This window comes from Dermacentor silvarum, chromosome 6, assembly GCF_013339745.2.
Source record: "Dermacentor silvarum isolate Dsil-2018 chromosome 6, BIME_Dsil_1.4, whole genome shotgun sequence".
NCBI classification, from domain to species: domain Eukaryota; kingdom Metazoa; phylum Arthropoda; class Arachnida; order Ixodida; family Ixodidae; genus Dermacentor; species Dermacentor silvarum.
Window position 1 is genome coordinate 165,456,097 of NC_051159.1, and position 72,089 is coordinate 165,528,185.

At 45.1% G+C, this 72,089-nt stretch overlaps 2 protein-coding genes and 1 non-coding gene across 3 annotated transcripts; all 3 read right to left on the reverse strand.

The window, feature by feature from the left end:
• Positions 1–6,042: 6,042 nt before the first annotated feature.
• Trnam-cau (transfer RNA methionine (anticodon CAU)) lies at positions 6,043–6,114 on the reverse strand. The gene has a single exon. It is a non-coding gene; the product is annotated as a tRNA-Met (tRNA).
• A 9,139-nt stretch (positions 6,115–15,253) lies between these two features.
• LOC119457021 (uncharacterized) lies at positions 15,254–22,251 on the reverse strand. The gene is made up of 7 exons (XM_037718844.2): positions 22,198–22,251; positions 16,343–16,388; positions 16,245–16,264; positions 16,107–16,179; positions 15,797–15,894; positions 15,426–15,601; positions 15,254–15,352 (listed from the first exon to the last, which is right to left on the reverse strand). Exons 1-6 carry the CDS (start codon positions 22,221–22,223, stop codon positions 15,475–15,477), a joined length of 390 nt encoding a protein of 129 aa, XP_037574772.2. The 5' UTR covers positions 22,224–22,251; the 3' UTR covers positions 15,254–15,352; positions 15,426–15,474.
• Positions 22,252–23,203: 952 nt separating this feature from the next.
• LOC119457022 (uncharacterized) lies at positions 23,204–33,879 on the reverse strand. The gene is made up of 7 exons (XM_049669181.1): positions 33,707–33,879; positions 33,201–33,261; positions 32,754–32,890; positions 31,399–31,511; positions 28,461–28,621; positions 24,447–24,545; positions 23,204–23,326 (listed from the first exon to the last, which is right to left on the reverse strand). The coding sequence occupies exons 1-7, from the start codon at positions 33,850–33,852 to the stop codon at positions 23,204–23,206; spliced, it is 840 nt and encodes a 279-aa protein (XP_049525138.1). The 5' UTR covers positions 33,853–33,879.
• Between the last annotated feature and the right edge of the window lie 38,210 nt (positions 33,880–72,089).

Genomic DNA, 72,089 nt, shown 5'->3' on the forward strand with positions numbered 1-72,089 from the left:
AAATGTTAACACCTTTATTCTTTAACTTTGCCATCTAAGGTTATCAATCATCTGTGGCAAGTCATCTCCCCGTTGAGGATGAGGACAATCTTAACTTCAAACCGCCAGGTTGATGACATGTTTCTCGCTGATCCTCAGTCCTAATCCTTCCCACACTAACAGCTTGAATACTTCTTTTAAGCCTGAATTGAATAGCATTACAGAAATTGTGTCTCCTTTTTAGACCCCTTGCTTAATCGGTAATTTATCGTTTTCTGCGGGCAGAAAATACTGCTGGTTAACCCTTTCATGTTTCCATGCCCCTCCCCCTTTATGAATAATTAAGGTATCTGTCGAGTCTCTCTAGATTTTAGCTAAGACATTCAAGTATGCTTCCTGTACCCGTGTAATGCCTAGATTACTTGCATGAAGTGCCTTTGCGTAATTTATGAAAGGCACATACAGAGGCGGCTGCTTGTACCAGCAGCAATGCGCATCACCATGTCGGATTCACGAACAATTCTTGCAATATGCAACTGTTGTGTCAGCATTGTTTATTCAAGACTGTTTATACTCGAATAACGCACGCACTCGACACCAGGTGAGCATCTGGGATTGTAAAACAAGTTATATCGCTTTGTATTGAGAACACTTCCAAAGGACATTGAGAGCGTTTTCTTGTCGTGTAATTGAACCTTAGCTTTCTGATAGCAGCAAAGCAACCAAAGTGGCATCCGTTGTCTCAAACGAGCTTTATTCGAGAGAGGGATGATAGATTTTGAATGCTATTATTCTGGGTTTTTGAAAACATTATTTAAGTTCACCCATGTTGTTTTCATTGACTTGAGGCTAGCTTAGCAGGGCTGTTTGAGGAATTATCAGGCATTGCCTGGGATATTACTGGCCTTAGTGAGGTTAGAATAACTGGTGATGCTTGTACCCGTCCTCTGCTACATAGGTATTCCAGATAAGAGATAATACGGGGTATGATTTCTAATCCATTAGGACATAGCGGGCAACATTGAAGAATTCTACACAATCAGTGTCGTCGTAATAAAGTGAATAGGAGATGTAGAACAAAAGTAGTACAAGCCTACGCCCCAACTTCCAGTCACGATGATGACGAAATAGAACAGTTTTATTAAAATAATGAATTAGCGATGAGGAAGGTGCAAACTCAGTATACTGTATTCATGGGCGACTTCAATGCAAAAGTGGGGGAAAAACAGGCTGGTTAGCACGCGATTGGCAACTATGGCATCGATTCTAGGAACACTAGAGGATAGATGTTGGTAGAATTCGCGGAAAGGAATAGGCTTCGAATAATGAATGCCTTCTTCAGCAAGCGTAGTAACAGAAAGTGAACCTGGAAAAGCCCTAATGGTGAAACAAGAAATGAAGTAGATTTTGCACTCTCAGCCATTCCCAGCATAGTGCAGGATGTAGAAGTGTTAGATAAAGTAAAGCACAGCGACCATCGGTTAGTCAGGTCTAGGATTTTTCTCAATTTGAAGAGAGAAAGAATAAAGTTAGTCATGAAGAAACAGGCCAACTTAGATGCAGTAAGGATAAAAGCAGACCAATTCAGGCTGGTGCTCGCAAACAATTATGCAGCTTTAGAACAGGAAGATGAAGACAACATAGAGGTAATGAATGAAACCGTAACTAGGCTGGTCTCAGAAGCAGCAACAGAAGTGGGAAGTAACGCACCAAGGCAACCAGTAGGTGAGCTCTCCTAAGTAACAAGGACTTAATTAAGAAACGACAAAGCATGAAAGTGTCAAACTCAGGGGATCAGATAGAATTCGCTGAACTGTCAAAACTGATCAACTAGAAGAAAGTACGGGATATTCGAAATTATAACGTCGAAAAAATTGAGCAAGCCGTAAAATATGGACGGAGCGTTAAGTCAATGGAAAAAAAAATTTGTCATAGGACAAGGCAAGATGTATGCACTGAAACTTTAGGTGGTTAATATCATCAAAAGTTTGATGACATAGTAAAGGCAGTGGAATAATTGTATACTGACCTGTACAGTTCCAAGAGCAGCCAAGCTACTTTTATTCGAAGTAGTGATGAACAGGAAACAAAGGTTGGTTCTATAACTAGTGATGAAGTTAGAAGGGCTTTGCAAGACTTGACCCGGGGAAAAGCGGCTGGAGAAGATGGAGTAGCAATCGATTTAATCAAAGATGAAGAAAGCATAAGCTTGCCGTCCTTCATATGCAATGCCTCAGGAAGTGTACGAGATAACTGGAAGAAATCAACGCAATACTAATCCATAAGAAGAGAAACGTTAAAGAATTGAATATTTATAGACCTATTAGCTTGCTTTCAGTATTGTATATAATATTCACCAAGATAATTTCCAATAGAATCATGACAACACTTGACTTCAGTCAACCAGGAGAACAGGTTGGCTTCAGGAAGGGATATTCTACGAAGGATCGTATCCATGTCATCAATCAGGAAATCGAGAAATATGCGGAGTACAATCAAACTCTCTATATGGATTTCATAGATTATGACAAGGCATTTGATTCAGTAGAGATACCCGCAGTCATAGAGGCTTTGCGTAATCAAGGAGTACAGGAGGCATACGTGAATATCTTGGCAAAGTTCTACAAAGATTCCACAGCTACCTTGGTTCTCTACAAGAAAAGTAGAAAGTTACCTATCAAGAAAGGGGTCAGGCAAGGGGACACAATCTCTCCAATGCTATTGACGGCATGCCTAAGAGAAGTATTCGCGCTCTTAGTCTGGGAAGGCTTAGGAGTGAGGATCACGGCGAATATCTCAGCAACCTTCGGTTTGAAGATGACATTTGTTTATTCAGCAACAATGGGGACGAATTACAACAAATGATTGAGGACCTTAACCGAGAAAGTGTAAGAATTGGGTTGAAGATGAATATGCAGAAGACAAAGGCAATGTTCAATCCGATCACGGCAAGGGAACGGGAATTCAGGATCGCCAGTCAGCCTATACAGTCTGTAAAGGAGTACTTTTGTCTAAGTCAATTACTCACAGGGGACCCTGATCATGAGAAGGAAATTTACAGAAGAATAAAATTTGGTTTGGGTGCATACGGCAGGCATTGCAAAATCCTGACTGAGAGTTCTTCACGGTCGCTGAAAAGAAAAGTGTACAATCATTGCCTTCTACCGGTGCTAAAATAGGGGCAGAAACTTAGAGGTTAACAAAGAAGCTCGAGAACAAGTAAAGGACTGCACAAAGAGTGATGGAACAAAAAAATGTTAGGCCCAGCGTTCACAGACAGGAAGAGAGTGGTGTGGATAAGAGAGCGAAAGGGATTAGCCGATATTTTAATTGACATTAAGAGAAAAATGCGGAGCTGGGCAGGGCGTGTAATGCGTAGGCAGCATAACGGGTGGATCATTAGAGTTACACAATGGATACCAAGAGAAGGGAATCGCAGTCTAGGACGGCAGAAAACTAGGTGGGGTGATGAAGTTAGGAAATTTGAGGCGCAAGTTGGAATCAGCTAGCGCAAGTTGGAATCTGCTAGTGCAAGACGGGAGTAATTGGAGATCGCCGGGAGAGGCCTTCGTCCTGGAGTGAACATAAATATAGGCTCATGATGATGATGATGATTATGATACTGTTTTCTTTGACATAAGCTGTATTGGGTTCCTTAAAAAAACGGCAAACGTTTTTTTTTCTGCATAAATTATTATTTCATGCAAAGGTTACAAGGACGAAATCAATCATTTCAATGGTCGCACAGGAATTTTGATGCACCAATAACAATATTTAGTTACATAAATGGGTAACTATATGGTGCCGGTTGATAAGGAATGCAATTACGAAACCAGATATTCGTATCATCTTGCCAAATAAAGCGACGGGAAGCGCGGTCTATGTATCTTAAAGTATATTTGTGCACTACATATCTTGTAACGTGGAGTTTGTACTTGTGATGTTGACGGTGCTAGACAGGCGAGAGACTGTTACTCCATATTCGCGGAGAACGGTCACGGTGAATCGATTACCGCAGCCACAGTAAAAACAGCCTCTGCCTCAGAGGTAGAAGAAGCCGCCATCGTGCTGACCATCTCAGCTCAGGCAACTAATTACATCTTGAGCGACTCTAAAAGGGCACTCACAAACTTCATGATAGGCTGTACTTGGCCTATAGCGACCAACCACTTTAAAAATAGCAAATTTAGCAATAAGATATAACTTGTATGGGTACCCGCTCACGCGGGGAATCCGGGGAACGTGGCTGTCCACGTGGTAGCCCGAGATTTGTACAACCGGGAGGTGGATCCCTCGACCCTGGACTTCCCGCAGGAAGGGATTACCATATATAACAAAATTACCGCCTAATATAGAGACAATCGCAAAACATACGCGAACCCGCAGACAGAACTAACAAGGGAAGAGGCTACGATCTGAAGACAAATCCAAACCGATTATATCCCCAGCCCCCATCGGTGATTCAAAATCTACCCTGATGAAATCCACCCAAAATACCAACATTGCCACTGCATGAAGGCTACCCAAAATCACATTATTTGGGAATGCAAGCGAAACCCTCCTCCACAGACGATACTGCCAACTCCATCCCACGAGACATGGGTGTCACGCCTGTCGGCGGCTGACTACCGAATTCATGCAGAAGTAACTAACTGGGCTGAAACAGTCGTGGCAAGCAACTGGCCACCACGCTTCGGACCACCGGCAAGCTAATTTAACAACCTCGTTATGCCGTAAATACAGTTGTTTCTTTATATTTCTCTGTAATAGTGCCAGAATGTCGTATTACGATAATGTATCAGATTTTGTTTGACTTTCAGTTTCGTAGTGTTCGATAAAAAGCTGCAGTTTCAATGCATTGCAGCGAGAACTTCACAGAGGTGTACGACGACAAGGCTGGAGTTGGAGTGGTCAAGAGCAGTTGTAAGTTCTCGTTGATAAATATCTGCGCGTGTCTGCATGTGCCCTCGCGTATCCTGTGTTCAAGATCATCCTTAGAGCGTAATTAAAAAGTCGACCTTTGCTCTCCTATCAGTAGAAGGGAGTAAAACCGCGCGAGACAGGCATAGTGCAGTATTACACTTGCTGGCCTCCACAAAATTATGCGACGAGTCTGACGGGATACTTTCTTTCCCGAACACTGAGTGGTCGCTTAATCGCAAATATCCAAACGGCGCCTCGGAATTTTACATCTCCCAGATAATATTGGCGATAACAGTGAGCATTTTTCGATATGGCTTTGCTTTAATAGCAACTGCTTTGTGCACGGGCATCCTGTTAGCCATATTAAAAAGACAACGCTTTGACTTCCTTTGTTTTGCGCACACTACCCTGCAGTGTGTCACCTTCGAGAACACCCGATTACCCGCTCGTTCAAGGGCATCCGTATCCTAAACTTAAATCACTGCATGGTCTCAATATATTCCTTTATAGTCATGAACGAGAAGAAAGGGAACCGAGGGGCCCGATTTTTATTATCATATCATAAGAAGCCAACAAACAATGACACCAACGATGACATAGGGGAAATTACTTGTACTTACTAATTGAATTAAAGAAATGATAAATTAAGGGGAATGAAAATGGACGAACAAACAACTGTCTGCAGGTGGGGAACGAACCCACGTCTTCGCATTACGCGTGCGATGCTCTCACCATTGAGCTACCGCGGAGCCGTTTTCCCATCCGCTTTCTGGGATATTTAGGTTTTACAACTAGAATTAACCCTGGGAGTGTTAGCCAGCGCCACCACTCACAAGCCTAGGGGCGGATGTGGAACATCCTATCTGCCGCAGTCGTCACGAGCACGTGATCTCTTTGGGTGATGGCAACTGGCAATAAACCCACATATGCTACCTTAAGGTGTCAATGTTGCCGAATTCGAGCCCTCGTTATGTAATGAACGAGAAGAAAGGAAACCGAGGGGACCGATTTTTATTATCATATCATAAGAAGCCAACAAACAATGACACCACGGACAACATAAAGGAAATTACTTGTACTTACTAAATGAATTAAAGAAATGATAAATTAAGGGAAATGAAAACGGACGAACAAACAACTGTCCGCAGGTGGGGAACGAACCCACGCCTTCGCATTATGCGTGCGATGCTCTCACCATTGAGCTACCGCGGAGCCGTTTTTGCATCCGCTTTCTAGGATATTTAGGTTTTTCGTCCGTTTTCATTTCCCTTAATTTATCATTTCTTTAATTCAATTAGTAAGTACAAGTTATTTCCCCTATGTTGTCCTTGGTGTCATTGTTTGTTGGCTTCTTATGATCCTTTGCAGTCAATCATTCATAATTTCGCTAAATAATTTCGCTGCCTTATAGGAGTGTATGATTTTTATTTTGCAGCACTGACATATACCGTGGAAGTTGTACTGCCTCCTTATAACGGTGCAGCTTACTACTTCAAACTCAGTGAGTACATTTTACTATAGTCTTGACGTAAACGTACGATTCCGCTGTGCGGGATAAAGTAATTCATAATATGTGAAACTAGTAGTGTAATATGTGAAACGCAATATGCGTAAGCCTACAGCCGCAGTGCTGAGATACGTGCTGACAGAAGACTGGCCGCTTTAAAGAAGCAAAGCTGAGGTCTAAACGTTAAAGAAAGAAAAACTATTTACTCGAGAAAATGAACCCGCAGCCTAATAGCGACGAAATGAAATTCGAAATTTGTTGTTCGAATATAAGTATTTAACGTTCTGTATCTTTCATATGTACGGCTTATAAATCCACCCGAAAGGTTGGAGAAGGCAAATTCCTATTGCTGGCTTTTCTTCTCTCTCCATTTCGTCTCGATAAAACACACATTTCTTGACAGACATTTTCTTATTTTTTTTCCACCCAGCAATCACGAGTCAAAAGAACCGCGTGGTGTATAAGATGTACGACACGTCGGAAACCTGCGTTAACGCGGCGACGTTGGTCCCCATCACGTGCTACAACGCACTGGACGAGTGCTACAGCCAACAGAAATCCTGCCAGGGCCAGGGGGTATCGCTGGGCGAACCTCGCCAAGACCAGGGCTGCCCGAACCTACAATTCTCGCGATATCCACAAGCCGAACCGTTTCCTTTGTGTGCCGACTATTATTCCTGCACCTAGTCGCATGGCGCACGTCTCTGACTGTGTTGCATGTCGATATTAAAAACAAAATATATGCATCGATCTTTCAGTTGTGCATTTGAATGACGTTTTTGAAGCCTATTTGTTAATAACGGTTGAAAGGGAGCTGTGCTAGTTGATCGGTTTGCATCATGGGGTGTTGTGTCCTACTCTTGTGCTTTGTTTTTGTTGCGATTTTCAACGATTCTTGGTTAAAGGGATACGGACACAAAATCAGAAAATTTTACGAAAATGCTGAAAATAAATTCTCAGTGTGCGATTACACCGAAAAGAACTAGTCACTTAGCTCATTTTTGAGCCGATGACTTTATTTTTGGCGTGTTTGTGAGCGCGCGCCACGCCGCCCGACCCGCGGGAGTTCGAAGGCGTGACGTCACGACACCCTCGTCAGATAGCCAGACGGCCGACTGCGGTCATTCGAAGTGCGCTGAAGCCGCCATCCCGAGCATGAATTCGAGTTCTGGTGCCTCTACCAGCGATGAATACACGTCTGAAGACGAGGGCCATTCCAACTTGGCAAGAAATATTACCGCTTACAGGTTACGAGCCTTCCTCGTCAAGCGACGAAGCAGAGCAGGCGGCCGTGGACGTGCCGGTCAGGTTTTCGCGAACCGTAGCGCGAAGATTTCGCTCTGCACCATAGACTTGTGCAAGTATTATTTATCAGTTCCTCTGTAAACTTGCTTTTTCAAGAGCACACGCAGGCGAGGCAGCTGCGGGGTACTTCAGCACTGCGTGGATGACTGAATAGTAGTTTATTTCGTCTGTGTGAGCAACTGCACAAGACGGCTGCAAGTGAACGAAAACAGTACCGACATCTTTTCGCCTCCTCTTTTCAGGCGTGCCACTGATCATTTCTGCCTTGCGTCTTCGTGGGAATACTGAGGGCACAGCGTCAGGCATTAGGCGTTGCCTTTTGAACGGCATGCCGAGGCTTTTCAGCAAAGTCGGGTTGGTCACATAATGATCGGCGACGAAGTGGTCCGCGTAAATGAAGTAATTTTTTAGAGGTCTCCAGGCTGGGTGTGATGGCTGACAGGCAGGTATCCAAAGTTTACGCACCTTCTCGTCTCTAGGAAACGTGTGCGATGGCGTGTCACGACCGACGATGCTGTTATAACAGCAATGGCTTGGCAGAGTCCTTCCGCCGCGAGGAACGCGTCAATACCGAGCAACGACCGCGGGAAGGCACATGTAAGACGCACCACCTGCGTGGAGTGCCAACGGGGACAATGTTTCAAACGGACCACGTGCGAAGATCGCCAAAAGGGATTAAACAAACGCTGCAAGGGACCGACACCCCCGGAAACACTGCGACAGCTGTGGCTGTCCTTGGCCTCGCTCGCGCGCGGGTGGTTGTTATGACGTCAAATTTCAGCTTCGGCCGGCGGCCGCCTGGAGGTAAGGTGCAACAGAAAATCGCAAAAAAAAAAGATGTTTCTCGTTCTTTTCTTTTTTCAAAGCAGCTTGTTGTATTCGTCATTTTCAAAATTTCAACTTTTGTTCCGACGCAAAAAACCACCCGCCAACTTTTGTGTCCGTATCCTTTTAAGAAGGGAAAGCAAAGGCAACTGGAATGTTCTGACTTGAATGAAGTAGACCAGAACAAGCATGAATGGTGAGTTTGTTGTCAGATCGTTTTCAAGTGCACATATTGTGTTCAGCTAACAAAAGTCACAAGTCTAGGCAAACACATGCGAGAATTTGAGTAGGAAATCCAATAAACCAAGTTCGGCTCCCACTTAACGTAGCGTATTCAAAATAATCTCGATCATAAAAGAGCGAAAAAGCGCCTACATGAAAACATTTCGTTGCGTTTTGCAGGACTGTTTGCTGCCGTTCTGTGGCGCATGTGGGGTTCTAATGCCTAGTAAAAGGTGTTGGTTGTTCATGTCAGCAGAGTCATCCCTACCTTCTTGGTGAGGCATTCAATACTGGCCATGTAGACTTAGGTGCACGCTAAAAACACCCATACAGCTAAATTGACCACATTCATGCACTGCGGTGTTTCCTATATATAGAGCCAATGTAGTCTTCTGGCGTAAAATTTACTAAACTTCTTTTGAATTTTGACATTCGCATTCAGCCACTTCCTCCTACTTCTACATTTTTCTATACACTTGCCATTCTGCTAGACAGCAGTTAATGTCATGAATATACGATGACTTGATCACTTGAGAGAGCTCATCTGAAAAGTGCAGCTAATTTGACCTTGCATGATTTTCCTCGCAAATAATCTGCGCGTAATTGGTGTACAAAAGCTCTGGAAACAACAGTCTGAGTCTACAGTAAATTAGTATAAGTCACATATATTGTGATAACGTGCTGGTGCGGGTAGCTTAGGAAATAAATCATTCGAGGCATTTTAAAATATAGTGCTACTTTAGGTATTGTGGTTTGTTGTACAACATATCTACCAAATTTTATGTGTCTCTTGTTACGACCGGCTTGTGGGATGAACAATCTGTGTCACGCCATGAAAGCCCCGGCGAAAGCCCCGACGTTTCAAAAAGTTGCAGTCCTGCGCGGAACATGCAGCACAGTCGCAGCGTAAGCTGAAGGACCGGCTCCAAAGGAGCTCAACTTTCGGCACCACGCACTGCAAGGTCTTTGCGGCGAAATCTTTCTTATTAAGATCGCTTTCGTTAAGATCGTTTTCAAGAGATCGATCTTAACTGTCTTGCCGGCGTCGATGGCGAACGGCAGCTTCTGCTGCTGTCTGCACAGCGGTCAGCTGAGCCGATGGTGCCTTGTTGCAGCTGCGCGCGTAGCTGGACGACTCGCGTCTTCAGCAGCGGTTCGCACCTTGCGAGGAGGCGCCGTAACGTGTGCAGAAGAGTAAACACAGGTATACAGACTGCGCGGTGCACATGTCACATCCTTGACCCGTGGCACGACACGTTGCTGTTGATGACGATGGTTTACTGGCATCACCTTTGAAACGGGGGCGACAAATAGTCCCCTACCCTAGCCTGCTTGAGTTAATCAGGTATGGCTACATGCAGCATGCAACATCTATACGCAACTGATACATGTCGAGACACCTAGGGGAATATAACGAAACTGCAATGCAAAAATTTTGCGTATCGACGCTAAAAGGCGCGCCTGTCACATCACGGGTCAAATGGCACGATACGATGCTAATGATAATGATTTAATGGCATTCGCTTTGAAACGGACCGGTGACATAGACACCTAGACAGCTTGATTTAATGAGGCACACAATATATTTTATCAACATTCTTGCAGACATCTCCTTAAACTTTTTTCTCCCTCAAGCCAACTTTGACTTACTTGTACCGCTACCTGTGCATCTGCTACATGGTGTTCTACCTGGTGTAATAATAAGCAACTGCAATGTAAAGGGCGCACGTATAGACGCTATGCGGCCCATCTCACATCGCAAGTGACGCTCGTGGTCTTCCGTAGTGGTACTGGCAATTAATATATCATCGATGTACGCGAAGACTGCAGGCAAAGCCCGTATCACCTCAGCGATAAGGCGCTGGAATGTTTTACCGGCGTGGCGCAATCCAAAAGGCATGCGCACAAACTCGAATAAACCGAAGGGCATCATGATGGCAGTTTTTGGAATATCATTGGGCTCAACTGGTACCTGGTCGTACGCTTTGACGAGATCGACTTTGCTGAAGACCTTGCCAGATTAGATGTGAAATCTTGGATATGTGGAAGTGGGTAGCTGTCACGCTGACGGGAGGTTCCACACGGACGCCAGTCATTCGGATCCTTCTTTGGTACCAAATGCCGCGGCGAAGCCCAAGCATTGGAAAAAGGACAAATAATGGCTGAGTTTCAGCATATGCTCAAACTCCCGTTTAGCGACGGCGAGAGCTTGCCGAACAAGCGGCGTGGACGGGAAGAAGCTGGGGTACCATGTGTGATGATGTGAGTAACCGTGTGGTTAGGAGGTTTGTTCAAATTGCAAGGTAGACAGCGTAAGCTGTTATGGGCTCATTCCAATAGCAGTTTCGGTTCGCGAAGGTGTCCGCCGCCGCTGCCTCCTCTGCCTCCGCCGACGACGTCCGGCGATCGTAACCGCTATCGCTGGAAATGCGAAAAAGGTACCCGGTCCCCGCCGGGATCGAACCCGCGCCCGCTGCGTGGGAGCCAGATACTCTACCACTGAGCCACGCAAGCACTTGCGATCGGGCACCGGAAAAATGCGCTTTAAACGCAGGCGTAGACGATCCGAACCTCCGCCAGTATGGTGACGCCATTTAGTTAAGGCGCCTGCAAACGCAGCGTGCGCATGCGCAGACGACGAGATGCAATTCAGACGAGGCGCGCAATAATAAAAAAAAAAACGCAATCCCTATCCTCCGCGAGTATGGTGGCGCCATCTAATTAAGGTGCCTGCAAACGTCACAGGCCTGCGCGGCCAGGCATAATCGTGCTCAGTAGACTGCTTTGCAGAGAGCATTACAAGCCGCAGCTCGCTGTCGACGCCGGGCTGGCCGTTCAGATCGTTCTCATGAAAACGAGGCGAAAAGAGTTTTGTCGCGAAGACCCTGGTGTGCGTGGTGCCGAAATTCGAGCCACTCTTGAGCCGCTCCACCAGCTTACGATGTGACTGTGCTGCATGAGCCGCGCAGGCTTGTGACTTTTAGGGGCGAAGCACCTTAGGGCCGAGCCTTGTCCCTCCCTCGTCGCCCGTCGTCCGTAGCTCTGGTTTGCATGGAGTCCGCTAGGGGCGCTGCGGTGCACAAGGGCGTTCGTTCCCGACGTGCGCTCTCTTTCTCTCTTCAGCCATGGATGATAAAGGTCGGTGCACAAGGGCGTTTGTTCCCGACGCGCGCTCTCTTTCTCTCTTCAGCCATGGATGATAATGGTCGCTTCTGATAACGGCGCGCCCGCTATGGATGAAAAGGCGAGTGTGGCGGCTCAACTGCAAGCGGAGTCGAGGGCTCGCAAAGCTGCTGCAGCACGGCGACGCAGACAACAAGCGGACCCGGAATCTAGCGCGCGGGAAGCTGCAGCAAAATGGCAACGCCGGCAAGTGAACCCGGAGCTGAGGGCTCGCGAAGCTGCAGCAGACCCGGAGCTGAGGGCTCGCAAAGCTGCAGCAGTATGGCAACGCCGGCAAGCGGACCCGCAGCTGAGGGCTCGCGAAGCTCGCGCTTGGACCGAGCATCGGTGCCACCAACCTCAGGCAGAGAACGCTTCCGGCGTTTTGCCGCCGCTTCCCGCGCTCTCGCCGCCTCTGGGTCCACTTGCCGGCGTCGGGGGATTCACGGTTAACCGAATGATCCCCCGGTGCTTCGCCCACTCATCATCATTCACTTCGTGGATATGCGGTGATTTTTTTTGTCACCTCGCGTAACTCGGCCAAGATTCGATAGAAGTCCAATGATCGACCGAAGAAAGTGCCATTCATGAGCCGTTGGTGCCGCATGCTTACGTCAAGGTTGTAGATGGACAAGAAATCCGAACCGGTGATGGGATGGACGGCGTCAGCGATGACGAAAATTGAGCGGAACGTGCGGTGTAATCCGCGGTCAATGGAAGGTGAAGCAAACCGGTATGCCGCTATGGTCAGGGGCGTAGCCAGGGGGGCGGGGGGTGGGGGGGGTTCAAACCCCCCGAAATTTTTACGCCCCCCCCTTACCCACCCTTTTGTCTTGTCACTTCGCGCTGACATAATTCAAGAAACCAGTGCTACTATCACAATTTCATTCCTGGGCGCTTCTGTTTGGGTTAGTAATATACCGTGAATCATGTTTGCATACGGAAAAATGTGTCGCGGTGTTTTTCAATTAAGGCTTTGGCACTCTGTGAGGTTTTGTGCGAGAAGGCGGTGGCCGCATTTTACATGAGGGCGAAACTACTCGAGGCCTGTTTACTAAGATTTAGGTGCACGTAGAAGACCTCCAAGTGGTCGAAATTTCCGGAGCCCTCCACTACGGCATCTCTCATAATCATATTGTGGTTTTGGGGCGTTAGACCCCCACAATTGACAATTAAGAATTGTTTTTACGAATGTTCAAAAAAAACCAATCCCGGAATAATTTCACTTAACTTGCTTGCTTGATTTTCAGCAGGCGCCTGTGGTTCATGCTACACATTCAGCTGAAGCCGTCTACGTTCCCAGTAGAGAACAGAGAGAACGTCTTCCGTGTGGACTCGAATTTCACGGTGGATGTTTAGAAGGGCGATGGCAACCAATCTTTTATTTGGGTTTGAAGCTCTCAGGTACGTCTTTAGGTGTCTCAGCGATGAAAAAGAGCGCTCCGCTTCAGCTGCGCTCACGGGCAGAGTAGCCAGAATCTTTTAAAGACGGTGCACGTTGGGAAAGAATACCACTGGGCAATTGGCAACCGCTGCATTGCAGACATGTTGGGCGTTTCTCGCTTCTCGCTCTTCCATTTCTCATCCCATACTGCCAACTCCCCTTGCTGTTCCGAAGCTGAGATTACGTTTGAGTACAAAGCTGCAAACTCTTCGGCAATGGGAAGAGTGGCGGCTTCAGGTATATTCTGTGGCAGAAGGGAAAAAAGCATCTACAAGGTGTGCCGATGCCTTTTAAACCGCTCGTTTAACTGGCTTATTAGGTAGTCCAGAAAAAAGCAGAAACACCGAAAGCCTAAAGTGCTCCTCAACGCTAGCCACTGACACGATATCGCGATGAAGCTGCCTACCTGTGACCCGCGGCATTCTCATTTCAACATGTGCCGCCTCGGCAGCCTTTACAGAGGCGTCGAATATATCATTAAAGCCAGACCCCCGCATCTGGAGCACCGCATACTCAACGTCGTCGACACACATCAAGGCGGCAGCCAGGTCATCAAGGCGACAGCCAGGTCCAGTGAGCTAGACTGAAGCAATCTCGAAAGCGGAAGCGTTAACGAGAGTACTTTGGCGGCGATGTGTACACTGACAATGAAAGTGGAAGTGAAAACACAGGTGAGCAATTGGTGTGCTTTTGCGGATGTGTCACCGGGAGCTCCATCCTGAAGAGTTTCAAGGGTTGAAACAATTGGATTGAAAAGCTCCACGAACGTTTGCACAGCCTCGTGACGCTGCGTTTTCGAAGACTGGTCCATGCAGTGGCGCCATGAGAGGCCGTTGCTCCAAACGCCCACTGTACCTGTTGTACTTACTGTATTTTACTGCGCTTACTTTACTTTTTACGTAATTTCTTCACAAGCACACGCGCACGCTTTGGAGGGGGGGGAGTCCCATATGCCTTTGATATTCATGTATAGAGTCTGCTCAAACTACCCATATTTATTATCGATCACGTCACGTTGATGAACACTGACGCTTGGGATAGTGGAAGCATGTGTCGTAATTGCACATGTATATGGCAAGAGATACAAGAGAGCCCGGCTTCGAAGCACGGCGCCGGCTTATTAAACACGATTAATCACACGCGCTTCTATTTGAGAGACTACATCGGCAAACGGGCTCAGTGTCGGGGTCGCACGACCTTGCATCCTCAGTGCGTCTCATTCAAGAAAACTTTCTTATATATCCACTAGCTGCCAGTATTGCACACAAAGATCAATAAAAACCTTCAATTTATGTTTGCACTCATGTGTTGTTGCTTTCGTTTCTAAGAGCTTTTTAACGCTACTGAGTGTACAACGGCTGTGGGAGAGCGTCAGTATTAAACCTGTTGCCTACAAGTCACCTAACGGTAAAATTGCGCATAGGCATGCCCGACACTCGGATTTCTTAAGAACTGAAACACTCAGATAAAGAAAAGGAGCCAATGAAACGCCCTTGGAAACCACATGGGTCCAAATAACCAACAAGAAACGGGGTGTGCGATCGCGTCTACTAAGACATTTCATGCAGAATACCAAAAACCTGACAGGGCGCGACGCCCTCAAATAACCAGGATGCTGCCTTTTCGAAGCACTGATGTTCCGTAATGGCCGAGCAACCAGATGGGAGCGCGCGTTTATTTTGAAGCGGGAGGTTCTACTGGTAGTCCCGGCCTATGTCACGAAACCCAACTGCTAACGCATGCTCTGCTACAATGTTGTATACACCTGATGCGGAAAAGGAGCGCCCGCAGGCCACACCACACAATCCCATATTGAGGCCTCTTTCTATGTGAGTACATACATCCGCACGTTACTGAACCCAATACCATAGGACCTCTATCTTTTCTTTGGAAAAATCAGTGACAGGTGGTTTGATCGCCATGGATTTATTACTCAGAGGCTCTCGTATAGGAAGCAGATATTCTACCACGAGGCTGTAGGTGCACTGAAAGAAAGACACGATGGTTCCATGTTACTAGTTTCCAAAGTTAGGTGCATCCCAGAGAAACATACATTACCTCTATTTGTTTTGTGGACGAGAGCAGCTTAAAATCGTTAACAAAAAAGTCACTTCAGCTCTGCTCTTGAAATCGAAAAAATGCCCGTCATTCTGCCTTCTACGGTAGAACGTCTCGGTGTATCTGCTCTCTTCCGTTGTACGTTGCGTGAAAGCCAGGGAAGGTTGGCGCATTTGCTGCAAGAAGAAAAAAAAAAAGGGGGGGGGGGGAAGAAAAAAATGAACTAAAGAAAGCATATATAAATACTGCTTCTCTCTCTCTCTCTCTCTTTGGATGCTGCACATTCTGCAAACGTTCCTCTTCTAAGCTTTGGGTGGGCCACAGAACTCTTACTGGTATAGCATGCTGAAATAGATGGGGGCATGCCTTACCGCCTGATTAAATTGTGGTAGTACTCCAGAGCTTGAAGTAAAGAAAACCCAAGCCATATTCCTAGGTAGCCGCCAACGTAGCCGAAGACTTCAATTATCTAAGCAAAATATAAAGAAAACATATCACTTAGGCCAGGAAACGTAAAAACGTTCCAGTGGAGAAGTAGAATTTAACCGAGAAATTACTTGACACGGTCATAAACATTACGGAACCCAGATTTCACCCCATTGTTGAGTGAGTACAAACGTAAAGAACGATTACTGTATTTGTCACTTAGCCACTTCAAGGACCGATACCGGAAACACTTACATTAAGCCTGGGTTGCTCCGTCACAAGCTCTAAGCTGTCTGTGGCAAATCTTACAGTGAGCTCGTATGCGGTTCTGAAAATATTTTTGGATTAGTATAAAGATAGGAGCACATTTCTTATCCCAATTAGTGCACTTACTCCTTAGATCCATTGGATTTCTGAAACAAAAATATTTCCAATCAAACAGCAATGCAGAGAAAATAGCGATTGAATTGCACCCAGCTTGCACTACTTACCGGAATAGGCCGTATACCCGTGACACGGCTGTCGTAAGTGATGTCCCTGAAGTACAAAGTGATATTGTGTAATTTAATATTCAATGGCAAAATGATGTTCCACTCGCTTGTTGGCTCATGGGGAGCAGTGTTTGTTCAGAAGTCGTCGCAGATTACCATTCAGCTGCCTTTTCTCAGCTACCGCTTGAATTGCTTTTTGCATAGTTGTTATATAATGTTCTTGCAGCGAACTTAATTTGTGTCGCGCTGTATATATTATATTGAATCTTCTTTTCTATTCTTCTTCACACTCCTGTAGCATTCCGACAGCGCTAACAGTATTGTAAATAAAGAATAACAGAGTACTAAAATAAGGGTAGCAGAGATATTGCTATTCTTTTGTTTTATATTGCTGAAGTATACACAGAGTCAAGTCACTGCACGTATGTATAGTTATCAGTGGTGAGCGGTGCCTTGGCTGTCATACGGTCTTGCCACGCACCCAGAGGTCTACGAAGGCAGTGAGGGGTAAGCAACATTTTTTTTCTAGTCACTGCATCCCTGCTCTTGTACAAAACATAGTAGCGTAATGCTTTCGCGAGAACACATATTTAGTTATATATATCCTGCTGTTCTTCCTGTATTGCCTACGATAGCGATGATGCTGAAAATTTAATGGCATGTTACCTACAGTTCCCAATGCGTGAATCCCTTCAAATTCCGTTAGGATGTGCTGAGTGGTCTCGGGATTTTTGATGCAGCATACGCAAGCCTCATCTAGTTCTGAATATTTGCCCCGGTATGTCATTGTCCTTAGGCAACCGGCTCGAGCCTCCAATAGCAAGGCACTGCCATTTGTGTTATCGTACAGATTTTCCCTTCTAATTTCTTTCTTCTCATTCTTGGAAATCTTCATTGTCCTTTTTGTTTCCATTCTTTGCATCCAATTAACTGTCTCTGCTTCTCTCACTTTCTTTCTGATGACTTCTGATTGTCAATTTACAGTTTCAGTCACCCTGTACTTGGTTGCCAATTTTCTTGACCTATTCCTCCATTCTGTGTCCACACTTTTCAAGTACAGATACTTGTGCACTTTAGCCGCCCATTTATTTTCATCCATGTTCCTGAGTCTTTCTACAAAACTAATTTTCCTATATGCTTCTCTGACTTCAAAAGAGGCCCAACTTATGTCACCCTGCACTGCCTCATTTGTGGTCTTACGGTGGGCTCCCAAATTTAATCGGCCTACTGATCTTTGGTTAACTTCCAACTCTGGCAAGATATCCAATTTTAAGCATAGAATGGCATTTGCGCTGGCACTATTACTCCTTTCCAGATTCCATGCACCACCTTGTACTTATTGTGGTCCCACAGTGCTCCGTACTTCTTTATTGCTGCATTTCGCTTCCCCTTTATTTTCAGATTATCTTGGACGGTGGTTGGGTAATTCTTTCCATCGTTTAGGTATACGCCGAGGTACTCATATTGCTTGACTATGGGTATGACTTTTTGTTGAATTGACACCACGTATTTCCTCGTCTCTTCCTTAAAGATCTCAATTCCCGATTTCTTTGGGCTAGATTGAGGCCTAGATTTGTCGTTGCGTTGTCACAGGTATTTGCCAGTGTCCCTAAATCGCTTGCATTCTCCGCTAGTAGCACTACCTTCTACGCACACGTCAGTCCAGGGACCTTCTGTTGCACCATTTGTCATTTATGCACGTAGGATAAATCAAACCCTAATTCGTGGTATTCCAATCGTCTTTCTATTTCCTTAACATAAAGCATGAACAACAATGGAGTCAGAGGACATACTTGCTTCCGTCCTTGGTGAATTCCCACCATTTCATTACCGTTTCGACCTTCCCATACCACTTCGACTTGGTTATTTCTATATATCTCCATCTGCAGCTCCGCAAAATCGCCTATGCCTTCGTGCTTAAGAACGTCCCTTAACGTTGTCATAGACTCCTTTACTATCTAGAAATGCTATCGAAAAAAAGTCTATTCTGAGCTACTGAAATCCCTATGCACTGAGTCGCGCCTGGCGAACAAAAGCTGAACGATGATAGTGAGGATTGCGTGTCGCGTCGACTGCTCGCCAACACTTGTTTACATGTGCGCGTACGGCGCACATATCTTTTAAAGTCTGCCGTAAATGGTGGTACGCATTTTTTACGATATAGATACTCCTTCCGCTTTACGTTTGTCGCCTTTTCACTGAAATAAAATTAGTGGGTGCACACATCGAATGTGCGATGTGGGATCGTCGCGCCCTCCGTTCGCCACAATCGTTTGACTTTTATTTCCGCATTCTGATTTAGGCACGTCAAAAAACGCTTAACCTTGCACTTGGCCGCGCAACGCTTGAAACAGCCAAGCTGGGCGATCGTAACCCAGCATTTTCCAGAAGTGCGCGCGAACTTTTCATCTTATTACTCATGATGATGATAATTTCTTTTCGCGTGTCTCAGACTTACGGCCGTCACTGCGCGTTGCATAGCGCAGCTTGCAACACCGACACCGCGTTCCAGGAGACCCGGTCCGTGAATGCGCCTCTCTGGCGCTCTCATAGCACGCAAAACCTCTTCACCTCGCAGAGCACGAGCGTGCGAATACGCCAGCTGTGGACGAAGACGACGACGCTCGAACGCAATCATATGGTTCGCATAAATGCACGCTCTGCAGGCGTGGTTGTATTGCCTAGTGGATTCGACGCTCGCTTTGGGACCGGGAGTACGCGGGCTCGAATCCGGCCTCAGCAAAAAAAAAAAAAAATTAAATTATGGGGTTTTACGTGCCAAAACCAGTTCTGATTATGAGGCACGCCGTAGTGGGGGACTCCAGAAATTTTGACCACCTGGGGTTCTTTAACGTGCACCTAAATCTAAGTACACGGGTGTTTTCGCATTTCGCCCCCATCGAAATGCGGCCGCCGTGGCCGGGATTCGATCCCGCGACCTCGTGCTCAGCAGCCCAACACCATAGCCACTGAGCAACCACAGCGGGTGCGGCCTCGGCAAGAAAGTTTCTTTACTTTCTTGGTAGTTTCTTGCTACGCACCACAAATTACGGCTGGCTTTAAACAGCTTCGTTGTTAAAAAAAATTACTGCGTTTTAAATAAATAAAATGGTTGCTGCGATACTTGAACGCCGCGCTTTAGAGATTCCTTGTAGCGATGTGTTGATTATTACGGAATCTTTGTGATACCACGAAACATGAACGAGGTGGCGGGAGACCACTCACTCAGGATTAGCAGACACATTCTTAAGCGCTCATATGATGTCGGAGATCTTAGAAGTGTAATTGCATGACTGTCGCTTTGTGGTTACCCGACCATCGTTAGCTGTTCCTGAGGAGCCCTTTTATTATGTCCATATCACGCAAATTAACGCAGAAATAGTTCTGCCTCGCGGGTTAATTTTTGCGCTTTGGTACTTTGATTACCGGCTATAAAGGAGAAGCGGAATTTGATTATTACAAGAAGATCATGTGTAACATTGGAGGGGCGCTAGACACAGTCATTCGTAAAAATGAGTTGCTGGAGGCTTATATATTGCACTTTTTAGCGTGATGTCGTTAGTTTGACGGAAGGTAGCGGCTATTATTTTCACAAATAAAGATAACAACGTATTATGGTTGCCTCATAAATATAGTTGACTATGATTCGTATGATTTTAGTGCATGTAATAATTCCAAAAACATAGCTATTGCTAAAATGCATGGAGGAAGGAAACCCCAGGAGAGGCCCTGGCAAGCACGGACGTATTGGAGAAGATGTGTCGGAAGTCCCGTGCTGTTATTCGCAGAGGAGCACTGGGACGGGTACCCCAAATGTCAACGTTGCCATAGCAACCGCGCTCCTGAAGCTTTCGCTGCTGCTCTCGGTCTCTAAAAAGTGAGATAAGATTTTTCCGCCGGTGTCTTTCTCGCAGCACCTTTTGTTCGCGAAAAATGCTGACTTTGGGGTGTGTTGCGTAAGCTTGAAAGTTGTGTTTTGGGTTTGTGAGTGTGAGTGTCGGCCAGCAACAGATACACTCAAGCGATCACGACGCGGGTCTTTGTTGTCTTCTTCAACGTGCCACGGAAAAACACAGGAGCGCGTCTGCTTCCCTAAAACTGCTACAGAAGTTTTGTAGGCTTTGTTTTGACGCGCGTCAGGAGGACACACTTCCGGCGGCTCGTAACAATGCAAGTTCAAAGTTCGCGCCACTCTGTTCCGGCGAGCTGCAGAACCCCTGATTGGAGGCGCAAATAGAGGTGGCACACCAACATGGCTGCACTTCCGGCTTCAAAAAGGTGACGTCAGGGCCTCTCCTGTTTTGTTTCCTTCCTCCATGCTAAAATGCTACGTTTATGCTGCTGCGAGAGAAAACAACGTGTGCGAAGCCACATAGCGTTCCTGCCTCAGAGCAGTCACTCATGGCGGCAAAACTGGTTTGACTGAACTCAGTAACTATTTTGTATTCGATAGAGAACTGAAAATGAAGAAAAAGCTAAGTATGTATATGTACAATCGGGGAAGTAGAGTCACAAAAACTAGCTACGTTGACTTCATTGTACAGCAATACAGACCATTTTATAACCACTGGGATAATAGCACAAAGTTGAGTTGCACAACAGCAGCGCCAATAGCATGGGCAGAACGCAAATCAAACACGAACAAAAAGTAGCACGAATGTACAGGAACAGAAACTGCGTTTTGCGCTCGGTTCACATATAGTAGGAATGTTCAGTGCGTTTCGTGCAAGAATGTGAAATAGCAGATCAATATATTATCACTTCGCTGCAATCAGTGCATTTCATTGCCAAACAATAGGCCCAAATCGGCCACAACGAAGCGCCGCCATGCACATTTCAATGAGCGCACAGACGGTCCATCCACACTAACGCGGCGAAGGTGCTGCTCCATATAGCTCGATCTCGTGACCAATATCTTCGAGTGATTTATGACATGCATTCTAATCAATTTCCGGCTAACTGAATTTGTGGTTCGAGTCAGTAATGCCAGTAAAGTGAACGTTTCTTTGCTTACTTTCCCCGAATTTGGCGTGGCTGCTGTCTGCTGGATTATCAGTATCTCGGCGGATATTTTTGTGGCTATATCTATGAACGTCATATGTGTAGCGAATGCTAGTGCCAGCGAACCGGCTTAAATAGCGCTTGTACGCTGACCGACACTGTAGTGCGAGTAAGCTGACCTATGTTCTGCAAAACAAAAACATACAATTCTACACAAAATCCTGAACAAATAATGTCGGCTCCCAGGTACCTCTAAATCCCAAGGACCTGTCAATGGAATGACGCGATGTATTGAATGGATTGTTTGATTTACTTAATTTTCGTTGATTTGTCAATTGGGAATGGCCATTGGGTGTGTGCCTGCTTTTGGTTCACCCTCCAGAATGAGTATGTGCCACTGTTAAAAAAGGGTTGTAGAAGCTTTACAGGTAGCTAGATAAGTGTGGAACTTCTGTGTGCAGGCACTTGTAACACCAATTCTTTCCTCGAACAGCGTCATACATCGCATTCGTCCTAGTGACATCATGACGTAGACGCCTCACACTATGCATCCGCCTAACTTTATGTTTTCATTTCGGCATGACTTGTGAGCGGTGTAGACCATAAAGATGTAAAAGAATCATGATATCAAAGTTATTAACTTTGTGGTGGATAAACATTTATATTGCACGAGGTTTGACGCTCCGTAAGGTGAAAGTTAACAGATGTGAGCGAACCACCCTTAGCTGTAAAGCCCTTTCACATAGATTCCGAAATCTGTGTTGGACCAGCATTTTTTTTTTCTGTTTCACAAGTGTACCGTGCAGTTTCCAGTAGGGTCGAAATGAAACAAGGAACGTAAACGAATGTCTTACTCGCACGATGGTCGACATTGATCCATGCACGATTCAAATATGTTCGCTGTGTATGCAGCAGTTCCAGCAATTTTCTGGAACAAAAGTAAACACACAGCCGATTAAAGGCCATAGCGATTCATCCTATGTGCACTTTATTGCTTATCATATAAGCAATATTGTCGGCTGATTTGGGTGCTTGTAGCCAGAGTAGTCCAGTTCTTGTAATATTAGGGTAGGTAATGCAAAATTACATTTATATGTCTTCTTTATCCCTGTGGTTTCAAGAGTAAGGTAAATTACATCTGAGCAAAAATAAATCTAAGAAGGAAATGTGAGCACTCACGTCTGAAACTACAAGGCGTAAAAAGATATATTGAAAATATTGCCGCAGAAAAGCCTATTAGCCTAACATCATTGCAAAAAAATGTTTCAAAAATCGAGAATAACGTGAGGCGTATATCGGGTGTCACAGTTACATACGCTGTCGCAAAAGCCGCAGGCAAGGTGACGACTCCTACACCAAGAAATTAATTTTGTATATTGTTGCGTCATTTCCGAAAATACATGTAGTACATTGTTCATTCTTGATACTACCAATTTGCGGTAATGGTAGTTGATATTTCCTTATTGAGAAACTGATCAAGCATAGAATTATAGTTGTAAGTATTTTCTTAGTAAACTTACTTGGTAAATTTACTAAGAAAATACTTACAACAAAAAATAACTTAGTAAATTTACTTAATAATTTACTAGTAAAGAGCTTTAGCAATTTTATTGTAGTTTTGATGGAACGCCTAACAGAAGCAATTCAAATCAACAAGGAATCTGTGCACCATTAGGAATGGTACATTGTGTGGCTATCAGTATTCCAGCCCATTATACCAAGAATTAGAAGCTAGTAAATTGCAGGCAGCCATTTTTTTCGAACACAACGCTTTACATAATAGGCTCACATAACTGCTTTGTCTATGCGTTGAAGTGCACAAAAATTTTTAGGCGTAAAGGAAATTCTCTAAAGCCTGAGTCACTTACTTCCTTCAACTATGTTGCATATGCGCCCTTTGAACGTGGCCGAGTATTCGTGATCCGACATGTGACAGCTGCACAGCTCCATTTCTTTTTTCATCAAGCATGTCTGAGTGCATGACTGAAAAATAAAGCGCCAAGGAAAAACTTAGTGTCTCCATCCAAACTTAGAAATGTTTGCTCTAGCATAAAATGCAGTTTCCTTGCATAACTCTCGCGAGAAAAATCACTCTAATTTTTGCTCTAAACCTTCCTGCAGGCAATATTTTACGAATATCAGCATTGCAAGAAGTCATTTCAGAATTCTTATACCGGAAGGTTGAAGCGAAGTACTTCTTTAAAGCAACGTTTTAACAGCGAAGCTGTTTAAGCGAGCCGTTTTTTTGGTGCGTAGCAAGAAACTACCAAGAAAGAAAAGAAAATAAACTTTCTCGCCAAGGCGGGATTCGAGCCCGCGTACCCTCGGTCCCAAAGCAAGCGTCGTAACCACTAGGCTATACAGATACTTTTTTCCCCCTTTATTGCATGGAAATACAGCCACGCCTGCAGAGCATGCATTTATGCGAACCATATGATTGCGTTCCTGCACCGCTGGCGGGTTCGTACGCTTGTGCTCTGCGAGGTGAAGATGTTTTACGCGCTATGACAGCGAGAGAGACGCATTCACGGAGGGGGTCTCCTGGAACGCGGTGTCAGCATTGAAACGCGGTGTCGGTGTTTCAAGCTGCGCTATGCAACGCGCATAGACGGCACTAAGTCCAAGACGTGCGAAAATAAATTATCATCATCATGAGTAATAAGATGAAAAGTTCGCGCGCACTTCCGGAAAATGCTGGGATACGATCGCCCAGCTTCGCTGTTTCAAGCGTTGCGCGGCCGAGTGCAAGGTTTTTCTTATTGACAGATGCACTATAGTGTATGCTGTAGAATAAACAGCCATGTCGATTCTGCTGTGTGAACGAGAGATAGACGCCTTCTAGAAGAGTGGAATTATGCCATAGAAAGATTCAGGTTTATCTTGTTGCATACATAAGGAAATTTGGCGTTCAACGTTTGCGCTCAGTGAATGCGTTACTTAGTTGCTCACGCTCTCACTTAGTGAGTGAGTGTGTAATGCGTTAAAAAAACTGAGTGAGTCCACTGAAAAAAAAAAGCTAGTTTTTCGAATTGGAAAATGCTTTAGCTATGGTTGCTCCTTCCGTTATCAAATTGTTGCGAAATGAGGTACGTTTGCATATTACCTCTTTAGATGAAAATCCGTAGAACTCTTCCTTCACGCCTTCACTGATGTAGTCTTTACAGCGTGAAGTGAAAGGAGGCGGCAGACGTCGTTTCGTTTGCTGTAAAGAGTAATAAATCCTGATTAAAACAACTGCAATACTTCCAGGCATAGATTTATTCGTACGAGGCAGACACTGAACCATGTTATGGTTTGTGGATATTAGCCTTGAATCATCTCTTTTTACCTTTACTACGTTTCAAATCTCAGTGCCGTCGGGTTTCGTACACGTTAACAACGGCCTGAACGACACAAAAAACGTTGCGAAGGCTACGTTGCTGAGAGGCCTGATCTATAGCGTTGCTCAAAATTAAGCTTGACTGTGAGAACCTCCGGCAACCTAAAAGACCTCGGCCTTTTGCCATTTTCGTATGGTGCGTTAATGCAGCATTCGCTTGCCGCGCAAGAGGAAAGAGCGTGGAGCAACCTACGTTGTTAAGTAGCCTTAAAAAAAGAAAAAAGACAAAAAAGACAGATTTTGCCTCTATAAAGAGGTCATAATGCTCACATCAGTGCTGAATGCAATGTCATACACGCATTTCGAATTTTCAAGAGTATGCTATGGACACGACATAACTATAGGAACAGCTACTTGTCCTTACAGATAAAGAACTCTGGTACCTCGTACAAGCGCAGGGGGAAGGGGGGGGGGGGAGGTGTTGCTAACGAGATGACCAGAATATCTGTTGCGTCTGCGTGTCCTATAGGTCTTTTAATGAGCATTCGTTGGAAGTAATGCAACGTTTGTTCTACTTGTTCTTTTGCTTGTGGCCTCTCTTCAGCACACTTTTGCCATGTTAGTAATTAATTAACTGTCCATGGCTGCCTAGCCGGTAGAGTCGTCGAGTATACAAGGAATTTTTTAAGCGGGAGCTATGCGAACCAATGGAAAGCAATACGCTCATGTAGCAGGAGACCACTCGCTCTGTAGCACATGCTGAGAAGGTACAAAATGAACAGATGTATTGTATTTAACCATTTGTCCGTACAGTCTTTAACGCGTTAACGTACACCGGAGCGCACCGTATCCTAGCACTCTTTACAGACAAATGTGCTGGGGCTGTATATATTTGTGGATGTTCTACACCCGCCAACTCTGACTTTGAGCAGCACTGGCTAACATCGCCAGGGCTGGATCTGCTAAACATAAATACACAAGTTAGTGGACGGATTCATAGCCGACGCCTTAGCACAAGTGGTAGCATACAACGACCGCGTAATGTGGTAGTTGTGGATTCGGCTTACACCGGCGGCACGTTATCTTTTCTTTCATATTGTTACGTTGCGGAGGTCACATATAAAGGTGTACTTACAATATAGACAAGAGAGGCAACGATATATAAACAAGATATATAAACAAGCTGGCGAGACCGATTATACCTCTACACGTCAAATCGTTGTCTTCTGACTGGCGCCGCTCTTGGTTGCAGCGTAACATAAGCCCCGCCTGCAAAAACGTCATCTCGGCGCTAACTATAAGGGAGGTTAAATAGTAAGGTTTCAGCCGGCACACATGCACAACGTCAGTGGGGCCACGCGAGTCCAGCGGAGCGATCTCGTAGTTCAGATCGCCAAGCTGACGCAATATAGTGTTGGGCCTGTGTAGCGCGGCTGCAGCTTTTCAGACAATCTGACGCGGCAACATGGTGTCCATAGGAGGACAACGGAGCCAAGAGAAACTCGAACGTCCCGATGTCGACTGTAGTACCGGATCTTCTGTGCGGCCTGAGACTCAGTGAGCCGGGAGCCCGTGTGAAGACGTCTTGAGCATTTCAGTGGGAGTGTTCGTCGAGGAAGGAAGCTGTGTGTCAATGGGCGAAGCAGGGTGGCAGCTGAACAGAAGTAAAAGGGTGAAGAGCCGGCGGTCTCACGACGGGACGAGTTATAGGCGCAGGTCACGTGCTGTCCCATTTACTGGGGCTGTCAGAAATGTACACAGACAGCACTTTGTCAACTTGCGATTGAGCCGCTCATTTCAATTTTAACCATAGCTAAATTCCCCAATGCTTTGCTTGGCTTTAAATAAAGTTTCTTCCTCCTTCCTTGACTACATTATCTGTCTGCTATCAGATAATGCAGACAGATTATATATATATATATATATATATATATATATATATATACAGTGCAAATGAGGGTGGTCGACCCCGGACACTTCGCCCCTTTGCACGACACTTTGCACTGTGGTGAACGCGGTTTAAATCACGGATCCAGGACCTCAAATAGCTGTGGCGTAATGCTAATGGCATTTATCTCACATTTACTGCTAAATCCCCACTGAATTTTTCGCATCCAGGTGCCATTGGAATGCAGCCGCTGCGGCCGGGGTCGAACTCACCACATCGCGCTCAGCAGCGCGACTCCATAGCCACTGGGCTACCGTGGCAGGTGAGCACTCTAAAAGAACGCGAGCAAATACATGTTGTTGGCTACTGTATGGATCAAGTAACACCACTTTATTGCGATAGCAACTATATGGACACTCCACAAATATTTGCCGTTACCGACGCCGTGATGTTCCGTATAAAGTTCAAGTGCGATAATATAACCAAGGTATACGGCCCCGCGGGCCGTAGCTGTGGTTGCGAGAAAATGCGTGTGAGGGTGAACCAAGAAGGATGGTGACTTGACGAGGTCCGCTTCCCACACACCCTGTGTTGGAAGTTACGTGATCGAGCGCACGCGAGGGGATGCAGATGCGCGAGTCTGCTCGTCTAGGCCGGCGGTGGCTGAGCATGGCGCGGCTGAGCGCATACGCGGCCCGCACGCCCTATCTCGGAGATAACCTTCAGCGGGTGCAAAGTTTGGGCTAGTACAGATGGCTGGTGGCTTCATGTGTGCGGTTTTCGTGCACTCCTACGTTGAAGATAGCGTAATCTCATGTTTAGAAGAAACTTTGAAGCGAAAGGAAGCACGAGGCGTTCAGTCAAAGCTGCCGGCACTTTTTATCACGCCAGCGTTGTGACAGCGATTGCTCGTGGTCATCAAATGAGATCACTTCATTCTGGCCTGTCTGTGCGTGACACCACGGTTGTTAATATGTTTAGCAAGCAAATGTTTACTGTAACTTCTACGGCTTATAAAACAATAAACTTTATCTCGTGTGGCAGTCTAACACTTTGCTATCGCTGTCAATGCTTCGACTTTCGGTAGAAACTGTGACATTTTGTGCTGTGGCTATCACATAGTTAGTCAAAAATAGTTATAACTTCGCAAGTAAAAGTTTTGTGACAAAGGTGACAATAATAAAGCTCTACAGCATTCTAGCAAACCTCTAGATCCACAGCTTTGGGCTTTCTAGATGTTACGTAGTCACATTTTCTGCGTCCTAAAGAAAGCTAGTGAAATACGAAATAGAAGCACGTGAAATACCCGCCTGCACGCAATGATTGCATTGCTCTCTAACGTGCCATTGGGCTAAATTCTCGGTTCGTTCCTATGTGGCACGTTTGAGAGCACTGCGATCGCTGCACGCAGGTGGGCATGTCACGCGCTTTTTTTTAATATTTCGCGTGCTTTATTTAGGGCGCACAAAAAAATTGAATAATCAGAAGCAGGAAGTTCAAAGCTGCAGAATTTGATGTTTCCTAAAATGCTCAACGACTTTGTATTGGACGTTTTGCCGCAACAGTAATAATTGCGAAGCTAGTTAAATAATTTTGACTAGTTCTCAGTTAGGCTGAATACCAAAAAATTGTGTCACTTGCCCCATACAACAGCCAACAACATGCATTTGGTCGAGTCCTTCTACAGGGCTTCGGCGTATTATTGAACTTGCGCTAAAGTTAGCTGGAATATCCTGTGAATAGTTCGCAAGCTAAAGAAAAGCCTGTGTATTAGGTGTCCCTATTCCCGTTCTTCATTCCTTTAATGCTGTTTTTTATTCCATCCTACAGATGGAGTAAAAATAAAGACGAAGAATCTGAGATAGCAAAGCAATTTCCAGGATCCCCTAGGCGTCGTATTTTGGACCAACCTGCTTAATGGCGATGTCATAGCCCTGCTGCGGAACCAAGGCGATGGCGGCGTTGCTCTCGGGCTGGCACAGCTTCGGCCGCTGCACGAACACTGGCAACGGCAGCGTGGTCATCAAGCGCAGAGTGTTCTTCTCGATGAAGCGCAGGCGAATGCGTAGGTCTATAAGGCAGTGCGTAGAGAGAAGGCGCGATCAGTATTTTAATGCGAATGCCAATCTTAGCCTATTTCAGCTACTTTGGGTCTGTCTATCAATCTAGCCTTGTTACGCCGCTCTTGAAGAAAAAATTTACCAGCCCTTCCCCTGTCGAGAAAATGGGGGTAAGCGAAGCTTGTCGAATGTGTATCGGACCTTCGTGGTGGTTTTCTTTATTTCTCTCACTCTTTCTTTGTCTCTCTCTCTTTCTATCTCTCTGTCTCTCATTCTTTCTTTCTTTCTCTGTTTCTTTCTCTCTCTCTCTTTCTTTCTTTCTCCGACTGATGATATTGTTTATCTTTCTCTGTCTTTCCCTGCCTCTTTCTGTCTCTCTCTTTCTCCCTCTCTCTATCTATCTTCCTTTCTCTCTATTTATTTCTTCCTTGCTCTTTCCTTCTCTTTCTCTCTTTCTCTTTCTCTCTTTCTATCTTTCTATCTCTCTCTTTCTTCCTCTCTTTCTTTCTCGCTCTCTTTCTTTCTCTCTTTCTCCTTCTTTTTCGTCCCATGGTATGTGACAATGAGCATGGACCCTTTCTGCACTATCGCCAGGATCGGCTCACTTTTCTGCGTGACACCACCCCACACACCACCGCCGAAACTTGTGAGCCTACAAGGCTTCGCTTAAAAAATATTCTGAAATTTCTGCGGTGCTGGGCGCGCAACCGAACCCGTGTGACACGGGTTAGTCCAGCACAGCAGGCCGACGCTTAGCGCTGCGCAACGAATGCCTGCGGGTAGCGAGGGATTCATTCTCAACGTACGCACGCACCGGCACAACTGGGACGTCGCAAATCTCGGAGGCTTTGGAAAAGAAAGGGACTGCGCGTGGACTACGCGGGTGCGCTGCTTCGTGTCAGGAGGGAGGTGCGAGAGAGACGCACGGATGCAGAACAGGGGTGATACATGAAGCGTTTCGGCGGTCGAAATACGGTTTGTCGCTACTTTGCTCGAATGTTAATCACATTAGCGGCGACGTTCATCGTGAGATTGGTTCTGCCGGAATTTTCTGTATTTTATTATTTACTCTTCTCGGCACAGCCCGCAGAAACTGTAGGCACTAGCTCTTGGTCTTTTTTTCACCTAAAATACTTCGGTCGAAAAAGTGAGAGTATTGAGACAGAAAACATGGGAGGCAAGCAGGTTGAATTCCAATAAATTGGCGCGGATATTTGGACCGGTTATTGAATAACAAGTCGCGCACATCTTTCGTTGCGGGCTATAGATGTGCTATTAATTTAGACAGGAAGTGTTGAAAAAAAATGTGGTTGATCCCTCTTATATAGGAATCGGTATAGAACACGAAAGTGAAACGTGTCTTCACAGAAGTAGTGTAATGTTTATTGCACATTGATATATAATGTCTATTGGTGTTTTGTGGCTAAAGCGCCCTTAGGCGTTGATGCACCCACGCTGACGCCTGGTGGCACGTCTCCTCCATCACGACTACCAACGTCGATGACCATGAGCAACCGTCGTGCATATGGAAGCTGCACTACGCTGCACACGCTAGCACAACGCGAAAGACGAAGCACGTAACTGACACACTAATACAACGCGCAAGACAAAGCACGTAACTGAATCGTCACCGAGTCAAATCAGCGCGTACAGCGCGTCGTAATTGCAGCCTCCGCGATCAACTTCAGAAACATTTTCAGAGCTAATTGCGGAGGCCACGCTCCGCTGTGCTGAGTACGGTGAACGCCACCTGGCGTTGGTAGTGCTTTTGATGCCAGCGTCCCTTCGAATGCTGGCATCGAGGCGTCGTAGTGCTGAAACCACCGAAGCGTTCACTGTCGGTGCGCGTTAGTGTCATAATGCAGTACTTCTCTTTTCTGCTCGTAGGCGGCGGCACCGCCCCGAGCAAGAGCGCGGGTACACGGAGGAGTGTTAGATATATAAGGCGTGTCTGTGTAGCTCTCTGCAAATGCGTTTGTGGCGCAATGGGTTAAACGCTCGGCGATTTATCGTCGCGGACCGAGAGGTCGTGGGTTCGATTTCCAGATTTTGCATGTTTGTGGAACTTTTTCTTCTGGTTTCTTTCTTTGTATTATGTTCGTGTACATTGTAAGCTGACGTATTTCCGTGACGGAAATACGTCAGTGAAGTCTTGGTGGACCCCGGCATAAAACACTTTCGTGTTAAAAAGCAAAATGTTCTTGAGAAAAGTACAGAACTCAGTAATTAGGAAATGAATGAGCGGTAATAGCTCCTTACGTCTTCATCATTTAGCCAAGCTGGTAATCAGCATGTTTTATAAACCGTAGTATTGGAATTACGTTCTATAAGCCAGGTAAGAGTTTCTGAGCGTCAAAGGTCTACTAACTCTGCTCTTAAGTGTACCGGCTTATCCCAGAGATCAAACCACAAAACTAGCCACTTTAACCTGATCTACTATCCACCAGAGGATGTACAAACAAGATATGACAAAATTGTCTGTCGGCGATTACCAGCGCATCGCAGCCGAGTGGCATACGTGGTCAACTTTTGAGCCATAAATAATACATCCCGTTACGTATACGTAGTGTAGGCGCGGTGCAGAGAATATGAATGTTTCATAGGAGTTCATTGCCGCGCAGAGCACCATACTGTAAGCACTACCTAGAGTTTAGCCCATTTGTATCCTGACATCGCACTATGTGAAGTATACGTGGCTTACATGGAACCTTCTCTATTTCAGCTGTTTAACAAACTGGCTTGGTCATTTAGACTCGGCTTACTTATGTTGGGTAAAAAAAATACTCACCGTATAGCCAAGGCGTGCTGCACTTCTGAAGCATGTTGTCAGGGCCTCCGTAAAGCGTACTGTCTATGGTGTAACAAAGCATGATAGGCAAACGTAGAAATGTGATCCGGATGCTGAAATCAATAAGCACATATTTTTAATCAAAAATTTATATTTTTCAGTGTTTTCTTAACATTAGCCCTGTGACATTTAGCAAAAAAAAAAACAAATTATTCTTTTTCTCTGCTATGTGCAGGGTCTGACAACATTCAGGGCATATACGAAGGCATACCAAGCCAATAACTTATACGTTTAAACAAAGTACTGCAAATATACATTAATATAATCCTCGAGTTTAGTCACATGGCTGTAATCTGTTCTTTTACAAGGCATTTTTGTTTTCGGCTGTTTTGCTAGGATGTCTGTGCTCTAATATACCTGCGGTCAGAGATTACAATGCAAGAGCTGAACTTCTGCAAAAAGAGCTTCATACGATGACCCGCCCTCAGCTGATACGTGCTAACTCGGGGCTTCCTGCACATCATTCAGTCTATCTATTCGAACTCACATTGTTAAAGGGTTTTTTTTTATGCGACCTCGTTTGTTAAGTGCATATATGTCATATGACTTCAAGTTTGAAGTTTCAAGTTTGAAAAAACTGTGAGGTACTGAACTCACAGCCTGCCTGGCGGCGCATATTGTATAGGACCCAAAGTAACACATGTGGAGACGTTCTATAGAATGTCTAAAGACATTTGTTTGAAGTTGGGCGCAGGCATCCTTCTAACAGGACATATATGTAGAAGGATTATGTCTTACCTAATATGGCAGATATGGGAACCTATGGCCGCTTGCTAAAACCTAAAAAAATGTAACGTTCTCAGCGAATAAGCGCTTTATGCGTGCAGTATAAAAACGAAAAGACGCTCTATGTTGATAAGAAAAAGAGGTTCATCAGAAAAAGAAAAGCTTCTTAACTGGTATATTTGATTAGTGTCCGTTGTCATGCAAGTTATGTCGTGCATGTATTTCGTACGATCTTCTTGCATTACGCAAGTGATTGGAGGTCAACGATGTAACTCGTTTTTGTTATAAAATGGGGTACTACAACCGCCATTAAATTTCGCCCTATCTTCAGATTACATATATCTATATCATATTAGACAATGAATAAGCACTTTAGGACAAATTTGTCACCAGGCAGTTTTAGTCACCTCCACTAGCTGCGCTGCCGTTAGTGGTGTTCAGGGAAAAAGAAATTGATTTAAGTGGGTAATGTCCTTGAACGATCTCAAAAGGGTCTCTGGTAGTAATAGGAGTGTCATTGTTCAACAAACTACGTCTGTAGTATTTTCGAACATATTTAAGATACTTACTGGTCAACGCAGCTGAACGACCGGCACTCGGAGCTTGTTGACTCCATGCGGCATTCAAAAATTTCTTGCGGTTTATATCCGACAAGTTCGCGCATTTCTGGTTCGTACTGGGCCCGGAAAATTCCAAACGTCACCTCCTGCCATAATTTATAGGAAGCCAATGGATTAGTATAAATATTTCTTGAGTCTTCAAGATAGCATAAAAATGAATCTAGTAGATTCTGTCGTGCACTTTGACCGCCGCATCATGTCACCATATAGATCCGTCGTTGCACAAAGTTACTTATTAAACACGACTCCTTCGACAACGCACTTAACTGAAACAGAGTGAGAACAGGCACATCGCGAATTGCTGAGGATGGAGTGGCCTTAGTCAGAGTTTCTTTTCAATTAGTATGTCGGGCTACACTGAGCTGTAAAATTCACACGAAAAATGCTTAAGCATACCTGGCCAAACCTGGTGCAAAGCTGAGGAGTCTGGCGACACGCCTCAGACTGTTTATTGACCCTGAAAGAAACGTCAACAATTTAAGAATGACTTCGGCTATGATATTACAGTGATTATATATTTCCACAAACATTACACAGCTCACGCTATTTTGTGTGTGTTTCTGCCAATAGAAAGCTCAAAATCTCAGCGTTTCTCACAATCCAAATTGTATCACTCCGAGAGTTTTCGTCAGGGTCGGATGTGACGCTTGCAATAAGTTCAGAACGTGTGGTATATATATGAGAAAGCTGCCGATGCAATTACGTCTTCACGAGTGCAGTCGGAAGTTCTACTGAATAATGTCTGGTAAGGCAAAGTTATTAGGAAACAAGCAGGTCACTGGCCATAGTCAAAACAAAATGACGTTTCGACTTCCGTGTGGATACCGCGTTCACAATCTTCTGGTGTGCATCGTCTGGTGCTCGGTGCGGCTATTGCAGTTCATACAATTACTCTCACTTACCAACTATTGATGCAGACCGTCACTGACGGGAACACGAGATCCCGCCTTTTCACTTCTGTCGCTATAGACTGGTGGCCGTATTCACGGTACCTCCTGACCTGCAAACCAGCCTGGTACATAAATGTAGCCGTGCAAAGCACGATCATGACTGAACTTAGCAACCAAGAAATAGCACAGCGCCTTCGAACCTGGTTCATGCTTCAATTTTATCACAACTCTATGCGAGAACTGAATAAGGATTCACAGACTGGCCTATAAGCTGCGCAGAGGCGCCTCCGTTCACAGCACGCTCAGCCGACGAGTGGAAGAGCTACCTACGCTCGTGTGCTCTTTTGCATAAAGTTTATTCTCTCTCTCTCTCTTTCACTTAGCCGACTTTCCGAGTCTTTCTAGCGAGCGTTCTCGTAAAATACATATAAGGGTCTCGAGGTACATCAATATTATTAGCAGGCAATGTTCAGAGATCCTTTTACTATGTGTCTTACATTGTAGAAACATCGCGACACTCCCCGAAAAGCTTACACCCCATGTCGGAATCTGGCGCCACATACTTTAAAGCTAGCTGCTCTGTACTCTCCGTAGCATGAGCGAGGAGTCTATTTCGTGGTGTACCAATTTTTCACCCGTCACTGAAAGGAAAAGTTGACTTTCGCGAACCAGTTTCCTTATTGATTAGCGTGTGTACGGAGGTCCTAACAAATATATTGAATGATAAGTTCCTCTGTTTTGGGCCTACGATAAAGCTTACAAGGCCTGGACAATGTTCTCGGCTTAAAGGATCGTTAAGCGCTGTGATGTAGAACGTTGATACGCAATTAGGGAATGCAACCTGAGTTTCCTTCGCGGTGAAAAATGTGACGTGCCTTTTAAGTGAGTGCACCATCGAAAATTGCTGACACCGAGATTCTACGATCTTTCATTCAGCGCACACAGAAGCGGACAGGGACAGATCCTTAATAGCTTTTTACTGATGGCGTAAATACTAAGAATACTGCAGGAAAGTCAGTGTTGCCATCGAAAACCTAATAACTTCATGATGAGCCGTAATTATAGTCTTGCGCGGGATTAGTGGCGGCCAACATAATTAACGAAATTCGGCATATGGGAAAATGGCACATCATTTCGAAACAAAATTGGAAGCTATTCTTAGCATGCATTTTGTACAAACAAAATTAGGGCTGATATATTAGTAAGTTCAATGCATAGCTGTCGTAATCTGGTGTCTCATCCCCTAGTATATAGCATATTTGCTATCCATCGTGCTTTATTTATTTTATATCGTATTCATTAACGGGCCACTTGCAGTGGCCTTTTTCCACATTACAATCAACGTGACATTTTATTTTGTTAGAATATTTTGCAATAAGAGCACATAAGATAACAGAAATAACTCCCCTTAGCCCTACGGAAAACCTATGGCAATACCAAGTTCTCCAACCATGCAATGAATCACGTATTCGTCTGACGTTAGCGACATTGTAGTCATTTTAGGGGGCTAAGGGGCTAATAGATGACACAACGTTGTTTTACGCATTGAAGCAGACAAGTAATTGGAACGCCAATGCATTTCTCACAAAGTTCTGGAATTAATATCTCGAACCTGGTGCCATCCTGAGAATTCGTTCCAAGTGGATTCGCCTTACCAACTCCACGGCACTGATCTGTAAATTGACATATGGGCAATAAGGTAATTAGTTAAAAATTAGTGATTTTTTGTGGATTAGTCGAATATGCATTTCCATTTTTTTTGCAAGTAACGTCCGCCTCTTCGAGTAGACCAGTTCATGAATTAGAATTCTGCTGTCTGCCACATGCAACCTCGAAAATTTTTGAGAGTGTTCGCTGAAACACACGGTGTATACATAAATACAAACATTCAATGAACGCTGCGTAAATACTTGACATCGTAGAAAACAATTTATCAATAGGTTATCCAAGCTGGGAGCCTCATTTTGAATTCATTCTTGCTTACCAAATCATTCCTTGAATTTATCCATCACCGTCATATTTTTACAGTGACGTGGCCATCCTTCGCTGTAGATATAATTCTGCATGTTAGCGCTACCTCTTGTCAACCAAGTAAGCGAAATCATTCTCTCGCCATAGTTGCAGAGACGGCTGGTGCGACAACGATTCTTGGAGGCCATGCGCCTGTCCTTAAAGTACCGGCCACGCTTCCGAGATGGCGGTAGTCAATCAGAAAACCGTGTGTCACTCTCGTTTTGCCTTCGTCGAGCCTCATTACCATCTCTTGTGGTCGTGAGTGCCTAGAGTTGTTGAGAATGGTACAAAGCGCAGAATTTCCATCCGAAACTTCTTTACACCTAGTTTAGGGAACAAACACAGTGTTCCTCTGGACGACCTCTCCATCTTTCCCATTCTTGGTTTCTCTCTCTCTACTCCCAGTCACCGATACTGAATCACTCGCTGACTTTTATCCAGCCGAGACGGCCACGCACGAAGTGTAGCTTCCTTCAGTAAAGCACCAGTGGCTGCACCAATCGGTTTGTCACAACATTATTTTTCAAAATTTGACGAAAGGCAACTCCCACTGCTGTTGTCTTACGATGCACGCAGCCGTCAAGCAGGCCAATGTGATATTTTGTCTAGTTATTCCGAGAACTAGTCTTTGGCTGCGAAGTACTTCTAGTGGCACGTTCTTCGAACAATGTCCTCGAAAGCTCTCAGAATAGTTGAGAAACACCATGTCCTTAAAGGGTCCCTCACCAGGTTTTGCCACTGCCAACAACCAAGCGCGGTGCACAATCACGCGCTGAAGATCTTGCCTTGAATTATCGGACCGATACACGGTGCAAACACAGCTGAATTTTAAACTAAACACGTGTGTCATTCTACAAATATAGACGAGGTTGCAGAGTAAGAGGTCAAGTTGCGCTGGAGCTGCAATATATTTTTCTTTTGCAGTTTGATTGTAAGCACACTGGCGAAGCGTTGAAAACGTTTAGTTTACGTGGCAGATGAAACACTTTGTGTTCAGAAATCACCAAAGCATTTTGGCGCGTTAGTTTATTGAAGTTCCTTTCGTAGTATCTCTCACCCAATAGACCTGCCACTCACAGGGCAACATTGCAGGTACTTTGGACATGCACAGCCTTTTGCACAATCCGAAAAAAGAACGGCATATCACCCTGACAAAATATAAGAGACAATGTACTTGGAAAGGCTATAGATGATTTGCCACAACTCTATAGACCAAGAACAAGACAGAATACTTAATTGTAACTTGTACGTAAACATGCGGCTTTGAACATGTTGTAAACTATTGTCCGAATTCCACAAGACAACCTCGCTGAAAGCCTGGGAACCGCAATGTATAAAAATAAATAGCCGGGATTCGCTGTGGTAGTCCAGTTTCGCTGCCGAGTGCAAGAATTCATGGGTTCAATTTCCTGATGCTGAAATTCGATGCTGACGGATTACAAAGGCACTTGTCTGCCAAGCTTTGGTATTTCGCTGCCTTCCAATACTGCATCTCTCAGTCATGTGTTACTTTGCGGACTCAAAGGTACACTAAAGGGAAATCCTAATAATTTTACACTGCTAAAGTATTTCTGTTTTAAAAACATATTTTCGTAAAATGGTCATGCTGACTGCATTATCAGAAAAGAAAACGACGGTAAAGGTTTCATTTTTTTTTTGTATTCACTGAAACCGAACACCGACATGTCAGCATGATGTCCTTGTTTTCAAAGTGTCTTTTCGTATCAGACCCATTGTGACGCATTAAATGTTCCGGAAACTTGCTAACTTCCATCTCCGGCTCTATTGGAATTCAGTGTTAGTGCATCATCAACTGACAAAAAATAACTAGCGCCGAGCGACTGTCACCACCCGCCTTCCGTTCCTGGGCGTTTTCTGGCTCACCAAGCCTCTTCTCACGATAAGAGTGGCTTTTGGGGCCTTCCAGAAGGGTACTTTACTATCACAGCTCTATTCTTCGCTGTAGTGTTCCTTTAGGTTCCATCAATCAATCAATCAATCAATCGATGTTTATATTTGCTACTACCGCTTGAGTTGTGTGTGTTGTTTCTTTCTGCCGAACTTCAGAAGTTCATGAAGGCGTAAGTCACTTGCCACTCCTATATTGTGTAACTCCTGATTGCTTCTCGCTCGGCTTTTTATTGATGTACCTTACTATTACCATTCATATCTTTAATTCACCTGTACATGTGGATCCCAGACTGTACGCATGTACAGTCTGGGATCCACGTAATAAACACAGTAATAATGCACTAGAAATGATTCAACGGAAATCAGTTAGGTTTATTTTTTTCTAAGTACCGTATAAGCGACTCACGAACAACTATCATGCGCAATCAAGGTATACAAACATTACAACTACGGCGGAAAATTCTAAGGCTTAAATTTCTTTTCCTCTTCAAAAATAATAAACTCTCGATCGATCCTGCTCCATATGTACTAACATTAACTACAAGAGTAACCAGACATCTCCACTCTGAATCTTTAACTCCCTATCAAACAAGAACTAACACTTTAACATTTTCCTTTTTTCCCTGTACTATTGAATAATGGAACGCAGCACCATTATCATTGCTAAACAGCACTGACTCAATAGACCTGATCAATTTCTAATGTGTTGAAATCACAAAATAAATGTGAGCGTTTCGGTTTGTTTTCTTTTGAATGCTTGTATGCTTGTATTGTATTGTAATTCTGAATGCTCTGTTGTAATTTTACCCCTCCTGCTTGGGCCCGCATGGGCCTGCAGTATTTTGTAAATAAATAAATAAAATAAAATAAATGTTGCTCATGTGATCTGAGCTCAGCTTTCTCACTTTGAGATTTCGTTTTGCAAAACCTGTTCACTGATATAACATAACTACCATGTTATGACAATAGTGACAGTTATTGAACGAAGGATGAATCAAGTGGATCTGCTAACACGTTTACCTAGAGTTAGTGTTCATACCTTCTATATTGACCTGACGATTATACAATTATGTAAAGCAGCATACTTTTATACCGACAATTTACAGCCTAAATTTATTTTTATGCACTTTCTGACGTTTTATGACCAGTGAAACCTTCGGCAGCGACAAACTGTTGACACAACAGCACAGCTGAGGGGCGTTCTTTGTAGCTAAGGCAATAACTGCGTAAGAGTTCCTAACAACAATTCAATGAGAAGAGGCATGTCTTTATGGGTGCAAAAGAAGACAATGGTTCGCAGGAAGTTATAATCTAGAAGTTATTAACAGTTGTAGAACAAGGAATGTCACTGAAGCTGACATTTCAACATTCCTTATTGTGACTCTGTTAATGTGCTTTTATATATCGTACGCCGGTGGACGGCGCTGTATAGTTAACTATACGACTCAAGTAAACAAGGAAACAAGTCGATACTCTGATTAAGGATCGCGTCGTTCCGGGCAGACACGTACATCTTGCTTTCAAACTGCTCAGAAATGCCATATTAATGAGCGCCATAGCAACTTTTCGTTCAATCATTCGTTTTATTCTGCGTACAAGGAGAAGAACACCTCTTTGAAAGCTTGATCGGTCGAAGTTAAGCTGCACTTCACACTTGACAGTAATAAGGAGCTGGGTGAGCATGGTAGTAATATGAGGTGAAGAAACAGCTCAAGAACATTGGACCATTTAAGGTACGCACCTCTCCTTGAGTTTCACTTAACATGTTTGTCGCGCTCATCTGAGAGGAAACGTTGTTGACGGATTCCTGGCTTTTCATTCTACAAGAACGTAGAAATGAAAAATAACTACAAGAAGAAAACACTTGTATGAGCGTTTATAACAATATGCCAAGCAAGAATGGCGCCCAATGCAGCCCACTGACCCGCTCGGGTTTAGTTATAGCGTTTGCTTTTTCTAATAAAAGCCACAGCACATGCCCTTAGCTTAGGAGATGGCCGAACCATGGCGTTGTGCTTCAGCTAGAAAGACGCTTCAATATTGAGGCAGGACAAAGGTCTGGGCCAGAGTGTAAATTGCTCAGTATTGATATGCGTGCCTGCGCGCGCGTGTGCATGTGCGTGCACGTGCGCATGTGTGTGTGTCTGTGTCTGTGTGTATGTGTGTGTGTACACTTGTGTTTCGGCTCTATATATACGCACTCACACAAAGCTTCGCTGTATCTAACTTCACACTCAATGGATGTGATGCATTTTTTTCTTTCACTGGTATGCATCGTGCTGCGTTGCAGAACAGGCGGTGTTGCAGCTTGGACACTACCAGAGCTGTTCATGATAACGTGCTATGCTCTGCAATAAAAAAAATGTGATTTATCTTGTCTGAAGCGACAGTAGTACATGCAGTACGAAGTAACAAGCGTGTACTCAACATTTCAGAAATATTACAGAACTTCTTTGTGCTCAGGGATATGGTCACAGCACACGAGAATGGTCGAATAAAAAGCACAAGTCTAACGCTAACAAGAGCAAACAGGCGCGGCAAACACCGCAATGACACAGATACCGTAACACGGTTTCGCGTTCGGGGCGCCAAGGAGCGCCTTGTTGCTTCTCCATCTCAAGATGAAAGGCCGTCTGCGTTAAAACCGTTGAGTCTGGGTCAATATCCATTCACTGACGTCAGCTTAGTGTGCATGTATTATGTACCCTGGACCATAGGATCAGTACCAGAGCGCTACATGAGTGTTCGAGTCCGGCAAAAACTAAAGCTGCGCACACCCTGCCTGACTCGGCACTGTCGCACTCTAGCTCTGAAGTATGAGTGCTGCATCGCAGTTCCTGCGCCGACTTGAGATGGAGTGTGGGACAAGGTTTGAAGCATTGAGCTCGGACAGGCCATGAATCACGCGTGTATTGTCCTTCGGGATAGCCTTTTTCTCTTCAAACATGCCAGAGAAGACCACACCGGAAACGCTAAGGTGATAAATCAAACAGAAGCAACGTTATCTGCCAGAAGCAAGGTGCCTACCACGCGGGGCTCGCGCGCGAACGTAAAGCGAAACTACGCGCGAAAGACCGCAGCCCTCCATGCGACGAGCCGCAAGCCCATTCACGAAGCGGACATTTGTCGCTATTTCGAGTTTCCGGTGGCATCCGAGAAAGGACAAGACAGAAAAACGCTTCCAGTACGGTCTAATGGCTTGAGGATGCAACGCGTCTTACCGAGGAGTAAGTGGTTAACCAAGGGAGAGCAGCCGAATAAGCAAACGGGGAAAGCTCTCACGGGCTATTGAGGCGGACAGGTGACGGCGGAGTGGTGTGAGGGACTGTTTAGAAGGGTGAATGCATGGCTGCACAAGAAGCAGTTGCGAAGGAAAGGGTGCCATTATCGCACCGCGAAAAGAACTCGGCATGAAGGGGCCTAGAAGAGACCCATTAGTATGCATTTGCGAGGCCTGATTAAGATGGCTTGAGAAAGCGATGCTGGCAGTGCGACGTAATGAACAAAACTCACAGAGGCAGTCGTGTGGTTTAGGAAAAACCTACAACTTAAGCTTACCCGCATTATGCACAAGACAGCTAATGTGCTTCATCTCGTTTCGCTGGCTAACACGCCTCGTGGGTAGCTACAACATAGCATGTGTATCGTAGAACATAGGCAAGATGTAATCGCTTTGGAGCGCAATGTGTGGCTAAGAACCCCGCAACAGACCCATCGTTTCTATACTTAGTTAAACAATAAAGAAGCCTTGATTTTTCAACCATTCAATCATTGGATCCACTTAGTTTCCTTGTAGAAACGGTCCAATACAAAATTTAAAAAAAATACATTCATGTGAAATTTCAGTTCCAACGCAATAGCACAAGTGTATAGATGCGGAAAACTCTTTTATTTATTGCTAGGGGAACCAGCGCCTCGGGCCTTTAACTGCAACATCAGTGCCCGCTTGCTTGCTTCCTGTTTATCGTGAAATGCCAGTTATGTCCCTCACAGTGTGAAGAAGCCGGTGACATATTTGTTAATATTGTCGGCTGGCCGGTTGGTCGGTCGGTCAAATGCAAAGCAATCCGCCCGAAGACGAGCTCTTGGAGTTTGCGGCGTGCGCTCGCAGCCTCGCTCCTGATAGCGGCAGCGGTTGCCAACAGACGGTGTCTATAGTACCGCTGAACACGCACTCACATGTGCCCATTAACAGATCTAACAGGTATTCGAAATATTATAGTCCATGTGGCCAAAAGTGGGTGGCATCACCCCTCATCAATCATAGACCTGCCAGCTGGCGTGGCATGCCTCCGTACACAACCTCTTACGGCAGTCACGTTTGCCTCGGCTATATCCGACAATGGAAAAAGAATAGTGTGAAGCACGTATTACGGAGAAATCTGTGGTGCATCTTGCGAATGCATCAAATTACACAGGTCAAAATACAATACAACTGACGCGCGCCATGAAGTAGGAGTAACCTATCTAGAATGGGGAGGTGTGAAGAGAGCGGCGAGTTTCCACTGGCGAAGGTAGGTTACTCTAGCGAAGGTGGCTCCTCGTGGCACGCACGCCACATGGGGAGAACGTGACGCTGCAGATCCTGGCGTGCTGGCCGCGTGCTGCCGTGCGCTACGGCGCAGTTGTTCCTTTTTGTGTGTTTGCTTTGAATTAGGTCAGAGAAAATTGAAGTTTTGCCAGTCATTACATTTAGCATGCCTTCCATTTCCAACGAATGTGGAGTCGCTGTCATGCACAGCTCTTTTGGCACTCTGGGAAACATTTGGATAATGGCCGTATGACGTTCTGGGTTGGAACGCTTGAATAGGCAATTTTCTACAAAGGAAGCATGCATCACACGTGAGACCCTCGCCATTCCCGTAAGCTTTGAATTTTTTTACTCGTTCGCTTCTTTGAGGACATTGGGAAAACTTCCTGCAGGGTTCCTAATAAACGCTTGTAGCTGTGGAACGCCTTTAAATAATTGGCCGCAAAAGTAGTAATGAGCATTCCCACTTGTTAATTTGGGTACACATCACAAACACTTCGGCTTTCTTCCTCTGCAAATATAAAAACTGCTACCACCTCGGGTTCTTTTAGGCCAGCGGGCCGACAGTTGAGCCAGGCAGTTCACACCTTGCAGCCAACCATTCCCTCTATATATGTGGTGAATGAACCGGAGATGAATGAACCGGTTCTTTGAGGGCGCCATGGAAATAGGTATTTAACGTTTTTGATCTTTCATACTAAGACTGACAGCTTCACTATGAAAGACAGAGCAGTGCGTACGAAGGTTCGAGCAGCAGCACATCCTCCAAGGAGTTTATAGACTTCTGGAGTGGAAGTGGCTCTCTAAAAGGGAAGCCGGTCGCCGCCATCTTGCTAGAGGCAAAACGACCGAGCCGGCGTAACCACCGTATAGCGCAGCGCGGTAACCGTTAGTCGCACTTATTGATTGTACGCAGTCTGAACACTGTTTAACTTATTGTGGCATGCTTTCCGGGGCATTACAACATCTTAATTCGTCAAGGCTGCACCAATCACGTACCGTAGGCACCCCTGGTATAACGTTCCGGCTGCAACACAAGCTCTCGTTGTTTGCTCACGAGCGGATGTTGTGCGTACTTTTGGTTCAGTTGGGAACGGTTAGTATTGTGCTCGTACGTACTCGTATGAAACTTAGGTGTCAAGTAAATTTTATAGGCCACTTAACTCTGCGTAGTATTACACTTTTGTAATGCAGCTGGCTCTGGTTGTGACGAGCGATGCGCATTTTTCACGACCCCCTCTTTTTGGTTAGCACGTATCGCGCAATGCCTGTGCTTGTAATAGGGAAACCAGTGAGACGTGCGCACAAGAAGGACGAGCGCTCGATTTGTAAGTAACAAAGAAGGAAGGGTTGAATTTGTTTCTGACATTGTCGCAAGGATTGAAGCGCTCCCTTATGTAATGCCTCCTGGCCTTTAAGGTGAAAATAAAAAAAAAGTGAAAAGTAGAGCGTTCATCAAGCCAGAACTATGTGGTAAATAAAGAGAACTGAAATTTAAATACAGTTCAGTTCTTGCTTTGCGCACGCATCTGCGCATTGCCGAAATTATTACGCTTAAATGAATAAGAGACACACTATACAAACTATATGGCAGAAATTAGGTCCACCTTTTCACGTCATGTCTTCGAGAAACGCCTTAAAAATGCATAAAAAAGGGGGTGATTAATGGGTTAAAGTGTAATTAATTTTAGAACGGAGAATATTGAAGAAGCGCCACTAGTGCAAGGAGCCCGACGGCGCGCGCATGGTTTTCGAAACTTTACGCACAATCTAGCCACCAGAACCACTACTCTATCATCACGTACGTCATATAAAAACGTAATACGACCAGCAAGCAATTTTTTAAGCGCAAATAGCAAAAAGAACAAAGCGCGCACGGCCATGTTGAATGCAGATCATGCACGGGGTCTGTTCCTGTAAGGTGTTTACTAAGGGAACTTATTTGCACGAAATCACATTGATGGTAAAGAGACTGCAATACTCTCAGAACGCAAAACCACAAGGTGGAGAAAGAAAAACGGTATCCACTTGATACCGCATAAATATATCGGATAGGATCAGTAGCGGTTGGCGGGATTTATGTGGTCTCGAACAGTTAACTGCGAACAGGTTAATTGCAGATGTTGCACAAATCACAACATCAAATCATTATCACAGGCTAGAATTTGTTCCAAGCAGTACAGAAATATACGGAAAATATATCGCTTAGTACTATTAATGGACGTATAGCATAGGCAAAGCAGGAAAATAAATATCAGCATATTCAGCCCAACAGAGCAAGAAATAGATATTTGGCACCACAAACGAACATCTTTCCAACGATGTAGACACAAATTAGTTTATTCAGTCAAGGACTGTCTTTAAAAGATGGATGCTTAAGCGCACGGGTTTCTGAAAAAGAAAAAAAAAAGAAACGAAGAAGAGAGAGAGAAAGAGAGAAAGGGCTAGACAGCGTGCTCCTCTACAGTATTCTTTATATACAGGGTGTTTTATTTTAGCTGCCCCAAATTTTTATGTAATTCGTAGATTGAAATACCTGTCTGTGCTCTAATGTAATTAATTAAAAATAATTAGCATAATTATGTTAATTATTCAGTCAAGCATTTTCAATTGTCGTGGAAGTAATGACAGCCTCATCGAGTAGTTTAGATCAAGGATTAAAATTGTGCAATCGGCCACAGGCAATTCATTACAGCCGGCGAGTTGGCAAGGCGTTTCCACTGATACGCCTTGCGAGATAATAATGTTGATATCAATATAGATATTAGGTTTCGAGATATTATTTTCAAAGTGTCCGATGAAATGCAGTGGCGTTCCAGTTACCTTTTTGAAGAAAACACTGTTCTATGCTTTGAAGCGCGAAAGTAACTGGAACAGTAATGCACTTTGTCGGACACTTTGAAAAATAATACATCGAAACTAGCGTGGCCCAGAAAACTTGTTCGAAGTGGATACACCTTGGATAAATCACTAACTACGCTTTGTAGGTTTAACATATGGGCCGTAAAATAATTAAAGAAGTTTATTAGCATAATTATGTTAAGTATTCAATTAGTCATTTGGATTTTTTGTCATAGTAATGGTCGCCTCATCGAGCAATTTAGATCAAGGATTAGAATTGTGCTATCTGCTATAGGCAATTTTTTTTAATTTGTGAAGATAAAATAAAACACTCTGTATACATTTTATTGACCCTTTTCGCGAAGCAGTTTGCTCTAGAAGAACGAGATGGCGCTTTCGGCGGCGCGCCATACGTTGCCTCAGCGAATGCGCACGAATACGATACCATTACTGCTTCTGCCCTGCTACTGTGCGATCAGCTGTCGGAAATGCAAACTGGGTGTTCGCTAATTCACTGTGCCCAATTCATGCTGCAAAATATGTCACGATAAAGGAAGACGCGTGCGGTAGTACGGTGCAAAAATAGTGATTCACATATAAAGGAATGGAATCAACGTGTGTCGCCGCTGCTATATAAGGACTGCCTGTGTTGCCGCCCTTCGCGATACACGGCTTTCCTCGAGGATCAAAAAAGATAATTAATCCACCAGAGGTGTGTAGCTAACCTCCAAAAAAGGACTTAACTCCGGAACGTCGGCACTTAAGGAGTACCGCTCGTTACTAAAGGAAGTAGCGCCACTTAGTGGCAGAGTAAGCTTTTCGCACGTTATCTACACACATTCACGCCTACTCGCACGAAAACTTACGCCCACCCTATCGCCAACGTATCAATAATAAATGAATGGGCGAACACTTGAATCAATGTGCCGAAGCATGAGTGACGGCGTCTACACCGACAAGACACGAATGTTTGAAGCTGAACGTATCGTGACGATCCGCAGTAAACGAGGGACTAGCAATAATACGTCTTTGCTACAAGCTACCGCAAAGTACAGAACATATACATTTCAAGGCTTGTGCGCCGCAAGAACAAGTCTATTGCAGCAAAGCACACCCACGAGCGACTAGGCTGAAAAAAAAAAAAGATATGGGTGCGCGGAGGAACCAAGGAACTTTACTGAGTCAGAAACATGACAAGCCGCTGCTTCAAAATGTTTGCCAAATAAAGAAGGAAGAGCACATTGATCCCGATTTAATTGATATGCGGAAAAGTTGGACAGCTTGGAATACTTTTGTAGCCCCGCTTTTAGTACAAGCACCGTATACGCTGCTCGCGCCGTTTGGACAAGGCGTAATGAGCTCTAAAAGCACATACATGTCCTCCGTGGCTGTGGTCAAAGCTTCGTGTCGTGCACAAAGCCACCGTCTACGATATGTGTCGAAACGGCGGTTTGCTGCGCCGCACGGGCGCCACGCGGGCGCGACGCGCTTGCATTGTAAACGCGGAGGCAACGGAGGCACCTGAGGAAAGCAATGAACGCGTCACCACGTGATCAAACATGGCAGCGCCCACGGGAGCGCCGCGAAAAGGGTCAATAGTATCCATATAAATGGTGTTCCAGCCAGTGAGAAAGATAGAGAGAAACTTTAATGGATAAAATGAAATTTTAGATTCCGTGGTTGGGGTCCCTAGTCCAGGGCTCCACTGGCACGAGCGGCTCGCTGGGCTTGGTCCAGGAGAGCCAGTTGGCTGTCCTGGTCCTCGTCCGCAAGCCGCGCCTCCCACTGCCTGTTAAAATCTTGTGTTTTAAATAGTGTGGAGTTTATATGTGTCGGTCTGTTTACGTATATCCACGTCACTTGGCTTTGCACTCCGCCCCCAGTTCAGTGCAGAAGAGACAGTGCAGATGATCCAGGAAATCAGGCATCACATAATGGTGTCCGCAATTCCGAAGAATATGAGTCCGAGATATCATGCAGGGGCCGGAAGGTCCGAGCGAGAACCTTGCACCAGAGGTTTAGAGGACAACCGGACGTGTACTACACAGACGCGAGTCAAACGGACAGGGACAAGTATACGGTGCTAGCCACGAACCAAAATCGTGTGATAGCTGCATCGGTCCGGGCAAAATCTACCAGCACAGCAGAAGCCGCAGCGATTGCACTTGCAATTAGGGACGCGGAGAATAGGGACGTATCTGCTGCCATACTCACGGACTCACAAACCGCCGGTCGCCTGTATCTCTCCGGGACGGCGCCACGCTTAGTATTAAAAATTCTAGGGAGTCAAATTACCGGATTCCACAACCTCACTTAGTGCCCCGCATACGAGGGCATGAAGGGCAACACAAGGGCGGACCGGCTAGCTCGCGTACTAAGCATCCGAGCTGCGGACCGACCCAGTGACGAGCCTCCCTCTACACCGCGCGACATCCTCGAACACCAAAGACAGGAGCGGAGGTGATATGGACGTGTTTCAGCGAACACTTTCAAAATTGATTTAAGGTTGCTTGTGGCAGATAGCCTAATTGTAGTTAATAGGCTTGTCTACTCGAAAAGGCAGACATTCCTAGCACAAAAAATTGAAATGCATAATCGTATAATCAACAAAAATTCACTAATTAAGTTTTTACTAATCACCTGATGGTCCATATTGCAATCTACAAATTGTAGCCGTGGAGTTTGCAAGGCGGATCCACTTGCAATTATTTCTCAGGATTACACCTGTTTTCGAGATAATTCCCGATCTTTGCGGAGAAATGCATTGGCGTTTCAGTTAATTTTGTGCTTCAATGCATAAAGCGACGTTTTGTTAAGAAACAAACTGGAACGCCAATGCAATTCTCCGCAAAGTTCGGGTATTATTATCTCAAAACTGGTGTCATCCCGAGAATTCGTTCCATGTGGATCCGCCTTGCGGACTCCACGGCTACAATTTGTGAATTGCAATATGGGCCATCAGTAATTAGTTAAAACTTAATTAGTGAATTTGTGGTAATTATTCGCTTATGCACATCAATTCCTTGTGCAATTAATGTCCACCTCTTCGAGTAGACCAGCTCATGAACTAGAATTGTGCTTTCTGCCACAGGCAACCTTAAATAAACTTTGAAAGTGTTCGCTGAAACACCCTGTATATGCTGTAAAACATACTGAAGCATTCACTAAATTTTTTTCTTGTAAACGGCTTTTCACAGATACTCTATAGGGTTGTACCTTAGCGCCGATATAAGGGTTGTTCGAATGCCGTATTGAAGCTTTGGATTCTCAAGGGGCTTCTCCGAAGCTTGAAAAATATCTCCTGCAAATTTTTTTTCCAACACAAAGCTAGCGGATCTGGCCTAAGCATGTCCTTTTTAGCCTGTGGACCTCAATTCGCAGGACCGTATCCAAACTCAAGCTGAATGAATGCAGTTTAAGCTACTAACACAAACGTATTTCGAGCCATCTATCTTTACTCATTCAAATGCATAAAACTTTGTAAAGAGTTACGCAGGAGCGTCCATTCTTATGTGTTTCTAATATTTAGGCATAGATCACTAAAGAAGGGCAGCATTAATCAGCTTTTGAGATTCCTGGAGTGGCCGAGAATGAAGTGAAGCGAATTTGGCAACTCTCTGGCGGAGTTGAACAGCCTTCGCGTTTTAAGCGGCAGCAGCAGCATCTGCAATATACGAACAAAAAACACCGCTTAAACCCAGCAGCGTGAACAGCGCAGCGTGATGCCAACTCCGGCACTTTAACGTTCTTTTTCAACTGTGCCAGGAGCCACAATACCTTGGCTTAAACTGAGATGTGCAAAAAATATCCTCATGTATACATACAACTACATGATACGACGAAAGAGATACTATAAACGTGAGAGCTATTTTACAAAGTAAACATATAGGACTAAAGAGAAGAGGAGAAATCCGCCTGTATAGAAGCGGTGAGAAGTGCTAAGTACGTCATTACTGCGCATGAGCAAAAGTAAGGAAGGGGAACGTGGTAAAGGGAGAAGAAAAAAGAAATAATCTCTAAACGTGGATTGAGGCGGCGCGCAAAAAAAAAAAAAGAGTTTAACTCGCAAAGCGTCAGCAAAGCCACCCGAAGGCTCCTTTTGGTTCAGAGACGCTTGGCTTTATCGAGCGTGCCACCGTATTTCATTTCCGGCAACTGCGGCAGACACTTCGCGCCTGCTGTTTTCTGTTCTTTCGTTTGTGTGTCTAGACTCATCTTCGCTTAACTTTGGAGACTGAAAGCGGGGAGTGGGCGAGATTACACAACGATAAGGCGGAACTGGCCAGTCATTTTCCTGCCTACAGCTCGCCAGCTCTGTGATTAAAGTACAACAAAGGTATAAAAAAGACTCAACAAAAACGAAGTGCATATGTGAGAAAGCGTACGAAATAAGCGAGCTATAGACGCGCATGCAGTTGTACCACTGGGAAATATTGTACGTAGACTTTATGGTCTGCCAACGAAAACATAGCCTAAAAACCACGTACGCAGTTTTTCCAAATGAAAAAAAAAAAGCATTTCATTATTTGTCGGGAATGCGCTCACAAATCTAGCCCACTTGTACTAGTTCGATTGCATGTGATAACGAGGACGGCAAGCTTTCCTTCTGTGCTGTCGCAGTGATTATGGATTCGCTGATGTGTTTGGCAAGATGCAACCCCCACCAGACTGATTTTCTCGGTTTCTATTTTATGGCAGTTTGGGAATGATAAAACAGTGAAAAAAACATTACTGATGAAGACCGTGAGTACACAGGGCAGTATCAAGCAGTATCGGCGCGACCTTGCTGCGGCCTAATCCACTTCGATCGCAGCGCCGCCCCAGTATTTTAGGGGCGAAGCACCTTAGGGCCGAGCCTTGTCCCTCCCTCGTCGTCGCCCGTCGTCCGTAGCTCTGGTTTGCATGGAGTCCGCTAGAGGTGCTGCGGTGCACAAGGGCGTTCGTTCAAGACGCACGCTCACTTTCTTCAGCCATGGATAATAACGGTCGCTTCTGATAGCGGCGCGCCCGCTATGGATGAAAAGGCGAGAGTGGCGGCTCAACTGCAAGCGGAGTCGAGGGCTCGCAAAGCTTCTGCAGCACGGCGACGCAGACAGCAAACGGACCCGGAGTCGAGGGCGAAGGAAGCTGCAGCAAAACGGCAACGCCGGCAAGCGGACCCGGACCTGAGGGCTCGCAAAGCTGCAGCAGTACGGCAACGCCGCCAAGCGGACCCGGAGCTGAGGGCTTGCGAAGCTCGCGCTTGAAGCGAGCATCGGCGCCACCAACCTCAGGTAGAGAACGCTTCCGGCGTTTTGCCGCCGCTTCCCGCGCTCTCGCCGCCTTTGGGTCCGCTTGCCGGCGTCGGGGGAGTCACGGTTAACCGAATGATCCCCGGTGCTTCGCCCACTCATCATCATTCACTTGGTGGATATGCGGTGATTTTTTAAATGCGAAGCATTTCTTGCCGGCGGCTCTGTCCGTCCCTCCCGCGGCGTCCCACACCCCACAGCGCTTGCGCGTCCCCTCCCCCTCTCACTCTTCTCCTACGCTCCCCCTTTCTCTCCTCTAGGAATCCGGAGCGGCGCGCACCACAGGTGGTGCGACAGCTGCATACTACGCTGGGGGCGCCACGGTAGTTCCGCGGTATGAAAATGACGGAGCGCGCGCGCCTCATTCTCTCTCCTGTGCAGCGCCGCGATGAGTGCTCGGGCCGCTGCCGCGAAACCATCTCCCGCTCAAGCTAACCATCTCCCCGCTGCTTCGCATCCACACATGGCTCCCTTTAGCAGGAGGTGGAGTAATTTTCTTTTTTTCTACGTCGGGCGCCTCACTGCAAAGCATGCGCCGCCCCAGCCGCTCGTCCCACTCAACCGTATTCTAGTAAACTCTAGTGAGGCCGTCATCTATGTAGAAAGGCCTAGGTCTCACAAATCTGCCGTACAAAAATAAAGTTTATTCCTCCTCCTCCTCCCTAACGCCTTGCGCCACGTGAAGGGCCTGCCCGGTCGGGGTAGTTCGGTATGATGCGGTCCGGGATGATTATTTCCGCCACCGACGCCTAAGAGCCCACGCCGACACCGACGCCGACGACTGAATTTGCTACGACACGGGGCCCTTTAACACTCTCGCGTTAAAATATAGTTCGTGGGTAGCATACGCTGCTGTGATCATCTCAGCCAAGTTTTGCTGTCGCACGCGGTGCGCGGAGCTCGCAAGTCACCTTTGTCTCAAACGCTCTCGTTTCAATTTGCTTCAACAGAAGCCACGATCCTCACTCTTTTCGGTGTGCTTTATTTCGTAATAAAGCACATTCCAATACGCGGCTGCTATTGGTCGCTGCGGTCGGGTACACTGTGGCTGCCGCGTGGTGCCGTCGCGAGCTCACTGGCTAAGCGTGCTGCGGCTCCCTGAGGACAACCGCGTTTGGCTTAAGTTTAGCGCGTCGTAGGCACCAAAATCGAAAGTCGTGGCGTCTACGGTAACATCCAAAATGAAATTTGAACTGCGCGAAGGCGGAGCGTTGTGGCCACGCCCCACTCCGCCGAAGCCTTCGCAGTGCAAGGCGTTGAAGAAAGAAGGGGGAACATAGCGGAGGCCGTTTTTGATTGCCAATAACTCCGCTTCTGCAGAACGCATTGAAGTACTTTTTGCGGCAAAGTATTTCTGAAATAGCCTATTTTCACTTCAAATTTATTTCTCCACTTTGATAAAAAGTGGTTCAGGGCCCCTTTAATGACAATTAAGGAGCTGTGCTTAGAAAAGGTTTGTAATAGTTACCGAAAGGTAAAATGGCGAACTGCGGTTATAGCCAAGCTACTGATATACTCAAGATTTTCTCTGGTCCCCCCCCCCCAAAAAAAACGAAATATTACTCTATCCTAGAGGGCCTGGAACAAATCTGCGCATCTTATAATGCACTATAACCAGGTCCCCTAGCAAATATGCTTATTGGTTGCTACATAGAGGCTGCCTCAGAGTGGAATTTATCTAGTGCTCTTGCGTATAGTGCTACTACAGCTGCTGAAGTTATGAGATTCTTGCAATATTTACGTTGCTTTTTTTCGTTAACGTTGTAGCACCTAGTCTTCAGTCATAAGCATGAGACTTGGGGATGAAATGGTGACAGCAAAGGGGGTTTGTCTCCGTAACTTTTCTTTTTTCGAAGTCTCATTAGCCGCATTCAGCAGTGTTTTGTTTTTATTTATTTCATTGTTTATGTATGAGCCTTTGTTTCCAAGGCGAAGTACGTCTATTAAAGTTTACTACTGAGGCGTTACGGTCCTTACGGTACCCGACGGCGGGATCATTGTAGAATCGGCGTGGATGGTCTTCTGACAGCGATACTCAATGATACTGATCTAATTTTGGGTTAATGTATTGTGGGAGTGTAGACATAAAGGAATAACTGAAGCCGGTTGCCAAGTCCAAGCAAGCACTCCTTGTGTCACAAACGGACCGCAAACACATCCCTTTTAAAGCAGGAATTTCAACAAGGTTACCTCGTCTCCAAACAAGGTTACTGTACGTGCCTCTGCATCGTGCAAGATTCTTCTGACGTCGTGTGAATTACGTCGTGTGAAGTGCAAGAAATAAAAAGCGTCAAAATAACAAAATTGTACAAGGCACGAACACCGCGCCTCGTGAGCGCCCATGAAGCACCGAGGTCGCTAATTGAATTGCGAAAAAGAAGACGTGCCAGCGAAATTTCTGAGTAGTCCTCGGAAGATCGATTCGGTGCACAGAAAAGCAGGCTAGTAAAGGCGGATTGAACAGCTTCATGTATTAAATAACCCTATGCTGGCCTGTAAGCAACAAAAGTATTATATTACTAAACAAAAACAAGAAAGTGTAATGTTTTGATTTCTTATAATTATCGTTGGAGTTTTCTGCGGTATACACTTTTTCTTCAATTTTTGATGCTAGTGAACATGTCAGTTATTAAGTCTAGGATTCACAATGCACTTCACGTGTCTTCACTGTGCAGTTTACGTGTAAATCCTCCCCATCTCCACCCCACCCTTTTGCTGCCGACCACGACGTCGTATGCAAAGTGAGAAAGTTTATCCCGTAATTCTACGGCTTAATTATATGTTCCTATAACTTTTATTGTTAACTTTATAATCCTTCAGTGTATGTTCTATAAATGCTCAGCTGTAAAGCGCAAAGAATATGCAGCGCCTAATATGCTATAAATAATGAGTCCAGTAAGCTGCATACGGTCTGTTTTTGTGTTGCTTCTGGTCAAAAAAGCTTCACTCATGGGAATACTATCCAATTCACAATTTCCCATATGTAATCTCTCAGCCTAGCTGAGCTAAATATTTTTTTTTTATTCTTGACCCTTTAAGCTGCAATGGCAGGTACACTTCGAACACTGAAATTCGCCCGCCGATTTTGCTTCTATATATATGATGTTTAAGCAATAAAGTGTATCGATAAAAGAATAGAAACCGAGGGTCGAATTATGCAAGGATTATTTTCATCTTTCATTGTTTTCGCTCAACACCATTGGCCACTGGAAGGCAGGTCTTCGCTATCGCCAGTGTCGGCCTCTGGCTGCAACGCGTGGTAAGAAATGCGTAGAATTGAAGGACAAGCATCATTACATTATAGAGCCCGAAACAAACAAACAAAGAACACAAGCTGAAAGCAAATTGTATACACAAGTTTTACTTTGCACCCGAAGGTCCGAAGGTCACGCCACTTGTTTTAGCTGACTGCAGTCATTGGTTCTCCATTTAGTGTCTCTGATTCTTCAGAGGCTTTGAATTTTCCACTGCGAAAAAAAAAAAGCAAACGAAGGGATAAGTTAAGAGGGAAAGGTCTTGTAAATTATAGGGTGGTAGAAAATATAAAGATAAATACGAAGCACTTTCTAAGCGGAATGCTTAAATTGGGCAGCCATTAGGCGAAGTAAGGTGGCAACATGGGCTTTACTCTCCCATCGGTCCTTTGCGTTTGGCTGCTGAAAAAATTATAATGAAGAAGATGAAAAGAAGAAAACTCATGACGCTGACGGTAACGACCTTTGCGTTGGCTCTCTGGAAGTAGCGAAGAATAATCGTTTTATAAGAAGGATTCCCCTTGAGCGTTAATTTTTCTTTTCTTTATTGGTTCAATGCCAAACTACTTGTAGGGACCAAGAGGCCCTACTCCGTGTTCGGCAACAGAGTAGATGAACCGACGGTGCTCTCTTTCCTCGTGCAGTGCTAATGACTGAGCTTGCAGTGGAACAGTCTTATGTACCCTTTATACAGCCGTTACTCAGTCTAATTGGATTTCAGTGCCAAATTTTACACATTAGAAATGCTGGTAGCAGAGACAAACAACTTGCCGTTCAACAGCTTTTTACGCGAGAGTTCTGCATTGAGTTCTATTCGCAATCAATTTCTACATATCGAAAGTACTCAGCTGTGTATGCCCTTTCATACTCCTAATGGGCTTCATAATAAGCTTCCTAATGAAGTGAAGCCCATAGGCTGGTCGTTCATAGTTGCCAAGTTTAGGTTATACTCTGTAGAATTTGGAGTGCTAAAATGAGGGACAATCCGGAGCGCCGCATTTCATGCGAGTCACCAAGCGCGCAGAAAGGGAATAATCTCTGACAATTAAAAATGCGCCAATGTTTAAGTCCCCAGCCGACGTAGCTCAACTAAGCCGAAGTCCAACGACTTCAATCTTTCCCGTCGAATGGTGCGTCAATCTTTCTCGTCAGAACAGTGCGTCAATAGTCAAACCATGCATGATATCTCATTTACCAGTTCATTTTATCGTGCACCCTATACTTGTGAAGAGCTATTATCGATTGTGCTTTGCTAGGACATTAACGAATGCATATTACACGACCAAATAATTAAGATTGATGGTTTTATCCTGTGCCTCTAAACCGGGCTTTTGGCAATCGCTTTAACGAGACATCACTTGCTTTCTTCCTAAATATATCTATAAAAACAATAGTACCTGATTCCCTTGGGATACGTGCACTGTGTTCCAGGGAGCTGCGATGGCTACTTCGTGCTAGAACATCATAGGTATACAGGGCTGTACCTTGTTACTCAGCAGTCCTTTGCAACGCAAAGAAGAACTCGTCTATTCTTTAGGATGCACTGCTTGCCAATTTAAGAAATCTTACTTTTTTGTTTAGTTTTTGCACTGAAACACTCTGCATGCTTATTTCCAATAAACTCCGGAACCCTATCTATTATTTCTAGCGTATTTTATTGCAGGTTGTAGGTGTTGAAGGCACCAACACTATCACACTGTTACACGCAACATCGCGAAGAAATCCTGAGCGCCAGGAAACAGAGGGGACTGGAAGATCCTGGGTTGCGGGTGCTCAGAAACTTTCGCAACATGCAACGACTTGGGACTAAGGTGTTAATGGGCGCTCGCTTCGGTGGTCCTCTTTCTCGCAGGGGAAAAAATTATGCGTGGCTCTGCTATCGCAAACACCAGAGACTAGGGGAGCTGGGGAAAGCCTAGTAAAGTAGTGGCACACCACACACTTAGTTTAACTTTTGCTGGGCTTGCCACATCTCCGCTGGTCTCTGGTGTTTGCGATAGCAGAGACACGCATAATTTTTGTTTTCTTTTATTTTTTTTTGTCTTATTCTGTGGTACGCCACCCTCGTACGCAAGTTACGCATCGGGACGATGCCTTCTTCGGAGGGACGCAAATGCCGTGCCTGTACTCCGATGAAGACGAGGACAATGCGAGTACGCATGAACGTTTTAATCAAGGCGCAGTGAAGAAGAAGTCACGGTAGAGCGCAGTATTAAAAAAAAAGGCGACCTGCTGCTGTTCCTCTTGATCAGTGCTTTGCGACCTCTGTTTTGGACGTTGCGACAATATATATATATATCGAAAGAAAATCAATGGTCTCAGCGTGCTTCCGTGTCGTACTTCATATTTTACCAGGCTTAAGTCGCTACAATACGTCACCCAGTCTTACACATTGTGCTCTATTTTCAAAGTAATTACTAAAGGAACAGTCAAGCTAATTTTGAAAGCCCAAACAGCGCACCTTTTCTGACAGTAAATTGGGATCTATTGCGTCAAATGCTTTGTCCCGGTCTAGGAAGACTGCCAGAGCTACGTGGTTATCTTTTAATGCATTGTTGATTAAATCTGCAAATTCGTCAAGTATGGTGTAATCGCGATTTTGTTTTTGTGAATCCGAAGTGCGATGTGTTACTTAGAAAAAATGTGGACGCATGGTAGACGCGATGTGTTTTTTAGTGCTATGTGCTATGATAACATTGCGATTGTCCTGTAGTTTGTGCACTCTCACAGTTTTTCAGTTCCTACATAATTAAAAAAAAATCACATCATCTCACCCTACGGGCAACCATGGTGGGATGCAAAAGCATCGCGGGGGGTGCGCATCGAGTTTCCGTTTCGTTTCACTTGGCAACACAACCCAATGAAAGTTAGAGTGAGAGAGTGTATTGAGAAGAGAGTAGACGTTTGTGCGGGGTTGTTGCGTCTTTATTTAGAGATCGTACGTGATTCCTAGCGTCGGTGCGCATGGTATCTTGAAGACGATCCCGAAGTTCGGGGTCCGCTTGCCGACGCTGACGTTTACGTTCGGCTTCCCGAGCCTTCCTCTGCTCCGCGGTGGTGGCGCTGCCGCTGCAACTAGCGCCGACGTTGACGTTGTTCATGGCGTTTCGCACATCGTTGGACAGAGAGAGAATGACGGAAGCACAGCGAACGCGCGCGTTATACTGCGCCGCGACACTTGCGCTGCCTACCGGCGTACCCTTAGAGAGAGAGGGAGAGAGTTATATGCAATGATTTGCTGCGCCGCACCTGTGGCGGAGAGGGGGAGAGGGGAGGAGGAGAGCGCACACCTGCGTAGGAGAGGTGAATGAGGGTAAGGACGTGTTTTGGGGCTAGTTGGTTCTTCATCATCAAGTAATAGACAGCGCCAGAATATACACGGGACTAAACGACGAGTAAACGGGACCAAACGACGGCGCCCTGTGTCTGTCTCGTTACTCGTCGTTTGGTCCCGTGTATATTCTGGCGCTGTCTATTACTTGATGGTGAATGAGGGAGAGTTGCGCATGCGCAGTATGGGTGCGGACGCCACAGAACGGACACTGCCCCGAGCATAATATGCTCTCGCATCTAATAAATATGCAATTCCGTTTATAAATTACGCCGTAGTTTCCGACCACATAAAAAGCACTCTAAGTACACCTAACATACTCACAAGAAACGAATCGCAACCACTCGCTTAATTGGAAAGGGGAAATGTATATCACATATCACAACTTTATACAGGGCACGCTGCTTGGTACCAAATGTATAAAAGAAACATTGCTGTGATCAGTCGCATCTATGCAATGATGCAGAGGAAACCAAATCCGACTTGCGCTCACGGGAGCCAGGTAAAGCAGTTTATAGGGATTTGACTAAGTGACATTACGACTTTTGAACAGTAATAAACACACACTGATTCACTCTGGCGCATAGCTATCTTATAAGCAGCTGAAGACCCAAGACCCTTATTCCAAAGATTAGCATTGCGATTTTATGTGACTGAATTCTCTACTTCACGGTGTGGTGCAAACTAATCGTACCAAAAAGCAAAAAGAAGGAAAAGCGTAACAGTAAACAAATTTACCAATGTAAAAGCTGACAGTGCTCGAGCAGTTGACACCCGAGAACCTCCTTAAATGTTTACTAACCTTCTTGTAAATAGTTGGGGATAGAGGTGAAGTGGTAAGAATGACATCCAAACGAGTGTTCAAGCGTTTGCCAATATCGAACGCAATTTTTTAAGCTAGACTTTTTTTTCTTCTTCTTTGCAATACACGCGATCAACTGAAAATTCTGGATTTATAACATAGCTCCGTATACACGAAGCCGTAAGTACGCTGGCTTTGAGTGTCTTTTCGTCTTCTTGACTCAAATGGTGCAGAAATCTCGGCGGTTGAGGACTGTTTTGCTGCTCATTTCTCTTCAATATAAAAACTTCTGATAAATAAACGATGGTACCTATCAGCAGCGGGCTTCAGGTTGCGGTGTCTAGTGCAGTGATTTTCGATGAGAAGCTCACCCATGAATGCATCCGATGTTTGAAACCCTCATTCTTTTGTGGTCCAGATGACATTCACTCGAACATTTTAAAAGCTTAGATGAACATATTTGCGCCGGTAATGGCATCTAACTTTAATAAATGTCTAAATTCTTCCGCCTTTCCACGCATTTGGAAAACTGCTCGTGCTTTCCCTCTATTTAGGTCTGGTTCCCAGAGAGATGTCTCGAACTAAAGGCCGATTTCACTCCTCAGTGCCACATATAAGATTTTGAAGATTCCCGTTTATACCATAGTGTCTTGCAGTGTAACGAGCTTCTTAACTCCAAACCAATACGAATTTATATGTGGTCGCTCAACAGTCACCAACCTTGCGAGCTTCATGACACAGATCTCTGCGCCAGTATTTCAGAGGGGGCAAGTGGATTGAAGTGGACTACCGATGACTGTCAATTTTTTTCAATCTTACCTCTTGTCGTTTTCAGAACGGTGCAAAAATAGTGGTCTCAGCTTCAGCGCTTCTAAGACCAAAATTATGACCTTTACCCGCAAAACCGAAAGTATTCTGCTCCCTTAATCTGTGGATTCTTTTCTGCTAAGTAGGGTTGCTGAGGTGAATGATCTGGGTGTACTCTTTAATGCCTCGTTGAGCTTTTCATCTCATACTGCACGCACTGCTATGCGTGGTAGGCGCTCTCTAGGTTATGTTAACCAATTCTCACGTGAATTCAAATCTCGCACTCCTTGCCCAATGCTGTATCAGGCTATACGTCTTTCCCAACTCGAATACGCATCGGTATTATGGAATAGAACTTCTAAATCCCACAGTGATAGACTAGAAAGACTTCAGAAAATGTTACCGCCATTGTTATTATGCTGGAATTGGTCAATATTGCAGCACTTGCGCTTTAGCCTCACCACCCTCTCTTACCGCTGACGTATTCGCGCAGACCTTCTGTGTTTGTATAAGCTCCTTCACGGAAACCTGAACTGCGCTGAGGTAATTATGTCGTGCTTCAGATGCCGCAGAAGGAAGCAATGACCATTTTTTTTTGTTTCTGCTTCTCAAAGCAAACATTCTGTTGTGCATATAATTAAAACTCTGTATAATACCTATTTCGCTCATGTTTATATTTTTCATCAGCTGCTTTCGTCGTTCCCTTCGGAGCTTCATAATATCGTGTGCTAGTTTTTTTCGATCTACGTGCTTTCTTTCGCCGCGTGATTTAGTACATTTTCCGTTTGCCTGGTGACATGTCTAATGTTTCAACGGCGTTTTTTTCACACATTTAATGTTCTTGGTGGATTGCATTTTCATGTATTTTACATCAACCATTTCCTCTTTCTTTATTTACTTTTCATTTTCACTTACGCTTGTATCTTTAGCTCTAGAGCTTCTTTTTCTATTGTACTTGCTCACTAATCTTCTGTTTATTTTCGACTTACCTTACCTGGGTCGATAGATAAGAGGTTGTTTTAGCAACTTTCCTTGTCCTTATTTGTGTGCCAATATTATGCCCAAATGGCTTTTCTGTGCATGCATCTTTCTTTCTTTTTTCTTCTTTTTAAGCTGTGCATTACCTTTACGTTAGATAACCTATGCGCCAGTATTAAAACCTCATGGTTTTTCCTGGAAACCTATTCTAAAGGCTGGATTGATTATAAATTTATTTTATTTATTTCCCTTTTTTTGTCGTGCACCAGCGCTAGGACGTTAGGGTTGTTCCTGGGAACGTTAATTAAAAAATTGATTGAGGGCAAGTGAATTCCTTCATATTGTATTTCTTTTATTGTTTAGATAGGTGTTTAGATGTTTATTAAAAGTTACAATATTGAATGGGTGTATAGTAAACGTATCCTTTTCAGAAAGCACATAACAATGCTTTGTACGGCGTCCCGGTGGGCTTCTTCTTCAACAACTTTCTAGTCAAAGTTTTGGACCACCGAGAATGAAAGTAAAAGAAAACAAGACAAGACAGTGTAATCAGTGAATGCATGCAGTAGAGGGGGGTCTAACCATTCCCTCCGGTGTAGCTGGGTGGCGAGGTCATGGGAAATAGACGTGACCCGGGACCTACTACAAACCGCGCGATCCCCGGAGACGAGGCGTGGAAACTTGCGTTCGTTTCCACTCTCTGGAAACCACGAAGTGAGCCTGCGCCGCTCATCACTGGCACCTGCGCAGCGTCTTCTTCGCCCCTCTCTTGATGACCGGCCGAGACGAAGTCATCAGAGTGTACGTTCGTAGAGCATGTCTCCTATCGTTATTGCTGGTGTTCGTTACAAACGTGAGGGTCCTTTATTTTATTTTATTTTGTGTGTGTGTGTGCGTGCGTGTATGCGTTTGTTGGCTTGAGGAATGTCGACGCGCAAGTAATACCTAGTGTGAAAGCGTGCACTTGAGTCCCGTATTGGTTATTAATACGCTCTCATAGGATGGCCAGTTTACTTTCTTTTTTGGTTGTTGCTGTTGTTGAGCCGTGTTGCTTTGCGAGGTCCATTCTTGCGTGCGAAAGAAAAAAACAAGGAGAGAAAATACAAGGAGGTTAACCAGACGAGCGCCCACTTTGTTACCATCCACTGGAATTAGGGGAACAAGAAAAAAAAAATGTCGCACTTACGAGGACGCACAGGTGGAGGCAATTTGTGGCACGTAGAAAGGCCGTGCAAATTGCTCGCCGAACAAGCACAGTGCCTTTACATAGAATAATCTACCCGGGACAGAATCCACAAGGTTGTTTATTCGTAAGAGCAGTTTTGCCGATGGTCGGCCGCCTAAGATGTTGATGCATGAAATATCACGATTGGTTGCACCTGATCTTACAATCAATTTTGGCACAAAAGCTTTTCTGTGAATGCCTACTCGGGCTCGTATTATCGAAACTTTGTTTGCCTAAGCTGCCACCCTCGATTGGCCATTCTCTCAGCGATCGCCCTGTAACCAAGCCGATTGCTGTCGTTAGTAGCGGCTGCCTCAACACCAAGCAGAGAGGAAGTGCTCTTGGGTAAGAGAAGGCGCACCGGTTGCTAAAACACCCTAAATTCCTTTAATATTACATATTTATTTAGCTTGCGCACTGTTTTTGTACTAATAGTTCTTTGAAATTTGCGCCAACACTGGCCATTGCAAGTATGGACTTTCTCTTTGCATCATTACCTCTGCTACTTTATTTTTTTATTCTTTATTTGGGAGATAAAAGGCTTAATCAGTCGAGTTTCAGCCAGCCCTCCCGCTTATTTCCGTTTAGCATCGGACCTTATATCAAGAAAGTCAGGCGAAATAAAATCAACCTGACAGCATTCTTCGGGGCTGCTTTCATGGTGAACCGGAGCTTAATAGAGCTTATCGCGGCAGTTCACAGCCCAGGCTATAATTTATGGGATACGACAGACTCCATAAGCGTGCATGTATACGACGGTTGAGGAGAGCCGTAGCTCATAAATAACCAGCTTCGAGGAGGTCAATCACAGAGATGAGATCATGCGCTTTGAAAGACCTCTCCAGAGGCATTAATAGGGCCCTGAGGCACTGTGATTATTTTTTATACCATTCAGGGATATGTATATCAGACGCAAAAAAAATAATCTTATAACCAAATTTAGTACGCTATCTCGCATACAGATTGAAATGGGAAACGCGTCAGAATTCTGCACGAAAAATAATGGATAGGTTGGCACACATCCGCCTTTATTGCGACATTTTTTGCGCTTGCTTTTAAGTTCTTGGAACGATGGAACAAAAAATCTTAATACTAACGTTAAGAGACAGGAAGACAGCGGTGTGGATCTGAGAACAAACGGGGATAGCCGATATTCTAGTTGACATTAAGCGGAAGAAATGGAGCTGGGCAGGCCATGTAATGCGTAGGATGGATAACCGGTGGACCATTAGGGTTACAGAATGAATACCAAGAGAAGGGAAGCTCAGTCGAGGTCGGCAGAAAACCAGATGCGTTGATGAAGTTAGGAAATTTGCAGGCGCAAGTTGGAATACGCTAGCGCAAGACAGGAGTAATTGGAGATCGCAGCGAGAGGCCTTCGTCCTGCAGTGGACATAAAATATAGGCTGATTATGATGATGATGATGATGACGACGACGACGACGATGACGATGATGATGACGACGATGATGATGATGATGATGATGATGATGATGATGATGATGATAAGTTCTTGTATTAAGGCAGCATAAAATTCTGTAGGATGGCTGCTTAATCGTCTTCAAACTGTCTGAATTGTTTCGCGTAGATGTGCAGATATTGTCCTTCGAAACGATGTTCCATGCAGAAAAAAGATGTATAAATAAATCAAAGCCAATGTAAAAGGGTCGATGACTCCATTGCCAAGGACTACAGTTTCGACGGACATTTTATGGCTCAAGCTATATAGCATTGTAGAATTCGATGTAACCAAAAATTGTCATTCTTTCGTCTCAATGGCTTAGTACATTTCGTAAACCGTGCAGCTTGGAACGTTTATTTGTATGTAAATAATTTTTATACCAATAATAATTCTGCCCGCCACTCTCTCTCGAGCTCTTTCAACAAAGTTTATCGCCATAAGCTGCCCTAGCTAGCACGCGCTCTGGGTCCAACCGACGGAAGTCCAGGAATATAAATGGTGTTTTGGCAAACGCTCATGATAGAAGATCAATTATGGCATGTTAATTAAGGTAATGAATGGATGGATGGAACAACTTCATTGAGGTTCATTAGGTCGCGCTAGTTTCCTAGCCCGGAGCAGAGAAGGAGCTAGGAGTTTTATAGATGGTGGTATCGGGGTGGCTCTGACCGTGCATCAATAGGAAAGTTCTGGTGAGTTGCGTGGTAGATTGTTCGCGCAACATTACGAGTGCAAACAGCAAGCGACTCTGCACGAACCACTTCGAGTCCTACAATGCTCAATATTGGGTTAGTTGTTGCTTGGAATATCTCGTACTACGTGCGAAACTCGCATGTTCTCAAGCCACCACGAAGGCCACTTTCTTAGAAGTCCGCTACGACGCCTTTCATAGTCTATGTGCCACTTATGGAAGTTAAATCCCTTCAGTCGTCACATATTTGGACATGTGGTGCGTTTCGCACAGCATCAGAAGATTGACAAAAAACCACTCTCTCCACACATTACTGGAGTGTCATTGGTACTGCCAAGCACTTAGCAAAACGTCTTACGTTCATCTATAGTGGATGGAAACTAAACAAGGACCGGCCACCCAGCTGGACCCAAATTGTCGTGCATATTCTTAAGTGGGAGCCCAATGGGCTCAGCGCGGCAGGGCTATAGCACTACGCCAACGAGGGTTGAAGCCACATGCTCAGTGTAGCACCACCCTCACCCGACAGCTGTCTCGGCAAGACGCTTCTTGCAGAAAGGCATTGTAACAAGCGAAATAAACACCCTAAAAGCTCTGCTCCTTCACGGGGACCTCATTTTTTGTCACTGCGCAAACGATAGAAATGCACTTCTTAGCACAAATTCCAGAAAGAACAGCAAAAAGAATTCCTCGCGTTCAAATAAACAAAGAAAACTCAAAAGCAACTAGTCTATAGGAAGCAGATGCATCGTGACATTCTTCTTACAAACAAGTCCCGTGCTCCCGTCTTCCACGAATCTTCCCTCAGGGCACCGCAGGCACGTGTGAAAGGAACTCGGAACAGTCGCTGAACAGGAGCTGCCCCATTCTGACTTTTTGGCGGATGTAGGATATATATATATTTCTGGGGGCAAGTATTGATCCTACTTTTCACCTCGCCTTGGGCCACGCATTTTTATTGGGCACGTTCTCAAGGTGTTTCCTTTTGGTTCCGAATGGTGAAGCGTGAACACTCCTCCTTAAATCAGCACTCAAGGGAAACGCTTATTCAGTATAGACAAATAAAGTATTCCTTCAAAGCATACCTTCGACCCGCCGGGGTGGCTCAGTCAGCTAAGGCGTTGCGCTGCTGAGCATGAGGTCGCGGGATCGAATCCCAGCCCCGGTGGCCGCATTTCGATGGAGGCGAAATGCAAAAACGCCCATGTGCTTGCGTTGTAGTGCACGTTAAAGAACCCCAGGTGGTCAAAATTAATCCGGATCCCTCCACTACGGCGTGCCTAATAATCAGAACTGGTTTTGGCACGTAAAACCCCAGAAAGAAGAAGAAGAAGAAAGTATACCTTCGTTGATTTTGCGGAAACAGGTTGATTGTAAAAAAAAATGAAGATCATAGATTCGTTTATTGAAATGTGCGCCATAAGGCCTGCACCTCCTTCGATATCAGCCTTATGGCCGATGCCGAAGGTACCGATACCGACGGTGGTGCAGCATAGAATGTAGGGCAGTCTAAAAATTTGGGCCCATCGCGGAGGTGCTGAATTCTGAAAATGAGGGGGAATATTGAGGATATATATATATATATATATATATATATATATATGTGTGTGTGTGTGTGTGTGTGTGTGTGTGTGTGTGTGTGTGTGTAATAAAAGTGTGGCTGATCCCGAGGATTGTGCAGTCTGAAAATGTGGGCTGATTACGAAGGTTGTGGAGTCAAAATATGGACAGTTTCGGCAGGTATGAGCCACTCTTCAACGAACTTCTTTGAAGCCAACTTGGGTCACCGGTAATCACGATTCACAACAGCAACAGCCAAAACATGCGCTGCACTCGGAATCAGTTTGCAACATGTCGTAAAAGCATTAAACATTCGCTGCAAAGCAGTTATATGAGCCATAACAATTAACCATTCTCCACCAAACCAAGCATGCTTCGCATTGCGCAGATTGCAACTCAAGTCGAGTTTGCTTAATGTTTTTAATGAATGTGATCTGTACCGTGTTTCCCTCGGATGTAGCTTTCGATTAGAAAACGGTTAACAGGTGAGTTCAGGTGCAAGAGGCAGGTAAAGAGATTTGAGATGGTGCTTTACGATTCTTTGCGTTTGTGTTCGCATGAAAAGTACTAGACCATCAACGGGGCTTTGATGAGAATAAGTGAATACGCCTGCGGAATACTGTGCGGAAGCATCTCTCATGTTCACCTTATCATTGGTACTGAAGATAGATTAGCTCGTGGTCGCTTCCGATCTGCTTAAAGTGACACATATCTCCCCTTTTCATTCATTCGATGCGAAAGAGTCAAATGGCCCATTAAGAAAAAAAAAAACCCCGGTGTCTCTCATCTGTAGCAGCGCAACTCTACCTAAATTCGCATTGCCATTGGCGGCGACGCCACGTCACGAGCTAGCCTCAATGGAGTAGAACGGGAGAAAGGGGACAGCTGCTGTGCCGTTAGCGCACTAGGTGTTGCGTGATGGGAGCGGGCATTGCCGCAACGTCACGTCACCCTCACTCTCTGAAGGTTTACGCGCGGTCCGTATCTGTCTGTCTCGCCTGCCGGCTTTGGTGGCTGCTGCTGCTTCGTCCCACTACTGTGACACCTCCCCCACATGCTCCGTATGCGGCCACCCCTACGCCACACTCTCCCACCTCCTTTTTGGCTGCCCTGCTGATCTTCCCCCGCAGGGACAGCACCGCGATCTCAAGCTGGGAGGACTGGGAGGTCCTGCTCTCGTCTACGGACCAGACATCGCAGCTTACTGCGGTGGCTCGGGCTACCTCAGGAACGTAACCGTCTCGACGTAGTGTGGGGCCATGCGGCGGTCCATGGGACCCAGAGGAGTCCATACTCGCTTGCTATCATTAAAGTTTTTCGGTCTGTCAGTCTGCACTCGGTCTTTCGTCGCGCAGGACGTTGGTGCCATGCGGCGTAGGCACCGCAGGCTGTTGCTACTCGCTGCTTCGGGCTTTACGTACCGCTATGGTACGTTACTCACAGCGCAAAATTTGAAGGACCACTCAGCGGCGTTCAACTGGACATTAATACTTTCGCATTCACATCTCATAAGAAGTGCCGTAGGTGTCGTCGAATTTTTCCTTCCTCTTTTACGCGTCTGATATTGTGCTCCTCATGTTTCTTTTTTCTTTCTTTTTTGACAAACGATAACATGTGGCCAGCAATCAAAAATTTCATTAAATAAATATAGCGAGGGTGATGCTGCGCGAGGTTGATGTAGCCAAGTAATTTTTCCTAATTAATAAACAACGCGTTGTAAAACTAGGAGCCCCCTTTGATGTGGTAATATATGAATATAGATGATCCTAACTTCCTGTAGAATAAAAAAAACTTAATAATTGTTTAACTTTATACTTGCAACACTCCATACATTATACTGCTCCTAAGTTTTGTATTAAGTGTAGAACGCTTAAATGCTCCACTGGAGAACCCGCCCTGCATTCTCAGGATGCAAGAAGAGTAGAGCTGGCAGTACCAGTCTAGGGTTTTCACGTTGCACCTCAACTTATGGTAGAATTGAGGAAGCTCGCGTCACCCGTTTATTTGTCTATCTTCGATGCGAACCTCTTCGAGTACTCTTGCGGCTGCTGTACCGTCACCGATGCCAGCCCTTATCGACACTGCCCGACATACGACCGAACTGCTCTTTTTAAGAACCAATAAATGCCAAGAATCCGCCATGCCATCATAATTTGCACCTGCTGACCTTCCACGTATGCCCATGGATAACGTCCAAAATACGGGTACGTCTCTCCATTCCCGGTATTTCTAAAAAAAAATGCGAATACGTAACGTGGGCCTCAGACGTCTAATTCTTAAATTAACATAGAATATGGCTCCTCGGTTAATGTGTATACAGACGGATCGGTTTCGTCGAATGCGTCTGGTGCGGCATTCGTCGTGCCTGCGCATCAAGTCATTCGATGGTTTCGTCGGCGTTACAAGACGACACCAACATCAACAGAATTAGTGGCGATCAGAGATGCAGTTCACTATATATCGCGACAGCCCCCTCAAATATGGAACGTCTTCAGCGACGCAAAATCGTCTCTCCAGCTACTTAGACTTGTAAGAAAGCTGTTACAGAGTTTTGGCTCTTCAAACTGCCGAGCTACACATTCTAACGGAAGAACGGCCACCACGTTACTTTTCAATGGATTCCGAGTCACTGTGGTGTACACGGCAACGAACTGGCCAATGCGGAAGGCAAGAAAGCACTTGAAGAACCACAGGCACTGCTTGCAATTCCTTCTCAAGAGCGGACGCCAACTGCGTCCTCTCAAGTGTCATCCGAAAAGCAACAGAAATTCACTCGAACAATCCGGATAATTGCTGCAGACGACTGCAGAGATTCGACCCAACCCTGAAATTTAGGCTACCACCAAAATTAAACTCAGCTGTGCCACTCTTCTGCACAGGCTTAGGCTGAGGGTGGCGTTTGCGCGCAGGTACGTATATTTATAATGCCGCGCACCGAGTCTCAGACTGTGAGTTGTGCAATGTGAATGAGACTATTGGTCATATGTGTGTGACTGCCCTGAGTACGTGGAAGAGTGACAAAAGTTGAACAATAACCATCCGCGCCTCGACACCCCACGGTTGTCGGAGGACATCACTTTAGGCCCTTCTCCAGACGTTCAATTGAGTTTGAAGGCCACGCAGGCGTTACTGGACATTTAAAAAGTACGGGCCTGGACTCATGGCTTTGAGTAGATCAAATTGCTTGCTAAATGTTTTCCATCCTCGTCTCGTCATCGTCACCCATCATGCGCCTCTTTCTTCCCTTTTCTTCCCCTCTTTTCCTTCCCCCAACGCAGAATAACCAACACCACCTAGAATCTAGGTGGTGTTGGAATATCTGGCTAGAGGAATGTACCTCAGGCCGACCTCTCTGCATTTCGTATCATTAAACATTCTTCCCTCGCCCTGGCAGTACTAGGTCACTTACATTCCCTGTGGTCTTTGTGTTACTGAGGGACTACACATAATTGAAGTCATCCCCGCCTACCGCATCCGCGCAGCAGCAGCGAAACCTTTAGCGGGGATGTGCAAGTCAGGACTTAGTGTGCATCATCTAGCGTGCACTGTGAAGCTGCTGGTGACATTGGCCACTATTCGTTACCCTGTCTTAAATTCAGTACTGAACATAAAATGTCAAAACATGGACTCAAGCGTAGAATTACCCCATACATCAGCGCAACTTTACCTTTTATTTCAGCAATGACACTGAATATTGAGGAAGTGTTTCGGCGCTTCATCTAAGTCATCCGTGGTACAATGCTAGAATGTGAACGGTAAACCGCCGGGGAGGCCTTGGGTGAGGTTGAGTTGAGGTTAGAGTACAGTGAATGCTGCGTCCGGTTTCAAATCCACCGTCGTCGTTAGTTCGTCCATGTAGGTGTATTGACGGGTTACAGGTGCTACGACACTCATCATCTTCACTAATTTCATCCTTAAGAGCCCTTGACAGGGCAATGCATAAGGGGGGGGGGGGGGGGGGAAGCTTACACTCGATAAGCGGTGTGCGGACGGATAATTTGATGGCACCATTAGGAACGCTGTGCCTGCCTAGCTGCGGCTAGAAGCACTTCTCCTCTTCCTCATCCTTCTTCTTTCTTTTCATTTTTTACTGTCTCGTGCTCCTGGAAATTCAATCTCGAGCGGTCTGATGGTTTTCATTTCCTTTTGGGTCGAACAGTGAAGGCTCGGTTGCTCTTGACTTGAATTTTTCAACTTCTGTGTATCACGGCCCACGAATGAGTCAATGAAAAAAAAAAAAAAAAAAAGCTGATGCAATGCCCTTCGCGGTTTTATGTTGTTTTTCACTGCGTAGAAACAATTTACACTTATTTTCAGCCATAGACAGATACTATTTGGAACTTTAACTCCTGTTTTGCTCTTTATGCCGTCGCTTATCTTCAGCCGTTATTTATGCGCATATCCTCATTTGAGCAATTGAGATGATGATTACCGACTACCTATGCCTCCCCGTTAGTGCTACCCGTTTAACCGCAGACAGCCCGAACCGATCGAAAATTCCATATCACAGTGCAGAAATGCAGTGGCGTGAAAGTGATTGGAATAAAATACGTTAAGGTGCATCACTGCCAACAACACGAATCTTCGAAAAAACAAGCCACTTTGGTAGGTTATTGTTGCGCGCTTTCTGTTGCCTATCTCGAAGCCTTGTCGGTTTCCCGATTTTTTCAGAGCTATTAATGGGCACCTATGCGTATTTTTATTCGCTTAGTGAGTGTGTCTTCTTCTGCTTTTAGAAAACACCATGCGACTATGGCGGCACCGCCGTATGTCATTTTTAAGTTGAATGCTTTAGCCTCGAATTTGACTTGTGGCCACCAGGACTCGCAACTAACTCAGACTCACTCCTTCGTATCCATGACGTCAAGAGTGGACAGGGTTGTTGCAGGAGGCAGAAATTGGGCAGATAAATCTACAACACAGCAGAGAAGAAGGAATGAGGGAAGTCGCGGGGAGGGATGGTGGAGGTGTCAAGGTTGGCAAGCTTTTACGGCCCCCAGTCTAACCTCGATGTTTTGGTTCGTCGGCATCGTTGATCACGCTTCTGACTCTCCGTGCCTAGAACCTCAGGCAGAGCAAAGCTCAGGGGCAAGCTCGCACCAGTCCCGAGGGTAGATTCAGCGTGATGCACGTTTATTGTTACTCTTGGCGGCCTGAACCGAGCCTAACAACACCTGTAACGTCCTCAAAAGTGAGCTAGCTCGACGCGCCGTATCATGTTGCCAGTTTTCCGAAGTGCTCCAAAGGCGCCGCGTACGTAATTGCTAGCCTAGCACAATGGCAGGCAGGGTCATGGATGAAGTATCCGTTTTTTTTCATTCTTTTTTTAAACATACCCAAATGTGGCTGCAAGTTCCGGGTTGTATTCATTCTGCCAGTTTGATGCGTATCCCCAATGTACGGCAACGTCCCATGCCCGTTCACTTTATTCATACTACTCATAACTGCCATAAGACAATGATGATATATAATCTAGTAGCTTTTTCTATTTTTACGGGAATATGCTATCAGGCAGCGCTAATGCTCTTTTATGCGATACATCAGTTCATTTCCTACACCGCATACAAAATATAGCGCAAAAATACACCCGAGGGCAAGGGGTGGTGTTTTCGGCAGCCGCACCAAGTGCGACATAGTGACGCCACACTTTCGCCGAAGTGATCATGCACACACGTAATTTCCATCCCATCTTTCTCTTCTGTTCTGAAATAAGCAGAGGCTACAAGGTTTTGACCACTAAAAGTACTTTGACGACTTTGTCCGGAATCCAAGCACTCTAAGCGATGTCCACATTCTTATTATCCCAATTGAAATAACTTCTTACGAGATTTGAAGAATTAGATAAAAAAATTGTGCAGAAACCATCGGCGATGATTGATAGAGCGAACGAGAGGGCGAGAGAGTAAGGAAGCCAGAGGGAGAGAGAGAAAGCGAGAGAGCAAGCGAGCAAGAGAATGAATGAAAAACGATCGTTTTTATGCTGTGTCCACCCACCGACTATCGACAACTAACCACGAAACCGGCCGAGAGAGAAAAAGAAACCTATTCGCTATAATAGTTTAAAAGGTGATCGCAAGTTTTCCACACAGTTCACTGCATGAAAAGCAAAAGTATGTTGTAGGCCTGACCAAGCAAATAATTCAAGAAAATATGGTGCTCGGATCCGCAGCCCCCTGTGGGAATCATTGTTATATTAAGAATTTGGCATGTAGCTGGCTATCTAGCCTCATTTCATGTTCCAAAAAGTGTTACCAGATGGATTAACATGTCCGTGTAAGGCGACCAATTGTAAGGCTGGTGACAACGCGTGGGCCACGACAATTGCTAGTGATTGCACGACGCTAACCGCCGGACGACAATGACGATGGTAGGTAGGACTGTTGAAACACTATACTAAATCGAATCTATAAAGGGCGATTGACCCGGCGTTGTTGCAGTCGGTCGGTTAAGTCACTTAAGAAAGAAATTGCACTTTTACACGCTCGCGCCATGAATACAAGTTGGAAAAATAAGGATAACTGATTTAGGCTCCCACAAAGACTGTATCTTTATGATTAAGACTAACTCAGACACGTCAAAATACCGCTCAGCCTAGCTTACCTCTCTCAGACCCAGAGTGATCAAAATTAGGCCCTGCAAAACTTACCCAGTCTCACAGAAATCAGGACCTGGTAGCCTCCCTCAAATTTTATTAAAAGGTTCATATTCACTCAGGCTTCCTCAGCCTCACGGAATCACCGACTCAATCAGTGTAATCTAATGGTAAACAGAGGCGCAGGTCATCATGAACTGAGACTTCTGCAATCAAATATTTACTCATACTTTTGTATGTGACTTGTGTGTCAAACAGCACCCTGTGTGTCTTGTTTCTGTCGTCGTTCCTTCTCCAATACACTGTAATTCATCGATCGCGTATTTTGATGTGGCCATGATGTTAATATGCACGTGAACCTATATTTAGACGCGCCTTAAAAGATATCGTGGTTGTGTGACTATTATAGAACTTTACACTGCGGCATTTCTCCTTGCCCACTGAGTGGGTATGGGACGTAAAAGTCAGAAAATAGTTAGGTCTTGATGTTCCGGTGCGGAAACTTTATTTGTTCAGTAGATACGCTATTTCTATGGCTATTGTATTAGCTCTAACGGAGTTCACCATAGTGGACTCCTAAGGAATCTATGATTCGAAAACATACAACCTCCAGTGCATGAAGCAGAAGTTGTAGGTTATGATGAATGTGATGAGAACTAATTGCGCATGTTACAGGCCAGATGACGTGTATAGTAAGAAGGAGGGAACAAATTACGTAGTTGAATATTGCGCCATCTAAGCTCTAAAATTTTGTTGAATATTTGCTCCGCAACATGTAAAAAAAACATGAAACGGGCGCTTTTATAAATTGTTGAGTCTGTAATATGCCATTGGCTCGCTCTAAAAGTTATAAGAACGGATAATAAAAAATGCTGATTGTTTTAATCGAAATAAAAATATGTGCAAACATGAATAAATAGCATAACATTAACTAGTGAAATGTCATTAAAGATGCCATTTTCTTCGACAACGTAAAACATAAAATAAGCTGTTTGTAATGTAGCCTACCTGAGTAATTTATGGATGGCACACGCAGGATTTTGAGCACAAGCTCGGCATTGACGAAAATAAGAAAATAGATGTGCCGCCGTGTTTGCGGCTCTGAT

What these genes read in the sequence shown, in the direction of transcription:
- LOC119457021 (XM_037718844.2), bottom strand. Translation starts at nt 22,223, where the DNA reads ATGGATCAATGTCGACCATCGTGCGA. An exon ending in CGGGTATACGGCCTATTCCG is followed by an intron (nt 16,265 to 16,342) that starts GTAAGTAGTGCA and finishes TTTTTGTTTCAG; the next exon opens with AAATCCAATGGATCTAAGGA. An exon ending in TACCACAATTTAATCAGGCG is followed by an intron (nt 15,602 to 15,796) that starts GTAAGGCATGCC and finishes TTCTTCTTGCAG; the next exon opens with CAAATGCGCCAACCTTCCCT.
- LOC119457022 (XM_049669181.1), bottom strand. Translation starts at nt 33,852, where the DNA reads ATGATCGTGCTTTGCACGGCTACATTTATGTACCAGGCTGGTTTGCAG. An exon ending in ACGGTCTGCATCAATAGTTG is followed by an intron (nt 33,262 to 33,706) that starts GTAAGTGAGAGT and finishes CGTTTCTTTCAG; the next exon opens with GGTCAATAAACAGTCTGAGG. An exon ending in ACGGATTTTCATCTAAAGAG is followed by an intron (nt 23,327 to 24,446) that starts GTAATATGCAAA and finishes TTTATTTTTCAG; the next exon opens with TCATGCACTCAGACATGCTT.